We start from the raw sequence: 72,089 nt of genomic DNA, 5'->3' as shown, positions 1-72,089 counted from the left end.
TGGCTTACATTTTATTTAGAAAATGGATTTTTTTCAGTATGAAGAGTCTACCAAAATTTAAACACACCTGCATCTATCTATCTGCCTATCTGCCTATCTATCTATCTATCTATCTATCTATCTATCTATCTATCTATCGTCTACATATCTAATGGTCCAGAATTTGCATGTTTGGAATCAAGAGTGATTCCATTCTTGAAGAAATGCTTCTACAAGGAATTTCACAATGATGATAGAACTGGAAATGACCTGTGGGATGATGGCTGAACATGGATTGGAATTCTCTCCAGTGGAAAATGAGGAGCTCATGAAAGTGAGGTCTGTATTTCTGTCTTGAAGCACATACAGTATATAGTTTGGGCAAGCTCAATAACAGGGGTTGCTCTACCATTTTGTGTTAGAAGAGAATGTTCTGTGCACACTCACGTGCATGCGTGTGTGTGTGCGTGCATGTCTCTCTCTCTCTCTCTCTCTCTCTCTCTCTCTCTCTCTCTCTCTCTCTCTCTCTGTATACACAAAAAGCAGGGTGATAAGGAATTCTCCAAACTGCTAACTATATTTTTTGGTTTTTGGAAGTGTGATAAAACAGAGGGATAATGAAGGGCTTTCTTTCACTGTATTGGAACATCACTTCACAGTTTATTTTTAGCATACATGTACCACATATGTAATCAGAAAGCATAAGGAACCTAGAGTTTGGCTAGGGATCCAGGTATCTCTGCTCCTTCAGGGAGAGATCCATGTGCTGGAGATCCAAATTCAGGTCTTCATATTCGTGCAGACAGGGTCTAACCAACTGGGCCATCTCCACAGCCCCCGTATTATTGTAAATGGAAAAATTATGGGTGTATTTACTTAATGTGATTTTTTTCCTGTGTTGTAGATTAGACTCAGGGCCTTGTCCATGCTACATTCATAGCTCTATAGTTGTAGTTTAATGTCGAAACATTGATTTCATGATTATGAAAACAGCCAGGAATATGTTATATTAGTTAACGCCTCTGCCATTTTATTTGTTTTTTTTATGTGGTTAGATCATGAAAAAATTTTGTAATTTTGAAATGTGCAATGCACTGTATTAACCATGCAGACAGTGCCACAGACGGAAAGGAAAACCAGAAACCGGAATTGCTCCTTTCATCTAAATGTGGCTTTTTGCTTTTGACCACCATCTCCTCCTTCTCCTCCTGTCCACCCCAGCCTGGATACTTCACCTTCTGCTCTTTGCTTTCCCTGTCTGTTTTAAATTACCTTTTGCTTTGATAGCATTTCTCTAATGCAAAGGTAAGAACACAGACAGGAGCCAGCCTCCTTGAGTTTGGATCTTGGCTTTATTACATATGAGCAGTGTGGCTTCAGACAGAATGCTTAAGGTCTGTGTGCCACGGTTTCTTTTTTTCTAATATAATTTTAGTCTTGAATCTTTGGGCATTTCACATCAGGCACCCCAATCCCACTCATTTCCCAGTCCTTCCATATCTTCCCTCCACCCTTGAACCTCCCTCCCAAAAGAAAAGAATAAAATAAAAATTAGAAAAAAAAAACACTTTACTGACTCCCTTGGGCAACAACCTGCTCCCCAATCAACCACAGCCTTCTGGGCATGTACCATCTTTCCCGCCTCTCCATCACATATCTGTTCCTTGTAGTGGCATTGGAAGTTTTGGGGTGTCACGTGGTGTACCAATTTGCCCAAACAACTTTACTTGCAAATATTCATGTCAATGAGCCATTAGTCTAGTTCAAGGCCTCTGGTTCTGCTACACTCTCAATTCTGGACTCTTATGGAGCCTCCGCTCGTATATCCTGCTGTGGCCCTGAGTCGTGCAGATCCCGTGACTGCTTATCCGGAGGTTTACACGTGCTTCCGCAGCACATAGATGGGGTAGATTTTGGGGTGGGCCAGATCGAAGCGCTGGATTGGGCCTGGCTGGCGCCTGAGTTGGTCCGGCTGCCAGCTCTCCTGCACCTGCGCCACCAGAGCCAGTACTCCCCCACCACCCTGGCAAGGCACGAGTCCAGCTCTTTCGCCCCCGGTGCCATCGGGGTCTAGCGCTCCTGCACCATCCTGCTGAGGGGTGGGGGTGTCACAGCTTCTTTATCTGTAGATCTCCTGATCCATAGAAGAGTAATACTTGTTTCTTATAGTTGTTAGGACAATTAAATGAATAATATTGTCAAGAACTTAGCATGTGGGATATGGTAAATGAAAGACTGAAAAAAAGAAGTTTAAAGTCATCCTTGGCTACATGTGAATTTGAGATCAGCCTGGATTATACGAGGACCCTCCCCCAAAAAACCCAGCAAAAGTATACTATACAATTAAAAGTGTCTCACAACCACCATATGAACGATGTCTAATCCATTAAACCTTTTTAAAGGCGAGATCGAAAAATAAAGGTAGCTGTGTTTCTTAGATTCTCTTCCCAAGCTAGCAAAAGAAACACCAAACACAGCTTTTATAATTTCCAGGTAATTGGAAATCTTCTAATTCAAGCAGGTGATCATGATTCTCAAGAAATAGGCTCTGGGCCTACGGAGATCTGGGCTCAATAGCAAATAGGAAGCAGACCCCAAAGACAGCCTGCTCTTAGCAATGTACTTGGGTTTCTGGGGCTTGGGACAGGGAGACCCTGGAATCTGATACTCGCTCAGGGTTGTTGATGCGGCTATTCGCCTTGAGACGTCCCTCTCACAAGGCATACATCTCTGTTTTTCTATTTCAACCTAATTGTCTCTTCCTTCTCCAAGTTTGCCTCTTCCAATCTTATTTCGTGCTTCTGCCATGCGTCACATTCTCTGCATGATGGTTTTAGAGTCTTTAGGGCATTAAAATCTATATTTCACTGTGTGAACCAGGAGCAAATATCAAGACTTCTCGCTGGTACTCCTTCCAGCCTTTCCCCATTGATGTCTGCAGTTTCATTTGCTCTAACTGTCCCCATGGTGCATCAGCCTTTGCAAAGAGATGCTGAACCACCCACCACCTTCTTCTCTTAGGAGGCAGAATAGTTCCTGGGGACAAAGTTTAGCCCCTTTTAACACAGGGAAGAACTGAGGGAAAAATCACAATGTCTACACCTTCCCTTTAAGTTTGGACTCTTGCCGCCGTCATTGCTTCTGCTGTTATTGGCAGGAAAATCCCTGAGAGGAGAGAAAGCGCAGTACCTATGTGAACAAGGTAAAGGCATGAGCATGGAGTTTGTAACCCCCATGCCCCAGGGAGTTCTTCAACAGAACACGAGCCATAAAATGTAAAACAGCATCATCAATAACTGCACTTTTATGATCATAAATGCAGCAAGTAAGTAGCCCTGCCTTCTCAGCCTCTTGCTGGATGCCCCAGATGCAGCGAGCCTGTGGTGTGCTCTTTCCTTCTTTGCTTTCTCTTTATTGCTCATCTTGCATTCTATAGCATGCTCCTCTGCAATTGCCATAAGCAAATCATTTAGCCCATAGGGATAACGCTGGGAAGGTGATGTCAGAGCAAACATATCTGCAGCTGTAAAGACCAGCCATGCACAAACACCCAGAGGAAAGGGCTTACAAATACCAAGTGCTATATCAATAGCAAGTACTGCTGCTAATTAATTGATAATAACAACACATTCACAAAAGCCCAGAGCAGGAAGGGAACCGGATTTCAGCACATGAGGCAAAAATGCAGCAGCCCTGGAGAAACTGCAGAGCTGGTGTTCATCTACACAGCAGGGTGCCTGCCAAACAGCAGACGCACTGATTTCAACTCCAGTGAAGGACAAGTTTTAGGGAGGTGCCAGGTTTGGTTGGGTTTGCTAACGACCTGTGGGCATTAAAAAAATCATTTAAGATTTTGTAGCAGGTCCATCACAGTGGAGGATGCAGAGATTGTAGGTCTGGAGACACCAGCTACTGAACATTAAGGGATGGTTTTCCCCCTTCATGTCCTTTGTGGTTTTGTCCATGTTAGACCCTCTAAAATATAGTAGAGCCCAGCAGCAACCTGTGTGATGTCCAGGGGTGAGGAAATGTAGTTTGGAAAATGACTGTGCCTGAATGCTGTCTCTATTAGTTACTGGTTGGTCCTCTGGAAAACTATTACTTCCTTAGGCCTCAACCTTTTTCTGTGAAGCGCCTGTCAAGGATTATGTGTGAGACTTAAATGGAAAGTTAACTAAAAGATCTAGAAAGCATTCATTACATATTACCTGCATCTGATGCCCTGCTTAGAGATTCTGAGGAACGAAGTGCTCAAAATAACACAACCTACCTTACAAAGTTAGAGACCTGAAATAAAACCACCTTTCTTCAGGTTCTGATTACATGGCCTGAGTCATTGTGCCCATCAGAATGTACCACTTTCAGGATCCATCCTCCTGTCATAAGCTGCAGGAGCCGGGTGTTAGAAGGTGTCACTTGCGGCTAGAGCCGGAAGTCAGGGATGCCCTGGGACCGTGTAAGTTGGTAGAACCACCGTTGTCCAATGGCATATCTGTGGCTAGCGCAACAAGCTACAAACTCAACAGACTCGAGAATTCCAAGTCCATACTGAGGACCATGCTTTCAGTATATAAACTGTTAGGGGCACACCCAAGGGAGACAATAGCAGTGCCCTTTTGTAAGTCCCCATTTACTACCTGGGAGCTATCATCATTCTTGAGAGGTCAGTGGGACAAAAACCTGAACGGTGGCTGATACCATCAGCCCGCTTCGTTTCCCTGCTAGGTTGACTCTTTGAGGTCCAAGGAAAGATGCATCTCCACCTCTTAGTCTTCATTGGCCAGAAACATTTCACATCAAGGTCGAGAGGGCTGATTATATGGGATTGCATTTGTTTTTAAATTCACCCACCCCCTTGCTTCTCCAGAACCCCAGTCTCTTTAATCTTTCAACTGCACGTTGCTTCAGTCTCTTTCTGTTCCCCATGCTAATTTCTTTCAGTAGCCACATTGTCTTTGCCTCTGAACCTTTGATCAAGGGTGCCGTGGCACATTTCAGTGGCTTTTAATTTCCTAGAGGAAGGCTGGGGGGGGGTCTCATCCTGTTGAAATCTGAATGTTTGTGTCAAAATTCACAAATTCAAGTCTGGGAGGCAATCAGGCCATGGATAAGATTCGTGATTACATCAGTCCACATTCTGATGAGTGGCATAGGGGATCATGGTGAGAGCATCTCAGAGGGGGAGACCATGGTGAGACAGGAAACCAGAGAACAAGGTGTGCTAATCTTGCCTTTTCATAACAGCCCACTCTCTTGAGAACTAACACCAGTATATGAGAACCACATTAATCCCTTTCAAGGGTAATTGTTCTCAGTGACCTAATTACCAAGATTAAGTTTTTACCTATTTTGATTATGCTTTTCTTTTGACATCACCATATTGGGGACCATGATTTCAGTATATAAACTCTTAGGGGCACACCCCAGTGGAACAATAGCAGCGCCCTCAAATGACCACACTTACGATCTGCCCCTTATCTCCATGTGAAGACATAGTAAAAAGACATTCTACATACCAGAAAATGGGGTCATCAGATTCTCAACCGTCCAGGGTCTTGATCTTGGATTTTTCACCCTTCAAACTCAAGAGAAATAAAAATCTATTGTTTATGAGTCATCTCACTGATAGAATTTTACTATGCCAACCTGAAAGAATGCTTTTCCTTAAGGAAGCCCATTGTCTCATATATGTCTGTCTACTTCCCCTTAGCTTGGAATGTCAATGGGATATGTACACACACACACACACACACACACACACACACACACACACACACACACACAGAGTTCTGGCTTACTAGATGCCTGGCTTACAGTCTGCTCTGACTGATGGCTGTTTTATAGATAAGCAGGAGTGGGGGATTGCCCTGAGAACTGTCAGGGGAGCGCTCTGTAGAGCGACTGAGTAGTGCGCATCATTTCCTGGCGACCTTTAGTCGATGGTGCATTTGAGCAACTCTTACCTGATCAAGAGAAGGTAGAGGGGGAAGACATTTTTCAGGAAGAGGAAACATCTTCATCTGTGATAAATATTTGCTGAGCACTTTGCCAGTGTTTTCAATCTATTTTCACATGGTTGGAATATTTTGAATGTCTCTCAATTAGGAAAGTTTACATGCACAGTAATGGTATGTGCATCCATGCATGCATGTGTGAGCACGCGCGTGCGCGCGCGCGCACACACACCCACACACCCACACACGATTTAGTCCTTCTTGGACAGTTCCGTTTATTTATGTCCAAACTATTTATGTCTTTGTGTAGTTAGGTGTTGTTACATAGCATTCTGTGCCCCTTCCTCCCTCCCACCCCCAAAGTTACTACATTGAAACAGCTTTTTTATTATCTCTCATCACTTTGTGGGTTGACTACTCAGTGGAGAGTTCTTACTCTACATAAATTCCCCTGGGACTGCTGTCACCTGAGGGACTCATAGTGCTGCATTGCCCTGGATTTTCACTTGCATGACTGGTGGTTGGTACTGTCAGTAGGCTGGGAGGTCACCTGGTTGTCTATCAGAATGTCTTGGTTTTCCTCCATGTTGGTCTCTCCATGGGGCTTGGGCTCCTCACAACAAGGTGCCCAAGGTTCAAGAAACAATCAGAAACAAGTCTCAGTACAGAAGTACTTATGATATAATATCTACACTATAATATCTCAAATCTCTGCTTATTATGCCTGCTGAAGTCTCAATAGCCTGAAGTAATTCACATGGCCAAAGCTCTGACTGTAAGCAGGGACCACACGAAAGTATGAAGGAATACAGTGGCTTTGTTTACCAAAGTCCACCAAGGTGGCATTCAACTGTAGTTAAAACGCTCTAATTTCTGAGTGGGCCCTTGGAGGATTTTGGAGTTAGATGATGCTTTCTGTTTGGTTTGTTTGCTTTACAAAAGCAGATGCTCAAAGCAATCCACTTGCCCAACTTGCCAGCTCAGAGATGGTATGTTTGTGCTAAGAACTCCTTTGAGCCGTGCCCTGTGCAGGTACTATGCTGCCTTTGTCAGCAGGATACCCAGCCTCTGTCCTCACAGAGCTCACTGGGCAAAGGCAGGGCTGAGATTGAGCTCCCCAGTCCCTAGCACCACACTTTAACCATGGCACTTCATTGCATCTCCATAGTTAATTAAGTGTGTAATGACTGCATTAAAGGTAGCCTCCGATTCTAGCTCATAACACAGTGGCTGTATTCTAATATACCTTTATGGTACATTGCAGTCTCTCAGTAATCAGTGTATGCATATATGTGCCCCACATCCTCTCTCCTTTATAATACTTGGTGGGTTTTATTATTTGAAATAATAATAGAAATTTAGTGTTTTGGAAAGCAGTGTGGTGGTTTCTCAGGAAATTCGAGATCAACCTACCCCTGGACCCAGCAATACCACTCTTGGGAATATACCCAAGAGACAACTTATCATACAATAAAAGTATATGCTCTACTATGTTCATAGCAGCATTGTTTGTAATAGCCAGAACCTGGAAACAACCTAGATGCCCTTCAATGGAAGAATGGATGAAGAAAGTATTGAATATATACATATTAGAGTACTACTCAGCAGTAAAAAACAAGGACTTCTTGAATTTTGCATGCAAATGGATGGAAATAGAAAACACTATCCTGAGTGAGGTAAGCCAGACCCCAAAAGAGGAACATGGGATGTACTCATTCATATTTGGTTTCTAGCCATAAACAAAGGACATTGAGCCTATAATTAGTGATCCTAGAGAAGCTAAATAAGAAGAACCCAAAGAAAAACATATAGGCATCCTCCTGAATATTAACCTTCATCAGGCAATGAAAGGAGACAGAGACAGAGACCCACATTGGAGCACCGGACAGAAATCTCAAGGTCCAAATCAGGAGCAGAAGGAGAGAGAGCACGAGCAAGGAACTCAGGACCGCAAGGGGTGCACCCATACATTGAGACAATGGGGATGTTCTATTGGGAACTCACCAAGGCCAGCTGGTCTGGATCTGAAAAAGCCTGGGATAAAACCGGACTCGCTGAACATAGCGGACAATGAGGACTACTGAGAACTCAAGAACAATGGCAATGGGTTTTTGATCCTACTGTACGTACTGGCTTTGTGGGAGCCTAGGCAGTTTGGATGCTCACCTTACTAGACCTGGATGGAGGTGGGGGTTCCATGGACTTCCCACATGTCAGGGAACCCTGATTGCTCTTTGGGCTGACGAGGAAGGGGGACTTGATTGGGGAAGGGGGAGGGAAATGGGAGGCAGTGGCGGGGAAGAGACAGAAATCTTTATTAAATAAATAAATTAAAAAAAAAAGAAATTTAGTGTTACTTGAATCTTTGCTTTTGTGAAGTATTTTTGTTTGTGTCTACTACTTACATGGAGCCAAAGTCCTTTGTCAAATATATGGCCTCTGATTATAACATTGCTCCTATAGGAGAATGTAATTTGCTTCCCAGTGATCCACAAGATGACATAGTCTCTGGGAAGGTGCTGTCCTATGATGAAAAGCAAGCAGAGACTACATTATCCGGACCTCCTTGTAACTGCTTGGCACAGTAGGGCCACTATTTTGGCCACTATTTTTAAGTAGTCCTAATCTTTCTGTTGATATGTGATGTCTGAGATAGAATGCAACCACAGGTTTCCCTGAGATGGTGTGTATATGTGTGTGTGTGTGGGGGGGGTAAGAGAGAGACAGAAAAGGGGGTCTGTTTTCCATGCACAGTCTTCCTGTTGGTTACTCCTGTCTGTTTAGTATTCCTTACTTTGATTCTTCCTTTCCGGGAATGAAAGAGCAACTGCAAGCAGGGTGAGGTGGCTCCCTTCTCTAAGCTTTGCACTCAAGGGGTGGAGGCAAAAGGACGAGAAGTTCAAGGTTAACCTCAGTGGCACACTGAGTTTGACATCAGCCGGGGCTACACAAGACTTTCAAAAACAAAACCCAAAGAGATGGCAAGTATAAAACCCAGCAGCTTATCATCGAGGGGGCTTTGCAGGTGCACTGCCAGAGGAAAAGGCAGTCTCTGGGTAGTTCTGAGGACTTCCGGCAGAAGCGATGTGTCAGCTGGGAGCTGGGGAGTGAGGAAAAGAACTCTTCAGGTGAAACCCTATCTCCCATGAAGACTAAGCAGAGGCCACAGGAACTCGTGTGAGTGAGAATGTGGACACAGGGACAAAAAGCTCAGTCTGAGTGCTGTGGAAGAGTGATGGCGGGTAAATTGGTGAGGGGGCGGGAAGAGCCAAGACCGGAGACAGAGGTAGTCAGGTACCAGATTGTAACACACACGTCCTATAAAGAAGTGGGAGCCCACATTGGAGCACCGGACAGAAATCTCAAGGTCCAAATCAGGAGTAGAAGGAGAGAGAGCACGAGCAAGGAACTCAGGACCGCAAGGGGTGCACCCACACATTGAGACAATGGGGATGTTCTATTGGGAACCCACTAAGGCCAGCTGGCCTGGGTCTGAAAAAGCTTGGGATAAAACCGGACTCGCTGAACATAGCGGACAATGAGGACTACTGAGAACTCAAGAACAATGGCAATGGGTTTCTGATCCTACTGCACGTACTGGCTTTGTAGAAGCCCAGGCAGTTTGGATGCTCACCTTACTAGACCTGGATGGAGGTGGGGGTTCCTTGGACTTTCCACAGGGCAGGGAACCCTGATTGCTCTTCAGGCTGAGGAGGGAGGGGGACTTGATTGGGGGAGGGGGAGGGAAATGGGAGGCGGTGGTGGGGAAAAGACAGAAATCTTTAATAAATAAATAAATTAAAAAAATCCATAAGTAACAATCAAAAAAAAAAAAGAAGAGAGAGCCTCACCTTTTAGGGTGGGATAGTATTGAAGGAACTTCTGACAACCTACCTGGTGTCAGGTTTCTTCTTTGAGGACAATCCCCGTGACTGTTGGAGATCTAGAAGAGATCAAAATTGGCAGGAATCTCAAAGAGAGATTTGGTGCTCTGACCAGCAGAGGGCAGTGGGGAGATGTTAGCGATCTGTGAGGCTAGGGACTCAATGGGGGACCCTGGGAGTGTTTATGGGACTTCCAAGTTAAGATACACAAAGAACAATAGATATTGACTTCTAGGGCTTCAGAGGGAGGTGTGGGGCTGGAAAGTTGAACCATCATCACGTAGATGGAAGCAGCAACCATGAGAAGATGAGACAGCTCAGCAGAATAAGAGGACAGGGCATAGAAAATGTCCCAGAGACAGCTTTCCTCAGGGCCCAGTCCTTTCTCCTGTGAGACAGCTGTCCTCACAGTTCCACTCTGGGATAATGTGTGATGTCTTCCACTTAGCCTGTGTTCGTGGGGACAGGTACTTTGCTATTCATCCTTCTGCTACAATGAAAAAATAACAGAGAACCTAAATGACAAGGCTCATGGTTTCAGACCATTGTCACTGAGTCCTTTGCCTGGTATCCATGAAGGCACAGTGCTTTATAGTGGAAGCGTGTGATAGAGGGAATCTGCTTACCTCACACTTGGCTTGGCAACAAAAATACAGAGGAAGGCTTGGGGTCTCAATATCGCCTTTAAGGGCGTGACTTTTTTTCACTAGACCTCACCCACTATTAGCCCTACAGATGGGGAAAAAAGCATGTGGGTCCTTTGGGGATATCTAATTTAGACAGGTTTCGGATTAGGTGGTCAGATATTTTCAATGCAAATGTGCAACCAAGAGCTGAGGCACTAGGCTGTGCTTAGTTGGCGGCTCTGTTCCTCATGGGCGTTCTGGTGTAGACCTTGGTGTTTCTAGACTGCTGCTCTGTTTCTACTGGCCCAAAACGTAGCCTACTTTGTGTTCCTGGTTAAAAAACAAATACTCCATGAGCAGAAAGGGATGGAAGAGGAAATCAAAACAGAGATCTCTCATGTCTCTGAACTTCAGATAATAGAGATGAATCTTGCTGGGATCTAGATGACAGAACTTTGGGGACAGTTTTGGTTTTGTTTCTCAGCTCCTGCAGGTTTTCTGCAGGATTGGAGCGCTCCTGAAGTCAGACCTTTAGTGTGGTTTCCCAGCCTTGAGTTGAGGGGCAGAGCACACGAGCTTTCCAAGCACGCAGGGCTGAAGAAGACCCACGTCTTCCTTCCACCTTAGCTGCACTGGTTTACTTTACCATAGAAAAGAATTTTCTACTATGCAATAAAACCAGGTATTTCTTGGAGACTAGATTATAAAATCAGTGTGCATGGCAAAAATCTATGTAAGAAATGGACCTTGAAAACGACTCGGAGGAGAGGCACATTGTGGTGGAACCATGTGCTTAGCAAACCTAACAAAGCTCGCCCACTGACCCTTCCAATTCAGAAAAGACTACCAGGGCTGGGTGATATCTCAGTCGAGTTTTGTCTAGCATGCAGGAAGCCCTGAGTTCAATCCTGAGGACCGTACAAACTACGTGGTAGTGAACATCTATAACACCAGTCCTAGGGAGGTTGACAGAGGAGGATGGGAAGTTCTGAAAGAACCGTCATGTCTCCAGCAGAACCAGAGGAGTAGCATCCTGTGTCCAGGATTATGTTCAGTTAGAATCTGTTCGCTGGGGAAGGCGTAGGTACTGAAGACTGTGGCCATGCCACAGAACCTTTCCCTACCTGCTTCTGGGGCAAAAATGGCTTACGCTTTAACCAGTTTCTCACACTCTTCTTGCTTCTGCCTCTTCTTTGTCCTCCCTTCTCCAGAAGTGTGCAGGCGGAGCGCTGGAATTTTATGCAAACCTGATACGATGAACTCAGTTATTTCACAGAGCAGTCTGGTTTCTCACAGTCAAACACGTTACAGTTCTAGTAGTGGTATGTTTAGATCTGTCTCTGTAGGACCAACAGCTCATTAAAATGTTTGCTTTTTTTTTTCTCACATCAAAAAAGCAGCACAACTTTATAGGGAAATGTCAATGTATAGAGAGATAGGAAATCTGTGAAGCAAGATTCCTTCTCCACTCCGGCTTTGACCAGGAGGAATTTGACAAAGAAGGTGAATTCTTGTGCATTAGAAGCCCCTTGGATCTCAAGCGTGTATCAGGACTCCTGTGACCTTAATTAACTGTATTGTCTGTGTGTGCTGGTGCTGTTGTAAGATTAAAGCTGTATTAAGACATTTACAGCAAACCTGGGAGGCTCATAATGATAAACTATTGCTAAGGATTATAGCAATCATTTCCATTTTACAGATTAGGAAATAGAGGCATAAAGAGGTTGAACAACTTGCTCTATATCAACACAGCTAATCAGTGGCAGAAGTGAGATTCAAGACCCAAAGGCAGGATGCTGAAGTCTGGGCATCTCATCCCCGAGTTCCTCACCTCCCATTTGGTACTTAGGTGTGACTTGTTTCATATTGGCTTTTTTTCTGTGGATATACTTGGTTTGTTGACTCCTCAAGCCGTGTGACACATGTAGTTCCATAGCACAAAGAATTGTGCCTTGGATCAGATAGGGACTCAACATATATTTTCTGACTGATCAAATGACAAAAACCAAAATATTGAGCATTACAATGACATGATTTTGTGGAAAAAATTTGAGCTTATCGAAAGACTGCTTGTCACTTGCCATGAACACAATAACAACACCTGAAATGCCAAACATGGTGGTACAAACCTAAAATCTTAGCTCTTGGGAGGCTGAGGTAGGCCAACCAGTTCACAGCCATCTTGGGCTACATAGTAGTAAGACCTTGTCTCTAAAAACAAGCAAATAAAACATCAGTTCAATATGACTTACTCGTCAAGATGGATTAGAGCAGATCATATGTCTATTATTTTACAGCCGGAGAAACTGAGATGCACACAAAGAAACTGCCTTGCTTCCAGCAAGGTTTAAACCCAGGACTCCTAATTTCTCCTTCCATAATACCGTCCTTTGGATTTTTTGGTCTCAATCATTTATAGGTTGCTGGCCTGGCTCTGAGTTTTTCTATTAATGAAACTGTTTGTGCTTTGGTGTGCATAGACACAAATTGCAATGTTGCAGATTGAGGTGGGTCAGGGTAGGGCAGGACATAAGCTACTCATACTTTGGGCTGCCAGTCAGCCAATAGGACGACACCCTCACGATGAGTGTGGAGACAGGTTTAAATCAAAGCCATGTAGTCAATACTATTTCCATTCGCCAATGACAGTCAAGTGCTGGGAGATAGGTGATTGCTGGAAATCATTTCAGAGAGAGAGAGAGAGAGAGAGAGAGAGAGAGAGAGAGAGAGAGAGAGAGAGAGACAGAGAGAGAGAGAGAGAGAGAGAGAAAGAGAGAGAGAAATAGAGAGAGAGAGAGAGACTGACTGTAAGGGAGACAGACATGGGGAGATTTCCAGGATGCAAATCAGATCGTTTTTAATTTGGAGGGAAAAGATACAGAGTGGCAATATTTGCTCTAACTGTCTTGAATTTAAATCCCAGCCAGCATTCAGGGTGGCTGGCCTTGCTGGGAGCTCCCTTTGTTTATAATGTAGGTTTCTGTCCTTTACGAAGCAGATGCTTATACAAGCATTACCACTGTTGACAATAATACTGTAACATTTGCCTTCCATCCCTTTGTTGCTTGGGGAACATGTTGGGTTTCGGCACATTTAGCTTTGCCATTTACTTCACAAATCGCAGCTGTGGAGTGTGCTGCAACTAAGTCGATTTTAGTGAGAACGAAATGGAATGATAATAATAATAAAAATCTCCAAAAAAACCTTTCTAGTAATCATAGGTTTGAAATAAGTGTGTGTGTGTGTGTGTGTGTGTGTGTGTGTGTGTGTGTGTGTGCGTGCGTGCTCTAAACAACTTGGTTTCAGTACAATGATGCTTCAGTAAGATTCTTTCTGCAAATTTAATTCAAACGGGAAGGCTCTGCTGTTATTAAACACAATGGCAGTTTGTACATCTCCACATCATTATGCTGCTTCTCATTATGGAAATTCATTTGCTGCCGCTTTGTATGGATATCAAATAAAAATCACTCTCGCTCCTGGCAAGTGACTGCCATTACAGAGACACTCTGGGAGCCCAGCTAAGCGGTGCTTGGTGTCATAGCAAACACAATTAGCAAAATGGCATCCAGAGTGGCTTTATAGAATTGCCCTGTGGTGAATCTCTGTGTATTCCATTTAGCCAGGCTGGAGGTTAGTAGGCTTTGCCATGTGTCTTCTCTAGCCTCCTCTCTGTACCATTTTCTATTCAAGAGCCACAGCGTGAGGACTTTGTGCGAACGCTTTCTTTCCTTGCCTTTTATTTTTTTCCTGATGGGCTTTTCGTCGGCGCTCGCTGGGCTCTGAGAGTCAAGGGTTATTTGGCCCATATAGGAACTTAGGTTTCTCTAAAGAGGGGTCAGGAAGAGTGTCACCAAATGTCCTCTCTGATCTCTGTCCTTTGTGCTTTTCCCCTTTTCATTCCCCTCCATTGGTATTTGTCAATAATTATAGGGACAGGGTTTGCTGCACAGTTAAGAAATCTAAAAGGTCACTATATTAATTCCTTCTGTACAAAAAGGAAAACAAGTTTGTATTTTTCCACATGGAAGAATTTGTGTGTGTGTATGTGTGTGTGTGTGTTTCTTAGTAGAGGTAGGGGAAGGCATAGGACCCTAGCTAATCAGAGATTAGAGTCCATGTTATCTCTTCAAAATAAAAGACATAGGCATGGTCCACGGCTGCGGAGCTGTGATGAGCAGCTGGACTTGTCTGGAGCAACTCTTTCGCAAGCAGGTACAGCTTCTCTTTAGAGCTCATTCCATTGTATACACGGCGTTAGCTACTTTCCTCACCACGTCCCCCAAACACCCGACAAGAGGAACTTAAGGGTGGAAGGGGAAGCAGGGTTCACGTCGGCTCGAAGTTTGAGGGCACAGTCTGTGTTGCTGGGGAAGACCCAGCGGTGGGAGCTTGAGCACGGTCACATCCGCAGGAAGTCGAGAGTGAGGGATGCTGGGGCTCAGCTCACTTTTTCTTTTTTACGGAGTTCAGGACCCCTAAGGCAGGGAAAGTTGCTGCCAACACATAGGACATGTCTTCCTGCCTCAGTCTACCCTCTCTAGATAATGGTCCACAGACATCCCCAGAGCTTTTTTTTCTCCACTGTGAATCTTGATCTTGTCAAATAAGCAAGATTAACCATCACACTTACTTATGGGATAGAGTGTGATACACCCATATGTGTGTGGGTATAAATATAAATATATATGTGTGTGGTGTATATATATGGATATCTATATATATAGTATAATGATCAAATCAGGGAGTTATCATACGCATCACCTCAAATATTTATCGCATCCTTGCAGCAAGAACCTTCAAGGTCCACTCTTTAGGTTATGTTAAACTATATAATATATATTGCTAACTATACTCACCCTATTATGCAGAAGAACTCCAGCACCCATTCACCTACCTAACTACACCATTGACCAACCTTCCTCAGTCCCACTGACCCTCTGACCTTCCCAAGTTTCTGGTAAACATCATCCTACACAGTATTTCTATGAGATGAGCTGTTTTAGATTCTACAAATAAGTGATATTATGTGATAGCGCCTTCTCCTTTTAGAAATGGAAAGTCATACATGTTTAGTGGGTGTGTGTGGAACATGCATACACATAGAGGTCAGAGGTCAGCTTGTTGGAGTCAGTTCTCTCTATCTACCACGCAGGACCTAAGGATCAAACTCAAGTTATCAGGCTTGTGGAAACACACTTACTCGCTGAGCCATCTCACTGGCCTGGAACTGGCCTTTCTGTGTTCTTATTTCACTTAGTATATAGTGCTCTCCAGGTTCAATGACGTGCTACAAATGAAAACTTCAGCCTTTTCTATGGCTTAACATGGTTCTCTTTTGGTATAGAGGCAGCAGCATCCCACTCAGCAGATGAAAGACAGGTTGATTCCATATCTTAGCTATTGTAATTTGTGCTATATTAAATATGGGAGGTTTCAGGTGTGTGTGTTGTTAATGAATGTGGGATTATTTTGGTACTTAAAATGTTTTTTTCTACATTTTATCTTTATTCCCTTTCTGTGGTAGCCCAGGCCTCTGCTTCACTTCCCATCTCATGTGGGACCGAGCTGAGGGCAGGTTTTGAGAGAACCAAGCTAAGCAGAGGAAAGTCTGCTGTCCCTCACTGCCTCCCAGCTGGACTCTGTGCTTCTGCTCATCCCAACAAGCTCTTTTGTCTCCCCTTTCTTCTCCTTTTTCTTCCTTAGATCCATTCTGTTCTGTTTCCTCTGACTCACACAGGAACTAACCCATGCCTGATGTCTTCCATCTATTTCTCTGAAAGTTGGCTCACTTCCATCATTAGAATGCAATGCAGGGTGTTAATCAGGTATTGTAGGGTGTGTGTGTGTGGGGGGGGATAGGAATGGCCCTCCGCACTCTGCAGGCTTTGTGCTTTCCTCTCCATAGTCCTTAGATGGAGGAAGGGGGATGCTGCTATTCTGAGGATCATTTTTGTTCAGGGTCTCCATGCATAAGGGCCCCTTGATAAGCAGGGCTAATAAAGGATTCAGTATAGCCTGTAACCTGCTCCTTAAGACATGTAGCTTGGCTATTTGCAATTGATAATTGGAGTCTTATTTTGAGAGATAGATGGATAGGTAGATAGACGGAGAACATAAAGTTGGGTGGGTATGGAAGTGGGAATGTTTGGGGGAAAACTATTCTGGGGGGAGTGGAAAACTATTGAAAATACATTGTATAAAATTTTTGAATGAAAAAAAATTAACACATTACCAGAAAAAGCACTGCAAAAACAAATAAAAATACCAAAACAAACCCTAAAAGACATGCTGGGGACAGTAGAACTATTCCTGACACGCCTGTAGTGATGGATAGACTTTCTCTGTAAGCTTCTGCTCTTGGCTTGCCCTCTGCGGCCCTCTGAGAGCACGGAGCTGTAACACTGTAGTTTCCCAGCCTGGAATCCCGAGATCTGCTGAGGATTTAGAACAGGAGCAACTAAGTCTCCGTTGTACATTTTTGCCACTGAAGGTCCCTTTCCTGTTTAAAGTGTTGTTCCCCCAAGACAAATAAAGCTACTCTTGATTAAAAAAAAGAGACATGTAGCTTGGTTTGTGTCTTATGGAAGAAGCAGGGCTTCATTCATCCGATAAACATACATACTATTTTTGGCTGGTGTAGCTAGGCACAAGCAAGCAAGGGAGTCTTTCTTCTAGTTTGCAAGAAGGCATGGACTGTGTAGAGCACGGAAGGATCAGAAGAGAGTGTGAGCCGGAGGCCTGCCCCAAGAGGGTATGCTATAGTCCTGTCTCCAGGACTTCTGCCAGCACCACCCAAATCAACGTAAATCAAACAGTGATGGGCCATAGACGGTGTTTTCTTGAAGGACCATGCCAATCACAAGAAGCTAGCTCAGTGTGGGAGGAGGAGAGATGCTAACATAATCTGTATTTGTATCACGTGACAGAGGCGTCCGGAGACTAGATCTCCAGATGTACCCTCTTTCTTCCCTTTCAGGTAGCTTTCCCTTTGAGATTCCTCAGGCCACTGACCCACTGTACACAGAAGGCTTTTCAATCCCTTGTCCCCAGACACCTCGTGTCCCATAGAATTGAAAGCCTCTGACTTCAGTTGGATGCACATGATATATCCCTTCCTTATTTGGCCATTTCTGCTACACAGAGCAGGGGTTTAGGGTACTGCCCCTGAATCGAGAATGCTCTTGTTCCAGTTCATTCTTCCTGTGAAGCAAGTGCTCTTTTCCTAATTCTCCCAAGAATCCAACCCAATATTCCAATTCTGAGATTGTTCTTTTTGATGTCCATACAAGTTATTCTTAGATGAAGAAGGCATCTTTTTCTTGATAACAAGATTTTGACCTTTTCCATTTCAAAACCATAACCCCTGACATTATTGTGCTGAGGACCATTTGACGCTTTCATGGCTTATTTAACAAGGTCCACCGAACTATCTATAAACGGCTTCCTAGTCCCTTCCAATATTACCAGTACTGGTCATATTAGTCATCATTTCAAGTCTCCCCTGCCTCCAATAGAAGGTTGATGAAGGTTCTAGCTTTATCAACTCATGCTGTCATTGATTTCGATTCTGACCCTAGTATGTAAACACAAATGAACAATTGCACTGGTATACAACAGGAGTGTGTTTATTTTTGACATTCACTTATCATCACCAGTAGGAAAACCTTTGAAACATGAGTGCTGTCAATGGCGGAGGGGCTGGTGGGAGAAGTTCTGTCAATGCAGCTCTCAGGGTCTAAAGCAGTGGTTCTCAAGATGTGAGTCGCAACCCCTCTAGGGGTCTCGTCTCAGATATTTATATTGCAATTCACAACAGTAGCAAAATTGCAGTATAAAATAGCAACAAAAATAATTTTATGATTTGGGGTCACCACAGCATGAAGAGCTATATTAAAGGGTCGGTGTGTTAGGAAGGTTGAGAGCCACTGGTCTAAAGTGAGAGGGGGTACAAGAGCTCTCTAGTGCCCTCTTCTTGCCTCTCATCCCATTCCTTTCCTCTCTGTTCTCTTTTCTTTCTCCTTCCTCTTTCCCTGTTCTTTGTTCTTGCAATTTTCTTCTCTCAGTATCAGCACTAAACCCCCAAAAGTCAAGTGAGAACTGGGTCCACAGCCTTCAACATGGTCCTTAGATGAGACCATCAGATGGGAAGGGTCCATGGGAAGGAGAGGATGGAAGGGAAGGAAACTTCTGGTAGCACTCAGAAGGGAAATGCTCATGTGCTCTTTCAAACCCAGCTTGAGACTGACTTCTTATCTGTCCATATAAAGAGGTGTGCTGGTTAGGTTTCTGTCAACATGACATTAGTTAGGGTCATACTGGAAAAGGAACTCCAAGTGAGAAAATGTCTCCGTCAGATTGACTTATAGGCCAGTCTATGAGAGCATTTTCTTGATTAATTATAGATGCAGGAGAACTCATCTTGCTGCAAGTGATGTCACCCCGGGCAGGGGATCCTGGCTTATATAAAGTAAGCCAGGGCTAGCTTCTATAGTTCTCATCTCTGCTCCCTGCTTGAGTTCCTACCATGACATCCTTCAGCAAAGGGCAGTAACCAGGATATGTAAGCCAAATAAACCCTTCCCTCCATACGCTCCCTTTATTTGCGGTCTTTATAGCAACAACAGAAAGAAAACTAGAACAGGAGGCCAGGTGTGTCACATCTAGGTCCTGCCATGTACAATCCATTTTGTCCTGAGTTGATGGGAATGACGTTTTGTTCTGTCCTGTAACTTTTCCTCTTCAAGTGGAAACACTCACTAAACCCTCTCCTCACATGACCTCTTCCTGTTGTTCATTCTTAGACGGTAATCATCTGTCTTACTATGACACTCCCCATGGATGACCAGAATGTGAGAGCGGAACTTGACTGTGGGTGCATTTGTGAGAAGCAGAGGCTGTGAAGAGGGAGGGAGGGAGGGATAAAGGCCAGTATGAATGTGTCGTGCGTGGGAGATTGTTGCAGTGAGCAGTAGCGTGATGCACTGACTCTGGGGCCTCCAGGCCTTCCAGAGTATCTTCTAGAACTTTCCATGTACAGGATTGCTGATGGGACATTTACCCACCGGCTCATGCTTCCGACTGACTGAAGGTTTTCTTCAGAGACATCAACTCCAGGCTCACATAAACCCCAAAGGCATTAGAGGAAAACCTGAATAAGAAAGAAGAAAGGAGAAAGATGTGAAGCTTGCTGAAGTGGGATGCTGAGTTGGGATGCTGCCAAGGGTAAGGCAAGCCTGGTCTCTGGCAGAAATAGCCCACTACACCACAGTGGGAACAGTCTACGCCAGTGGGAGCCATCTAACCCAGTGGGAATAATGTAATCCACTGAGAAAAGTCCACCTGGGGGAAGGGTCCATTTATGTAGGAACTGTTCAACACAGTGGAAAACTCTTCTACCCACCAGAATTATGTATGCCACTAGGAACCATTCACCCACAATAAGATCTGTCTATCCTAAAATCAGGCATGATCTAAGGCAAGGCAGCTTAGAGTGGTAATAGCCTCTACTATGTAATTAGCAGTAGAGGCAAGAAGTGACTATTATGGGTTGTCCTTCATCTACCTAAAATACATTATTTGGAGTGATAAAGGAGTTATATAGTTGGTCCATATTTTACCTCTGCTTTCCCATTCCAAGGTCTCCTAATCCATTCCTTATGGTTCCATATAAATTGGGTTCCATTATCCATTAGCAAATTTTACTTTTTTTGAGTCTCCTTAATATACTTTCTAGAAAAGACAAACAAAATGCAAACTTCTTAAAAAAGGAGAGCCCTGTTTTGTTTTGTGTTTCCTGTCAACTCAACAAAAGCTAGAGTCAATTATCTGAAAAGAGGGAACCACAGTTGAGAAATGTCTCTAGGAGGTTGGCCTGTGGAAAAGCTCAAGGGGGTATTTTCTTGATTAGTGGTTGATATGGGAGGGTCCAACCCATTGTGGGTGGTGCCATCTCTGGGCAGGTGGTCCTGAATGGTACAAGAAAACAGGCTGAAAATCAAAACAACTTTGAGATAACATCTTACATCAGTCAGAATGACTAAGATCTGTAACACAAGGGACAGCTCATGTGTTGGGGAGGATGTGGAGCAAGGGGAACACTCCTCCATTGCTGTTCAGAGTGTGAATTTATACAGCCACTTGGGAGATCAATATGGTGGTTCCTCAGAAAACTGGGAATCAATCTACCTCAAGACCCAGCTATACTACTCCTGGACATATACCCAAAGGACACTTGATCCTACCATAAGGACACTTGCTTAATTGTGTTCATTGTGGTTATATTCATAATAGCCAGAAACTGGAAACAACTTAGATGTTCTTCAGATGAAGAATGAATAAAGAGAATGTGGTACATTTACACAGTGGAATACTACTTAGCTATTTTAAGAAAAGAACATCGTGAAATTATTTGCAGGAAAATGGCACTAGCAAAAAATTCATTTTGAGTGAGGTAATTTAGACCCAGAAAGAAAAACATGGTATGTACTTTCTTATAAGTGGACATTAGCTCTAAAGGATAATCATGCTACAATTCACGGACCCAGAAAGGCTAAGAAACAAGGGTGGGATGGGGTCAAGTGGGGACATGTGGAGCTCCTTGAGAAGGGGAAAAGAAGAGATTTTATGAGTGGACTGGGGGGCAGGTGGAAATGGGAACAGGAGTGATCAGGTTGTCGGGGGGGGGATGGAGGGAGAAAGTACTGGGAGAAATGACTGGAATTGGGGGACATTTCAAGGGTGATGTGGGAACCTACTGCAATGGAAACTCTCAGGAGCCTGTGAGGACCCTAGCAAAGACTCCTAGTAATGGGGGATACAGATCATGAGAAAACAGTCTTCTGCATCCAGGCAAAGCTTGCAGTGGTGAGACTGGGACATCAACCCACTCACAACCCTTTGACCTACAGTTTGTACTGCCTATGAGATGTACTGGGGGAATGGAGGCTCAGAACTTGTGGGAGTGGCTAACCAATGCCTGGCCCAACTTGAGGCCTATGGCATGGGAGGGAGCCCATGCCTCATACTGCCTAGATGGGCAGGAATCGGAGGCTGGATAGCCTAGAGGCCTAGGACAGAACCAAACACGACTGACAAACAAACGAAAAAACAAATAGGCAATAAGATGATTTCTAATGATATTCTACTATATTCATAAACTGGAATCTAGCATAGTTGCCACCAGAGAAGCTTCACCCAGCAACTGATAAAATCAGATGCAGAGACCCACAACCATACTTTAGGTGAAGCTCAGAGAATCCTGTGGAAGATGGGGAGAAAGAGTTTCAGAAGCCAGAGGGGTCAAGGACACCACAAGAACACAGCCCACAGAATCAACCACGCAGGGTTCATGGGACCTCACGGAGACTGAACTGCCAATGAGGGTCTGAGCTAGGTCCTCTGCATATATGTCAGGGTTATGTAGCTTTCTGTGGGACTCCTGATAGTGGGAGTGGGCCTGTCTCCGACTTTTTCGCCTCCTTTTGGGACCTTATTCCTCTTATTGGGTTGCCTTGTTCAGTCTTGATATGAGGGTTTGTGACTAGTCTTCTTGTAACTTGTTATGCCCTGTTTAGTTGACAGCCCTGGGAGGCCTGATCTTTTCTGAAGGGAAACAATAGAGGGATGGATCTGGGGAAGAGGGGAAGTTAGGAGAGTGGCTGGGAGGAGTAGAGGGAGGGGAAACTGTGGTTGGAATTTAATACATGAGTAAAGAATAAAAAAATAAAAAGAAAAGAAAAATAGGCTGAGCTAGTGATGGAGGAACAAACCAGTAAGCAGCACTCCTTCATGGCCTCTGAATCAGCTCCTGCCTCCAGGTTCTTTTGTGAGCTCCTTCACTGACTTCCTTTAATGCCAGACTGTGATGTGGAAGTATAGGATGAAGTAAATCATTTCCTCCTCAAGTTGTTTTTGGTCATGCTGTTTTATCATAGTAATAGACACCTAGCTAAGACCAGGAGTCAATTTGGAAATACGTGTAAACATAGTCACCATGTATGAAGGGTTGAGTTTACAGGTATGACGAGGGGGTGGAGGTGAACACTCGGCTGTTCTGGGAAGCTGAGGACAACATAAGGGAGGTACGAGTGAGCAATGAATCCTGAATTATCACACATCAAAGACACAGGAAACAGTTTATGAACGCTCTGGAGAAGGGTAAGGGTCAGTCAACTGAAAGGGCTAACTAGCATTTTGTACAATAAAAAATACTGAGGTAGAAAAAGGGGATTAAAGGGTTTTTGTTTGTCTGCTATTTTTTTTCCTAATTTCTAACTATAGAACTTGGTAGTGTGAGGCTATTTGGTACCAGAGGCAGGAGTTCCCTAGCCTACAAATAAAGGTGTCTAGAAGATGGTGCTGAGCACCGAGTGAGTGGTCTTTAATGGGGACCGTAAGGTAGAGATTGGGACCTACAAGAGATACTGGTTCAGGATAAGGGCTGCTTAGTTTTGGTTATTTTGAAAAATGTTCTATTAATTCCAAGAAAAGTCAATTTCCCATAAGCCAGTCTTCTGAAAAAAAAAACAGTTTAATGAGAATTTAAGTTTTCAAGAACATAGGAAAAGTACCTACCAGACTCTTCCTATTTCTCTATTCCCACTGTGTTTTCAACTGCCTCTTCTTATTTCTGCCTATGCACTATTTCAGTCCATAGCTAGCTCCTCCTGTCTGGACTCCTCCTCCCAATCCCTATTTTTTTACATGTCTTTTAAAGAAGTCTTTCTAAAAAGAATATTGGCTCACAATACTTCTGTGGTGTCCATTGTCAACCTGCTTGGATCAGGAAGTAACAGTATATCTGGTTAAGTAGAATTTCTTCACGCGTCTGAGCTTGTGGCTGCTTCCTTCTTGGTAGAGGAGGAGCAGAGGCTCATGAAACTACCAAGGAAGCTAAAAGATCTCCTAAGAATGATAAGAGCCATGGACCCTCCTTCCCCAGAGTTATAGAAACAGTAGACAACTACAGAGGGGGTAGCGACTCTTCGCTAGAGGTGCTGTCAGGGAACTCCAGAGATGTGGCATTTGTGATGCTGGGGCCTGGGACTTGTGATGTTACATGTGACAGAGTCACCCACACATCTGTAAATAACCCCTCTCTCCTCCATTCTTGTAAGTAACCGCAATGACTTTCTTGGCTTACCAAGCCAGACTTGGTTGGATTCATTTCTTTGGTATGTCGTTGGTCTGTCCCTGTCTGGGTTGAGTAGACATTGGCTTTCCCAGGAAAAGTTATGCAGAGACCTGTGACGGTGTCTGTGCTAGAGATTGTCATTTGTTCAACACACCAAGCAAAGGCAGATTGTTCTTTTAATTGTTCTTCCCATTGTTCTATTTAGGCCTCACCCATTCTTTGAGGGTCTGAATAGAACAAAATGGTGTAAGAGGGGAGGGTTCAATTTCTCTTTTTCAGGCTGCTTTTGAACTGAACTTTGATCTGCCCCTGGCATTCCTGGTTCCATGACGTGTAGACCAGACTAGACTCTACACCCTCGTTCCCAGGCTCTTAGGCTGTTAGACTTCACCACAGGTGTCCTTTGGAGGACTCTGACTAAAAAAAAAAAAATAATCTTTCTTACTTATGAAAAAAATCATTCAAGCTCTCTCAAAGTCATTTTAAAGATTAATTACAGACTCTTGAGCACAAAATAAAATTCCTTAGACCACAAAGGCAGGATGAGTCCCTTTGTATATTTTCAAACCCAATGCATTGTCTGTTAAGTGGTAGCACTTAGAAAAGTTTTATTCTAAACCCTTGACACACATCTCCAAGGTGACTTTAACTCCACAATGTGGCTCTTTTAGAGAAACAACTTGATTATCCAATTCATTTACAGTTGGAAGATAAAATTTCTGTGATAATTGTGGCAGAGGAAAAAAAGAGCTGGAAGGTCGCACAAGGACTTTCCAGTACCTCTGCCAAGAGATTTTCTATATAGACCATGGGCTAGAGCTAGGCAATATGGCTCTAACATAGTTACAAGGGAATTTGGAGAATCCTATCTTCTCATGCACTCAGGAGCAAAGGGACTGGGAACTGTTGCTGTTATAAAGCTACATAAGGAGGAAAAGCTGGTTTGGCTCATTTTTTTTTTTTAAAGAGATTTCAGTTTATCATGTCTGAGAAGGCACAAAAGCAGAGCATCTCAGTCCAGGTCAATGGAAGCAAGAGGTAGCTGGTCCTGTCGTGGCAGTTAGACAGGGTGTAGAGAATGGGACTGGAACTGGGAGTGGGCAATAACCCTCAACATCTTGCTCATAGTGACCCTTTGCACTCAGGGCTTACTAAGTCCGCAGAACAGTGCTAGTAACTAGAGACCAGGTGTTCAGACACATGGGTGTGTATGCAGTGGGGGTGCATTTCAGATCTAAAGACAGCAGGAACTATCTAGTATTGTGGCTGCCCTCGTGATAGCTGAGAATGAGCCACCTGGTGTTTGAGAGACGTGCTGTCTGCATCAGTCTCTAAGCCATGGAGATTTCATTTCTACTTTGAGTAGATTGACGCATCTTCTGAAGTGGACTGACAGATTGCTACTCTTGGACGTGCTTGGAAAAGAAAGGTAGCTCTTGAACTTTGGGAAGGAAGCTTCTGTTTTCCATCTCTGGACCAGAGGATCAGGAACTCATGACCATGAGGTGGATAGTCTAGGGATTCTTATCCAAGGTGGTAGATGGAGGAAGATAGGAGAGTGGATTCCATCACTCCACCATTATGTTGGGTGTCACTGGAGAGCCAGGCAGGGACTCTAAAGCCAGGACAGATGTTTTGAGTGCCAGAGGAGACACAGCAATGGGGTATTATAAAGGTCACACTTTCACTGTATTGGGCCAACCCTACTGGCTGGCCTTGACTATGCCTTTAAGACAATCAGGGAAATAGCAGAGTCTGCATTTGTATCAGATCTGTACAGAGTGAGGAGTTTGGGGAGGAACTTTTGAGATGGAACAAGGGGGTGTGAAAGTTCTGTAATAGCAGATTTGCAAAAAAAGAGCAATAACACAGATAAATGAAAACTAAGAAGGACTTGTGAAACTTAAATGTCCAAGAAATTAGGCTGAGCAAAACATACAGGAAGTTCTGGCTTTTTTTATTTTTCATTTACAGCGTCTCAGAGCCCAAAGTCATGATGGTGAGGGTATGAGAAAAAAATATGACCTTATTTTGTAAACAGGACACATATGTTACCAATATAGTCAATGTTCAAAGAATATTTCAAGCCTGTGCTGGTTTATATTAGCCAGGACTTTTCTCAATTGATAATAGAAATTCTTCTTAGCAAGAGAGATAGAAAAACACTTTGCAAGAAAAGTTAGCATTTGTTATTGACAAATAGCAACCACAATGGTAAGGACTACGATCAACTTACCAAGGCAATCACAGACACCGTGGGCTTATTTGTTCTCGATATTTTCGGGACACACACTCCTCTTATTTTAATCTTTTGTTTTGTCTTTAAAATTATCCATCTCATTGTATGTCAGCCTTAGTTGCTGAATTCATCAGACTTGAAAGTCTGTAGGCTTGGGTAACGGTGTCATTCGGTGTGTTTGATATCTGCAGCTCGGCCTCAGTAATCTATTTGCAAAATTGTCCAATTTGAAAGTGACACATTTGATTCTCTTGACTTTGCTTTTTCTAGCACAGGAAAATCTGAAGGAATTTGAATGCCGAGCACTAGTCACCGAGGAGAAAGGACAATAAGGGGAATCGCATAGTACTCAGAAGGAAAGCCATGTGTGTCAATAGTGGTGGGGTTTAGAAATAAGTCCCGTGAAGTTCAACTTCCCCGAACAAAAGGCAACGACTTCTGAAGAGATTAAAACCCTTCACCATCTCTTTTTATGTTAGCTAGTTAATTTAGATTTTTCAATGTTTTAACATAATTTGTTCCAATTATTTAAAGAGTGCCAATGTCATTGAAGAAAATTCGAAAATTACAGCTAATATAGAAAATAGCAAAACAAAAGGAAAACTGATTACCTATAATTCTGCTGCCACTGAGAACTATTATTCATGTTTGATATAATTCCTTCCATTAATTTTTCAGTGTGAGTACAAATTATTGTTATTATTTTTTTAAAAGGAAGTAATTTGCGCATGTAACAGAAATTCCTTTTTTAAGAAATTTTAAATTCTATTTTTGGACGATTTCACACACATATACACAATGTATCTGGCCACATCCACTTTCAGGTTCCCCCGCTTGCTAACCTCAGACCTTTCCAACATGTTCCCCTCCTGCTGTCACGTCCTTTTCTTTTTAAAAATTAACCCAGAGTCCAATTAGTAACACCTGCATGTGCTTGGGGGTGGGGCCATCCTGGGGAACAGGAACAGCCCACCAGTAACCATACCCCGGAAGGAGGAAACCGACTCTGCTTTCTCACTCAGTCATCTGTTGCCAGTACCTCCCAAGTAAGGGCTGGGGTCTAATGAATCCCTCCCTATCTAGGCTGGAGTGGACTGACTTCATCTTATGAGTGTGTTGTGCAGGTTCTACAGTTGCTAGGTACAATGACAATTCCTGTTTAGGAGGCTGATTGTAGGTTGGAGTCCCACTAGCTTTTGCTGGGTGTTCACGGACTCTCTCCTGGTTAACATAATGAAAGCCTAACCTACAAGCGTTCATTACAACGTCGAAAATCCGAGCAGATTAATGGTCGGGTTAGATTATGGAGTAGCTCCAGTGTCCAGGAGACTAATGGAAAGAGACGCTAGTCTAGGAGAACGAAAGGAAAAAGGCAAGTGGGGATGATTGTAAAGTGAGAAATTAGGTGCCCTGTTAGCTACTGTTTTCTTGCTGTGATAAAATACATGGCAGTGGTGACTTAAGGGAGAAGGGGTTCATTTCAGTTCACGGCTTCAGAGTCTTCGCACACCACGGTGGGAAAGCATGGTGGTGAGAACAGCTGGGTTCATGTTGGTGGGAGCTTGCTGTGGAGGTTTGTTAATTTGATAGAAAGCAGAAAAAACCTGCTGGAACCAGAATCAGGTTTGAACTTAAGTCCTGCTCCTAGTGACCTACCTCCTCTGGCCGTGCCATGTGTCCCTAAAAGCTCCACACCTTCAAGCACCACTAGCCAGGCGCTCATCATTTAAAACACAAGCCTAGGAAGACATTTCATATTCACACGTATCAAGTGGGTAGGTTCATTCAGCCAGACCCTTCCCCTTTGTTCACTCCCGAGTCACAAAAGCAGAGGATTCTTTTCTGATCTGGAAATCTAAAAAATTTTTAAAGAGTTAATGTTTTAACTTAGATTTGTTCCTTGAAAGGAAGAATTATTTTCTTTGCAAGGTCTTCATGTACTCAAGAAGTACAGAAGGTGACAGGCATTTGGAGGCCAATTTTGGAGGCAAAATTTATAATCTTGGGCTTTCAGTAGTTTTACTATTTTATTTACCTCCAAAATTATTGTTTTCATTTATACATTTTAAAAACAATTGTTTTTCTTGCAATCTATAAATGGGAATTAAATGAATTCATGGTACATATCATGTTTTGACTAAATCAAACTAATTAACAAAGGTATTATCTCATATACTTACATTTTATGGTAAGAACACTTAAAACCTACTTTGGGCCTTTTCATATAAATAATATATTGTAACTACCAGTAGCTACTATGTTGTACACTAGATCTCTTGAACTTATTTATTTTTATTTTTATTTATTTTACATACTAATCCTTGTTCTTCCTTCTTCCCCTCCTGCTCCCTCACCTTCCTCTCATCCCAACCCATCTGCTCTTTTCTTGTATCTAACTAAACTTTAATATTTTTCTCTGCCTCTGCCCCTAACAAATGCTGGTTACTCCACTCTCTGTGAGTTTGACTTTTAAAAATTCCACATGTAAGTGAGACAGTTTTCCTTGTGTGAGATCTCTTTTTGTAAATTAATTCCAGTACAGGAAATACCTTGTAACACTCAGAGCTCAGAATTATATATTTTTTTAGGTGGTTCATGAAACCTAGGGTGATTTTTAATGACCAGAAGTCTTATGAAAATGAGTTCAGCTGCCAAATTCTGCCACTGTGCACGGTGACCTTGGGTAAGTCACTTAGTGTCTTTGAGCTTCAACGTCCTCATGTGTACCCCAGGAAAAGTGGTTCCAAAGGTATGTAGACTTACAGAGAGGACATATATGAAATTGATATGAAAAGTGGTTAACCAATCAAAGACATTACTATAAACACAATAAATAAGTTTATTTCCTTATAGCCACCTACTGGGCTGGCTGGAGAGAATGGGGATTTGAACATACTGTGAGTTCTAGTAAAGCAACCCTTTAAAGTGCTAAGTTCTTAGTACATGAACATTAGGCACTGGAACAAGAACCGTGAATTCTTATATTAATTGGTCCAAGAAACTGTTTCTTTCAAAACATTCAAAAATATTTTCATATGAGAGGTTTTATTTTTTTATCTCTAGCCCCAAAATATGAAGGTATTTGGCGATTACACTTGAATGAGAATGTATGGAATTTGTTCATGCTGCAAACCAACGACAAACAAGGACATGTGTACTTGGAATCGCAGGAGATTTGGGGAAACTTAGGTGGTCGTCCCGTACTATCACTTACAGGAAGACCTACCCCAGCAAGGTGGAGGTGGCCTACAGAATTTTGGGTGTTTTCTTGGCTTGCCATCTTTGTATTTGATTGTCTCTTTCCCTGGGCACAGCCCATGCAGAAGCTAGCTAGCTCTAGGTTTTTCTTTAGGAGAGCTCTTCTGACCCACTCCCACCCGAGTCCTAGGTGTTCTTCCCAACCGTTCCCTCTTTAGTCACTTTCCGCATTTATGGAGGTAAATAGCGGGAAGGTAGCCAGATAATGTAAGCTGTTTATATGCCGCACTATAAACATTTATAAAGTGCTTTTAGCTAAAAGGAATCTTCTCTCCCCAGAGCCCCAGGTACTTCTCAGTTCTGAGAAAAATGTAGCTCCTCCAGCTTGAGTAGAACTAAGAGATAAATATTCTGGGTTGCTTCCTGCAGCCCTGTTCCCACTCCTCCAGAACGAAGGCTGAGACCAGATGCCCTGTGTAATTTGCATTAATCACGAATGCCATATAACACAACCTATAAAGTCTACAAATAACTTTGTAGACTGACCCAGAGCGCCTTTGACCTGGCCAAGGCCAGTGGATTTTTCCTCCCCTGGTTAAAGGATGCTTGCTCACTTACGTACTCTGCATTGACAGCAGGAAGGCTGTGTCCATAGAGTTCTGGATGCTGTCACCTGTCCATTTCCTTCCCTACGGCCTGTGAAACCCATGAAGGCAGGAATGACTCCAGTGTTCTTGAGCCCAGTCACTGGTCATGAGGGAGATGCTCACAGATTTTGTTGAATGAAAGAAAAGTGATGGTCCCCAAAATCTCAGTTCAGATAATTAGAAAAGGCTCTCTCTTTAAAATTAAGGAATTCTCAGCTATCAGTGTATTATCATTTCTCCGTCACTTCTGCACAAAGGGGAAGGGTCTGCCTGTTTGTCTTGCTCAAAAGAGTGAGCCAAAATTTACTAATGCTGTCAGGGCAGGGGAGCAGAACAAAAATTCTTTTAATGCTGGGACTATTCATTTGTTTTACGGTCTTCTGAATTTGTATACGAACTGTCTTGTTTTTCTTAAAGAAATGTTTCCTCCGAAATCCCGTTCTCAGCCTTCTTACTCTTGCAGAAGTGTCGCCAAAAATGTTTTCTTAAAATGGGTTAGAAGATTCTTTCAGAAAGTCACAGGTAAAGAAGTCCTGAAAATGGGCCCCAGAGAATGGCTTCTTTCCCGCTGCAGTCTGCTGCTTTCTCTGCGGTGGAAATGTTGTATTTGTTAATGATGCTATTGTTTTTGTCCGTAGAGTAAATCAACTTTCCCTTTATTTGACAATACAGATGCTGGCTTGCTTGCCTGACCTACACCTTTATCCCTTTCTATTAAGTCCTCTACCTCAAACCAAGAATTAAAGCTCTGGATGTTTGTACAGAGCTAGCCCTATGTAAGGCTTGGTTTCCTCACATAGAACAGCAAGGGTTTTTACTCCTAGCATAGTTTTTGTTTTCTTTTTTCTTTTTCTTTGGCTCAGGATGTTTTTGTGTGTTCATTTATTTGTTCATTCATCACATGCTTATGTGTTTTAGTAGCGAGTAAAAAAAACATGTTTCTATTCTCATGGAGCAAATATTCCAGGGAAATATCTAGAACAGAAAAACAGACTGTACAATGGGATGGATGGAATTCAAACAGAAGTGACACAGTAGGAAGTTTTGTGTGGTTAGTTTAGGTGAATCAGCATAGAATGCTAGAGAGAATAGAAAGGAGGGAGAAAGGTGAAGAAGGAGAAGAAGGAGGAGGAGGCCTGGCGGTGGTGATGCACGCCTTTAATCCCAGCACTCAGGAGGCAGAGGCAGGCGGATCTCTGTGAGTTCGAGGCCAGCCTGGTCTAGAAGAGCTAGTTCCAAGACAGGAACCAAAAAAGCTACGGAGAAACCCTGTCTCAAAAATAAAAAAAAAAAGAAAGAAAGAAGGAGGAGGAGGAGAAGGAGGAGAAGAGGAGGAGGAGAGGGGAGGGGAGGAGAGGAGAGGAGAGAGAGAGTAAATTGGCAAAGGAAGGGCCTGGCCTGCTGTGTCTGATGTCTGAGGAGAGCCGGTACAGCTATGGACTGGAGAGTAGCTACGATTGTGCCAGTTAGTGTAAGGTGTTGGGGTTGGGATGGAGTCTAAATACAGTGGGTAATGTCTTAAGCAGGAACTGAGATAATCTGAAATGCTTTATAAAAGATTACTCTGGCTGTTGTGTGGAGAATGAATTGCAAGGGGGCTAAGTGTGAAATCAGGCCATTAGGAAGCTGCCGTCACCTAAGCCACCAACAATGACAGCTTACAGTAAGGAGTGGAGGTGCAGGAAAGGGATTAAGTGTGCACATGTGTGCAAAGCCCCCGGCAAATGGGAAACACCTGGTGAACTTCATGTATATTCACGATTATCACTGGCTTGGACAAATGCAACTAAACTTGGCAATAGGTCAGCATAACAGTGGTTCTGTGGACATGACGGAGTTTAGGGCGAATTAGGTAGGATGAGCCATGTGTCGCGTGCATTTGGAGAGTGAATTACTGTTATTTTTCAGTACTGTCACAGTGGACACAGTGTTTTCCACACTGCTCTCGATTGTATTTTGAAGGGAAATTTGTCACTTACTGCTTTCAAGACGCATTGCTTTGTTGTTTTGTCACGAAAGAAGTCTGATTACCTTCAAATGACAGATGAGAGAGAGTGCGTTCTACGGTGCGCGGAAGACCTGATATATTGTAGTGCTCTGGAATTTATTATGAACAAGGACTGGGGAAAATTAGGGAGTTAATATCCAGGAGGAAAACAAAAAGTTGAAAAAGAAGACACAGGTAGATTCAAATATTTATAGATACATGCCATACAGCCTGATATCAGACAAGCTAAATGAAGAGTTAATGTCCCGAAAGTAACTCTCAGTTACCAAACTCTGGAGCTCAGAGTTAGGCAGACACGAAGAGGAGTGGCGCCACACATATATGGTTTAGGAGTTACTGATGGGAGCAGGTGCTGGGGGTGGGGGGTTGGGGTGGCGGGGATGGGGACAGGGACAGGGACAGGGACTCTTCTTCCCATTCCCCTTTGTGGAAGCGTCTTTGGCTCCACCCTTGAGCAAAAGCACATCTGTGGAGCCTGATCAAGCCTCATCAAGGCGGATCCTGTTTATGAGCTAAACTGTAGGGAGACCTAGACGTCTTAAATGACAGACATACATCACTGCAATCCTGTAAGGTCGTGCTGATCTCCTCAGATGTTTGAATTCACCGGGTAAAGTTGGCCTTTCAGCTAAGTGACTTTAGAGGAATCCCTGTAATGAATGAGAACGTAGCGACATATACTGTGAAAACACTGGGTTCTAAGTGATAATATTCTGCTAGACCAGAGGGAGCTTGTTTTCAAAACATGGGCGCCAATGTTCTCCAAGTGCCACAGCTTCTAGGTATGCCGAAGAAATTATCCAGGTTTCCCAAGTACACACAGTGCAGCAATCATTTTGGCAGGGCTTTTTTTTCTTCTGTTTTCAAAATTCCTATTTTCTTTATTCCTTTTTTTTTTCTAAAAAAATAAATTCAGACGATGTCTTAGTCATGGTTTCTGCTGCTGCAATGAAGCACCATGATCAAGAGCAAGTTGGAGAGGGAAGCGTTTTTTGGCTTACACTTCCACATCACTGTTCATCGCTGAAGGAAGTCCGGGTAGGAACTCAAACAGAGCGGGAACCTAGAAGCAGGAGCTGATACAGAGGCCATGGAGGGTTCTGCTTACCAACTTGCTGCCCATAGCTTGCTCAGCCTGCTTTCTGATAAAACCCAGGACCGCCAGCCCAGGGATGACCTCACCTACAATGGGCTGGGCCCTCCCCTATTAATCACTAATTATGTCCTCCAAAATTACCTATAGAACAATCTTATGGCGGTGTTTCTCAACTGATGCTCTCTCCTCTCCAGTGACTCTGGCTTGTGTCAAGTTGACGTAAAACTACCCAGCATAGATGATGAACACGAAGACCCTTGTCTATAAGGAGTGTAATAGCCATAGCATTAGAATGCATCTTCTTTTTTCTTCATTTTTCAGTGTGCAGACAAACCTGGGGTCTAACCATATGTCAGACTGCTGCTCTATCATTGCCCTACCTTCCAATTCTGAAGTAGATTTCTTTTTCCCTTTTGGTAAGGCATATTATCACTAAGTTGCCCAAGCTGGCTTTGAACTCCCTCTATCACTCAGGCATGATTTCCGCTCACTACTTTCCCACATCAGCCACTCCCCACCCCAATAGATAGATTATGGGGCAGGTACCACTATGCCCAGGAAGATGTACCTTTTAAATACATAAAACAAAATGATTTAAGATACAAGCAGTATCCAGTATTCTCCAACTGTGTCTGGTGAATTACTCAAGCTACTGTTTGGAAGAACTTTTAGATATAATGGTTGCTGTATGACCCTCTCAGATCTGCTTACAGCTCACACAAAACCTATTCTGCCTCACGGCCCGCCACATCTCACTACATTGATACAAGAGAATCCAGAGAAAGAGCTTACCCTCACTACCCCCATGATGTAACTGGTATTGTCATCTTCCTCCAACTCTTTTCAAGATGTCTCCATCCTTCCCCAGCACCTTGGTTCTAGTGGGATAAGCCAGGGCTTATACCTGTGGATCTGACTTCCTGGCTACCCTGCTTTGGTTAGGTCATTTGCTGAAATTCTCCATCAGCTTTTATTATCACGAGTGGAAGCACCAAGGGACATGCAGGAGCCTCTCCATGCAGGCACAGTGCTGGTGTCCCCAAGAGGAATCAGCACTCCAGCTTCCCATGATGATCAGGAAAAAGTCTCCTTCCTTAGGATTGTTAATCCTCAGGCATGATGAGCTTTGAGTAACCAGTTGGCAATAATGGCTTCCGTTTCAGTGGGACTCTCTTCCACACTCTGGCAGAAGGGTAACCTATCCAGGAGCTAGGGCACCTCATCTGCACAACCCAAGGCTTCCAGGAATGTCCTACCCACAGCCCACAGAGTACACATGGCCTAGGATAACTATAAATGAGGCCCAACACTTTTTTTTGTAACTTGATTGTGCATCTTTTGAACAGGAACTTTGTAGATGGCAAAGTCTTGATGCATTGTCAAGAAGCTGAACACACCTGGTAACTATAGGGATGGAAGGAAAAAATGCAAAGTAGTCAGTGAGTTTCTGGGCATGATGACGACAGAAGTCCATTTCCTCCACATCTCATCTCTGGTCCTACTTGCTGCTGGGGCTGGGTACCAGGCAGCAGCTGCTGCTTCTTGTCTGAGGAGTGGGTCTGTGGACTGCATCTCCATTGTTTGTTTAATGCCTCTCCATCATTCCATCAGAGCTACTGCCTCTGGGAGAGGTGGTCTGTGTCAGGCACACAGTTCTCACTGCTGTGTGTTTTTCTGATGATGCACACCTTTCGCTCTCAACTGTATTCTTTCATCCAAGGTGATGCTGTGAAGCTGACCGCGAGCTCTGAAAGTCTTCACAGAGTGGGAAGGGAAGGCGAGCATGTACAGAGTAGGTTTTATTTTTCATTAAGGACAAATATCTGTTTCTTCCAGAGTGGAATGCCTTGAGACCCTGAGTGTGGCACTGACCTCTGTGACTCTACTGAAGGTGTGGGACCATTTCCAATTTATTATTTTGGTTTGGAAGAAAACTCCCAGGGCTTGGTCTCATCCTTTCTAGTATAACTCTTGTTCATTTGGTTGTGAAGCCAATGTGAGCATCTTCTGGTAGGTAAATCTATAGCAATTATATAGGATGGAGGAGAGTGGTCCTTCATGGAGCCATTGACCCATGAGACCTACTGTAAAGTTGACTTAACACTCCATTTACTATCTGCATTAGTTAGCTTTGTGTTACCATAATGAGGCACCTTAGATAATTAACAGAGGGGAAAGTTAATTTACTTCACTGTTTGGAGGATCTAGTCCGTGACCAGGTATCCTATTACTTTGGAACTAATATGGCAAGAGTGTATGGAGTTAAACCATTTACTTCATGATCATGAAGAAGAAGGAAGAGGAAGAAAAAGAAGATGAGCTCAGCACCCCATAATCCTGTTTGAGCACATGTCTGCTGTCTCACGGGTTGTGGTTGAAACACAAAATGTCCTGAAAGTATGTTGAAGGCTTAGTTTCACCTGGTGGCACCATTGAGAAATGATTGCATGAAAAGCATAATAACCTCATCAATGGATTAAACCACTGACATGTTTATGTTAGTAGACATAGGATGGGGCTTGGTATGAGGAGATAGGTCATAGGGGCACCTGCCTTTGGTGTGTTTTTGTTCCTGGCCCCTTTATCTGCTTCCTAGAGGCTGGAAGTTGAACAGCTCTGCTCTTCTGTTCTCTCCCCACCATGAGGTCCTGCCTTCCCTTAAACCCATATCTTTGTATTGAGCTGACCAAGGGCTGATGCTTCTGAAGGCTTGAGTCAAAATAAGTTCTTCTTCGTGGTAGAGTATTCTGTCACAGTAGCGAGGAGAGAACTAACATGCTGCCTGGCTAGCATCCAACAGGCTTTGGGTTTAACAGGGACACCGATCCAAAATATACCCACTTGGGCTCCTAGCACCCCAACTTTAATGCCCTTTGGTGTGGGAGTCAGTTCAGATCCTGTTTTCGGCACCACTGTAGGCATCCTCTCTCTGAGGACACCATTGGGGTGTTTTATTTTTCCTAGTGTGGAGTTGCTTGCTACAAGATCTATGGGTGGGTCCCTTTGGGGAGGACCTGAACCGTATTTATTACATATGCTTGTTGTAGTTCTTCAGAATCTTCCTCGGGGAAGAGCTTGTCTAATCCTTAACTGATGGACTCCAGGTCATAGAAATGATTCATGATTGACATTTGGATGTAGAAATTAATTTTACACTTTAATAGCTGACAAGAGGCTCTCTTTGCCTGGTATGGACATGTTCCTTGTTGCATAAGCCAAGATCCCTTTAGCCAGCCCTTGTCTGCTCTGCTGCCAGGAATAAACACTTTGCCAGCTGTTAGCATAGGATGCTGTGGGTCACACCATCTAGTTGCACTGGGACTATACTCATCTTCCCGTATGACATCCATTTTGAATTTGGTCACTGTGCTGCTACCTGGCCTCTTTTTCCCACACCATGCATCCCTTAGTAACCAGGCATTCCAGTTCAACAGAAAGGTCCTTTATCATTGCTTTAACTTGCATGGCCTGCAGAACAGCCACCCAGCTCCACGGCTTGGTGTCTGTACCCTCTTCCTGCTAGCACTGGGGAGTATTTATGTGGAGACCTGGACTCTGCTGCCTTCATGCTCCCTGCGACGTCCACAAATCATAAAAACACATTTACCATTATACTGGCATCAAATGAATGTGACCCTTGACTCTAAATGTTCATTTATTTTTCTTTCTCAATTTAGAAGGAATTAAAATGCTTTTCACAGACTACTAAAGCATTGTGCCTGCTCTGCCCAAAGGATAGGCCAGTGTTGCTCCAGTGTTCTCTTTGTAGATCCCACAATAGGAATGTTCTGTGGATCTTCCTGGTAAATAGAACCTGGATCAATTTGTCTACTATAACCTCCTCACTCTCATCCCCCGAACCTTGTGATGCCTTCTTCAAAACCCTGAAAAGGCAACTTTGTCTCCATTTAGTTTGAGCACACTATATTTAAGCTTAGAGGCACAGCAAGACCCATGGTATATTCACAGGGCGCTCTCCATCTGGTTCTGAAGTCATGCCTCTCTCGTGCTTCCATGCCCCCTTCTAATAGGCTTCCCACTCTCTCTTGCATGTGGTCTCTGCCCTAGGTGGCCCTGCAGTCCTCTTGCTGAGTACATTTTTTTTTCTTGGCGTGCAGCCCAATTTCTTGGCGGGGGCTGTGTGACCATCATTGGTGGCTAGGGCTGTGTGACTGTTGTTGATGGCTGGGGCTGTGTGACCCTCATCACTGATGATTGGGGCTGTGTGACCACCATTGATCCAGAAGCAAGAAGGGGGAGGCAGGAACTCGGGGGCACAGCAGAAGCCTGTCTTAATTCTGGTTGTAAGCTTGATTGGATTAAAAACGCCCATAGCACTGGTGAAGTGCACATTTGGGTGTAACTTTAAGAGTGTTCCAAAGGGGATTACCTGAGGAAGACCCATCCTGAAAGGGTGGGATTCAGGAAAGGGTCAGAAGAGGGAGAAAGGAGAAAGCTAGCTGAGCCCTAGTTCTCATCTCACTCCGCTCTGACTACGGAGGCAACGTGACCACCAGGCCACACTCCCACCTCCCTGCCTTCCCTGCCATGAGTACTCTGCCCCTTCAAACCATGACAAACCAACCCCTCCATTTCATAGGTTATTTTTGTCAGATATTTTCTTACAACCACAGGAGCAGTAGCTCATCTATGGTCTCAATGAATTGTTCTCAATTTCCATTTTTCTTCTTCTTTTTTTTTTTAAAGCTTCTAAAGGTATCAGCAACTACAGTCATGGTCACTATTCTTTGCTAAGTTAAGAATGCTCTGTTTCTTGTTGTAATGAGCTGAAAACATGCTTTTCTGTGGTCACGAGTCTTCAGGACACCATTTCCTAAAGGGTAGTTATTGATGTGTATTTACTGCCCATATAAGTTGGAAGGTACCTGGGGAAAAGATGAGTTGAACTGTGGCCAAGATCACTGCCAGTCAATCAAAACGCTTTCCCTAAATGGGGCTGGGGAGAAAAGATGTCTGACCTCATGTTTGCCATTTCTCCCAGTCTGCTCATTCTAAATGTTCTTATTTGAATGCTTTCTGTTTAGGTGAAAATATTGTTTCATAACTATTTTCACAACTGATAAGCTTTTGAAGTTTGTATAGAAATGTTTATAATATACAAATTTCTCTTCTTTTTTAGTTTGTTTTTGTGGTGCTTGGATTTGAACCCAAGGTTCACACATCTAGACAGAAGCTCTCTCATTGAGCTACCCTGTTGGTCAAGTGAATAGTGTGTTTCTGCCTTTACCACTTGGACTCCAGTGATGAGACAAATACATTTGTATGGCTTTGTGTTTCTGAGGATGGATGCTTTAACATAACTAGCCTAGGACACTGGAGATCCGATGAACATTCTACAAAGTATTTGTTTTGTTGTTGCCTTGTGGAACTAATTAAACACATGGATGGACAAATAAGTCAAACCAGGATGCTCCTCTAATTCATCCAAGGAACCTCAAGGGAATAAAAGCTGTCTCTACTGATACCTTAATTGCTATGAATCATCCAGGCTCTCCTAGATCTCAATAAATAATAACCTGTGAGTAGTACACGTTTTTGAAATGTATTACTTCCAGTGACCCAGAATTTATTATTTTTCTATTGGCAGAGGAACTCACGCTCCCATATTTCACATGCCCCTAGATGTAGATCTGTCCTGCCGGTGTAGAAACAATAAGAAATGCTGATATTAAGCACCCGAGGTGCAGTCAAAATGCCCTTTACATCCTTTTACAGAGATTGGCTACAGTGGGATACGTGAATGTATTTTCTCTTGAGAAAAGGGGACCAATGTAAAGATGTAAAAGGTCATCTATGTAGTTCCTTCCTTCAATTATCTTTCGGGGATTGTGTGGGTGAAAATTGCTTTCTAAGTTAGGAAGTTCCAGATATTGGTATGGTTATGTAGAAATCTTTAACTCAGAAATGGGCCTACATTTATGGAACTTCCAGGTGCCAACATGATTCTATTGAAGTCTTAATACAGAAACTGGGCTCCATTTATTAAGGTGCAATGGTTACATTTCTTTTGGGCAATTTACCTCAAGCCAGTTATTTAACTTTGCTAAGCCTTGGTTTCCTCATATATAAAATGAGTAAAATAGTAGCAACATTGTTCATGGAGCGATCATAGAAAGAAAGGAACTGATATCTGTAAGCTAGAATACTACCTTCCTTGGGGGCATCTGGTCTGGTCTTCCCCATTATCGGCATGGTCACCTTGGTCATCACCTTTACCAATCTGTATGCGATGTGCAGTCTCCTGGGCAGGAGAAGAAGCTGGGCTTAAATACAACTCCAATAATTTGTGTTCCCCAACTTTATTTTTGAAGAAATAAAGAAATTCAATAACTGTTAGAATTTTCCACTAACTTCCCTCAATACTTTTCCTCACAGTATATTTGGAGAAAGGTGTCACGTGTTGAATCGCAACTCCCCAAAAGATGCTCTGAAGTCCTAATCATTCATTTCTTAGGATGCGATCTTATTGGGGAATAACCCCGTTGTTGAGGTGATTATTAAAATGACATCTTATTGGAGTAGGGCTTCCAACCCAGCCTGACTAGAGTGCTTATGGAGAGGGTGAGACTTGGGCACAAGTGTGCCCAAAGATGGTGTTGGATTGAAGACACAAGGGCAAATCTACGAGAATCTACATGTCCACACCACAGATGCCCGAGTCACTGGCAAACACCAGAGCTAAAGAGGCATGGAGGGTGCCTTCCCATGGGTTTCAAGAACATAACCCTGGCCCTGTCCTGATTTCAGATTTCTAGCTTCCAAACCTCACAGCAATAAATCCCTCTCGTAAGATGCTCAGTTTGTGGTACCTGGTTGCAGCAGCCATAGGCAAATGATACAGAAGGGAACAGAATAATACCACTGGGAGCAGCAAATTGGATTCTGACTCAACCAGGCAGATCACTGAAGCGAGATGAAGCTGAAATTCCGCAAATCAGACACATTGTGTCTTAAGGTTTTGATCACCAATCAATTTCTCCTCCAGGTGTACTAGTATCTTCACTCTATGGAAAGATTGTGTAATTTTATGGACACATTCTTCGCACACATTTGCATGAATCTCATATCTTACACTTTTCTTCCCTTCTTTTCCTTTTCCTCCCTCCTTCCCTCCTTCCTCCCTTTCCTCCCTCTCTTTCTCTCCCCTTCCTTCCTGCTTCCTCCTTGTCTTCTTTCCTGGAGGCAGAGTGGAAGGAAAACAGGCAACATTGTTTAAAACATTCCAGATGGCAAGTGTGCCTTTCCCTGTGCTTATTTGGAGAGAAGATGCTCATTTCTGCTCATTTCTACCTCATGATTCTTTCCTCAATCACCTAACATTGATACCATTTGATTATTTTCAGAGCAAAAATAGCCTTTCTCTGTGTTGTAGGTACTGAATATATCCCATATTTATACAACTTAAAATTTCCTAAATCCGAAAACAGACATTGGGCACATCTCGCTTCCCAGAGTCCATCTAATCATCTCACATACGCTTGCTCAGATCCGGCAGTGGGCCCAAGCAAGGTTTGTTTTCAGGTAATTTCTCCCCAATGGTGACCTGGAAATTCTTTCCAGAATTACCAATAAGTTCTGTTTTCATCCTAAACAAATGATCACACAATCAAATAAAAAATTACACAAATACCTAACCAGTGATGAGGAAAAGATGCAAAGTTCATAAAACCATCCTTAGCTCATTAGCTCATATTGTTTGGATTTATGTTTACAATGTCTCAATCATGGTAGGATGATCAGGTTTTGTTCAAATCAGCAGGCAGGTTTAGAGGGGGTAGTGTTCCTGTTTCAATAATACATTATTCAGACAATTTAGAGTAAGCTTGGCAATTCTTCTCATCACTAAAAAATGGTTGGTCACTCATCCTCCTTACTCCATGGTGGTATTTGACAATATTTACAAAGCACAAATAAAACCTTAAAAATACAGAGTGTGCAAGTTCCGAGGTCCCAACCTCGGCATGAACAAGAGCGCTTGCTCAGCCTCTGGGAGCGTCCTGTTCTGTATGTTTCTCAAGCCGCAGCTTTAGTTCCTTCGGTTCCTTGATTAAATCTTGATTAAAATCAGGGCAGCAGTTGTTGAATGGGAAGCGGTCCTCGTCCTCCTCGCTCTGTTGTAGGTAACATCACTTGATTGCTTCAGACAGTTAAAGGTGCCTTGGTAGTAAAAGGACAGCAAGATTAATGGGCAGTCATTTCCATAGTAACAGCAAAGCACTCTGGGAAACGGAGCCACTTGGGAGCTGGAGTTACACATGCCAGAATTTCAGCTCCCATAGCAACCGCGGAGTGTGGGGTGGAGAGGAGCACTCTTTGAAACTTAGCAAAGGTCCCCTTGCCGAAGACAATGTATAATCAGAGTTGTCAATCTATTTTAAAACTCGAAGTTAAAATAAATCAAATTTGAGGCCACAAGCTGATGCAAAACATTTAAAATACACTGTACAGCCAACCGAAAATTTCTGAAGCATAAGCACAAATAGTTTAAGAACTATCCAATTGTGACAACTTGTTAGTTTAAAAAAATCCAATTACCCAGATTTTTGTCCCAGAGTAGTTGCAGAAAATTACACAATTAGAGCAATTTTTTTCCTCAGCTGCTCCACTATAGAAAACGAAAGTAATTATACGAAAATAGTGTAAAGTACTGTTCACAACTGCAAGTTTCAGCTTTGCTTTCCTTAGAAGAAATTCTGTTTTTCTTCTAGATAATCATCTCACCAAAAAGTTGGAGAGAACCAGGAAAAGAGAGAGAGAGAGAGAGAGAGAGAGAGAGAGAGAGAGAGAGAGAGAGAGAGAGCGCAACAGCTAAAAGAAGAATCATGAACAAAGCAAAAGGTAAGAGGAATACTAAATGACTTATGAGAAGCCAAAAAGAATCCAGAAAAAACCTAAAAACTCAGCATCACAATTATATAGGAATAAGAGAAGCCCGGCACAGAAAGGATTCCCCCAATGTTATTAGCGCCGGTGTTGACGGTTTTGAAGATCTTTCACCCTGTATAAAATCAGAACCCACTTGGGAAGTCAACACCCGCTTAGCACAAGACAGTCTTTTCAGTTCTCCACAGATGCCAGAGAGAAGTCTGGGGGTTATCTGGTGACCGTTTGTAGGTAGTGGTTAATTACCAATAGAGCCTATTATGGCAAATCTGTATGCGTAGACACACACTTTATTAAGAATGCTTTTGCCAGAAGAATTTACTGAGATGCATTGTATGTGCACAAGGAACAGGGAAACAGGTGATAGTGGTCAGGTCCAGTTCCTGTCCTGGTTGCCGATTATACCCAGGATGCTGTGGATGCCAAAGTGTCCCTTAGGCATGTGACGACTCTTGTCCACTTTCTCGGAGAAGAGCAAAGTCTGTTTGTGAAGGCTCAGCTCAACATTTGTGTTGAAAATAAGATTTCTTACAAGAAGTATTTATGGAGTTCTCCAATGTGCACCAGAAAACATTGAGGTCTGGCCCTTTTTGCCTGCAACCTAGCCAGCATTATTGTCTCATGACCAATTTCCTGCCTATAGCAGACTGACCCATGAGTAGGCACCTTTGGACTTGGCTAGGCAAAGTGTTATCCAGGATTTTGGAGTTTGGGATTCCGTGAGCTGATCTGCTTCATCACCTGCCTTAAGCTGCAAATTTAAAAGTTTAGAAGTTATTAGTAGCCATGACTTTGGGCCCTAGGCTGAACCTTCTAGAGAAAAGAATAAAGGCAGAGAGAGAAGCAGACAGGAGATGCAGGCCTGATGTAGGTAACGCTTAGCCCCCGTCCGTGTTCTGGGGCTTGGGTGTACCCTTCCAGGAAGCTCTCCTCCACAGCCTTTGTTAGTTTGTTTGTTCAGTCACCCTAGCTCAAGCTCCACATTCCTCTTACAACTAGGTATTGTAATTAGTACAGCAGCCGTTCCCCACAGTCTCTAAAAACATGGCCAAAGGAAGAACGTAGAGCCATGGGTGTGCAAATGGCATGGAGGGGGGAATCAGAGGCACAAGCATCATTGCAGCGCCACCTTCCTGGCACACAGAGGCCTGTGAGGGAAGGAAAGGGGGTGAGGAGCCGCTACAACCTGGAAGTCATCAGAAGTATTGCCAGCAGCTGCATCAAATTGGATCGGAACTCAGCAGCTTCCCTCACCTCCCTGTAGAGGACGAGGGGATCCGAATCCAGGAGAGTTGCCTGTTGGGCGGCATGGCTAAACTGCTGCTTTCAGATTGCATGCAATTTAGACACACGCAGGCAGATAATCATTGCTGGAGGGAGGGAGGAAGGGAGACAGAGACAGACAGAGAGACAGACAGAAAGTCAGAGAGAGGTGGGGGCGGGGTAGATGAAGGGGATGCTGATTCGAAATAATTCCCTTGATCCAAAGAACTCCAGTCTCCAGATGCTTCAGAGACAGATGAAAATAGACTCTCATCAAGACAGATTACTGGGAAACTCAGAGCACTGAGGGTACGGAGGGCCTCTTAGACATCTCCATGCGGGAGGAGGAGAAGTGGGTCACGTACAAAGCACCAGCAATCAGAATTTCTCTTGATGTCTCAATAGCAACTCTGCTGGGATAATGCCTTCAGTGTTATTTCCGATCCAGAATTCTATCTCTAAAGCAGTTGCCAATCAAACAGAAATGGAAAAATATATTTTTGGCAGGTCTTATCTCGGCAGCATCCCTTGCATGCATATTTCCTAAGGGAGCAATTGAGGAAGGTGTTCCACTCAGAGAGAGTGGAACCAAGACAGAAGGACACAGGGGTGGGAGGGGGTAGTGAGAAGGCAATAGCTTTAGCAGGAATGAAGGGTGTGGGGGTCCCAGAATACCACCTGGCTCAGTTTTGGGGGGCCACTAGTCCATACTGAAGCAACTTCAAAAACTCGTGACTGCGGACACAGAACTAAGCTCATGGATAGAAGTGGGAGAGGAAGAGCCCTCTCAGCATCTAGATAGTAACAGAGACCTCGAGCTTCTGTAACAAACGCCTACTGTGAGCTTCCAGACTTCTCATTACCGGAGAAATGGAAACCCCGTTCCGAAGCCACCTTGGCTCTGTCTTCCCTATTAGGCACTGAATGCATTCCTGTACCGCCGATGCGCAGCATTATCAGAGGTGAACGCGGTTGATGATTGCATTGATCAGATCTTTCCCTGAATTCTGGCTCCTGTGGGAGAACAGGAAATGAAAGTGCAATAATGGCCACCACAAGATAAAAAGAGAAGATGCAGAGTCCAGGCAGGAAGGAGAAAGAGGGACCAGGCATTAAACACAGTGGGTAAATTCTTCCCATCTGAGCTTCCCTTCAAACACACGGATCAAGACAGAATAGTATTTGAATAGAAAAGGCAAGATAAACATGAATACACATGAGTAAACATGAATATGAACACACAGCCTCGAGCAACCAAAAAATAGCCATGCAAGCATACATTAAGGGAATTTAAGAGTAAGTGAGCTGGATAAAATGAATTAATTCCTTCGTGTCTTTTAAGGTGCTTCTGTCAACCTTAAGAAACCCCATTAGTCAGTAACAGAGCCTTCCCCTGTCTTGGTCTTTTATCCTATATCCTTCAGTTTGGTTATCCTTATAATCAAAGGCTTAACAAATGGGAGATTTCAAAGTATTTGGCCAGAATCCTCATGCTTGGGGTTTCTTCCTTCATTTGACCCAGTCTCCTTGCAGGCCACTTACTGTTATCACCACCCCTCCGGCCAACCCCTGTATCAAGCACTGTTACCTGTCACTGTAACCAAATATCTGAGAGAACATCTTAAGGAGGGGAGATTAGTTTTGGCTTTTTGCTTCAGGGAATTTGATGTAGCATAATAGACAAGGTATGGTGGGGGAGATGTCTCACGTCAAGGGAGAGCACGAAGCAAAGAGATCTGGGCAGAATCCAGTAAGCTCTCCCCAACCATGCCTTTTCTCCTAAAGGCTGCACTGCATCCCCAAAGTAGCACAACCCAGCTGGGGAACAAGCATTTCCAACATGAGTCTGTGTGGACACTGCAGATTCAGATGGTACCATGCCCTCCTGAGAAAGCTTTCAAACTTGTTCTCCTGACACACAATTTCATTTCTCTTGACTGACATCCGTCACCACACTTGGGTTTTGATGCTATGGTGGTTTGAATGAAAATGCCCCATAGGCTCACAGGGAGTGGCACTATTAGGAGGGGTGGCCTTGTAGGAGTAGGGATGGCCTTGTTGGAGGATGTGTGTCACTGGGAATGAGCTTTGAGGATTCAAATGCTCAAGTCAGAGCCAGTGTCTGTCTCTCTCCTTTCTGCTGCCTGCCAGTCCAGATGTAGAACTCTAAGCTTCCTCTCTAGCACCACGTCTCCTTGCATGCTGCCGTGTTTTGCACCGTGATGACAGCGGACTAAACCCCTGAAACTGTAAGCAAGCCCCAATTAAACGCTTTCTTTTGTAAGAGTTGCTATGGTCATGGTGTCTCTTCACAGCCATAGAAGATTGAGACAGATGACAATTCTAAATCTGGTTCTAGATCTTTACCTAGAGTCAGACTATGGGCACATGCCAACCGATGTACATAGGCTATTCCTTCCCTGTTCTGTGCAAGCTAAACACAGTGGAGTTTTCTACTGTGACTAAAAATGTCTATTCCTGAAAGGAACATCTGCACACATCTATACAGTACAAGTCAGATTTCTAATGGACAAGGTACTGACCTATAGATTTTCCATTTAATGGACAAAAGCAAATTTTCAGCTGGTTCTTTATTTAAATATATTAGTGTATATACCAATCTATCTTTGCAAAGTCTACTTCCATGTGTGAAACACCTGGCCTTTGGGTTAAAAGCACATATGATTTTATTAGCTACTTCCCAATAGGCTTCCACTCCATACTGGATTACTATCCTACCATCAGTGTGGAAAGGATCTAACTCAGGGGCTCTCAACCTTTCTAATACTATGACCCCTTAATACAGTGTCTCATGTTGTGGTGACCCCCTACCATAAAATCATTTTCATTGCGAAAATAAAGAAACAACCTACTCAAACTTATGGGACACTATGAAAGAAGTCCTAAGAGGAAAGTTCACAGCACTAAGTGCCCACTTAAAGAAAACAGAAAAAGCACACATTGGAGACTTAACAGCCCACCTGAAAGCTCTAGAAAAAAAAAGAAGCAGACTCACCTAGGAGGAGTAGAAGACTGGAAATAATCAAACTGAGGGCTGAAATCAACAACATAGAAACACAGAAAACAATCCAAAGAATCAATGAAACAAAAAGCTGGTTCCTGGAGAAAATCAACAAGATTGATAAATCCCTATCCAAACTAATCAAACGGCAGAGAGAGAATATGCAAATGAAAAGGGGGACATAACCACAGACACAGAGGAAATTCAGAGAATCATTAGATCTTACTACAAAAGCCTGTATGCCACAAAACTGGAAAATGTAAAAGAAATGGACACTTTTTTAGATAAATACTATATACCAAAGTTAAACCAGGACCAGGTGAACAATCTAAATAGACCTGTTAGTCGCGAAGAATTAGAAGCTGTTATCAAAAACCCCCCTACCAAAAAAAGCCCAGGACCAGATGGTTTCAATGCGGAATTCTACCAGAACTTCCAAGAAGACCTAATACCTATACTCCTTAATGTATTTAACAATATAGAAACAGAAGAGTCATTGCCAAATTCCTTTTATGAAGCTATAGTCACTCTGATACCAAAACCACACAAAGACTCAACCAAGAAAGAGAATTACAGGCCAATCTCGCTCATGAATATTGACGCAAAAATCTTCAACAAAATACTGGCAAACCAAATCCAAGAACACATTAGAAATACTATCCATTATGATCAAGTAGGCATCATCCCAGAGATGCAGGGCTGGTTCAACATACGAAAATCTATCATTGTAATCCATCATATAAATAAACTGAAAGAAAAAAACCATATGATCATTTCATTAGATGCTGAAAAAGCATTTGACAAAATTCAACATCCTTTATGATAAAAGTATTGGAGAGATTAGGGATATAAGGGTCATACCTAAATATAATAAAAGTTATATACAGCAAGCCGACAGCTAACATCAAATTAAATGGAGAGAAACTCAAAGCCATCCCACTAAACTCAGGAACACGACAAGGATGTCCACTCTCACCATACCTCTTCAATATAGTGTTTGAAGTTCTAGCAATAGCAATAAGACAACATAATGGGATCAAGGGGATTCGAATTGGAAAGGAAGAAGTGAAACTTTCGTTATTTGCAGATGATATGATAGTGTACATAAGCGACCCCCAAAACTCCACCAAAGAACTTTTGCAGCTGATAAACAGCTTTAGTAATGTGGCAGGATACAAGATCAACTCCAAAAAATCAGTCGCCCTCTTATACACAAAGGATATGGAAGCAGAGAGGGAAATCAGAGAAGCTTCACCTTTCACGATAGCCACAAACAGCATAAAATATCTTGGGGTAAATCTAACCAAGGAAGTGAAAGATCTATTTGACAAGAACTTTAAGGCATTGAAGAAAGAAATTGAAGAGGATACCAGAAAATGGAAGGACCTCCCTTGCTCTTGGATTGGGAGGATCAACATAGTAAAAATGGCAATTCTACCAAAGGCAATTTATAGATTCAATGCAATCCCCATCAAGGTCCCATCAAAATTCTTCACAGATCTTGAGAGGACAATAATCAACTTTATATGGAAAAACAAAAAACCCAGGATAGCCAAAACAATCCTATACAATAAAGGATCTTCTGGAGGCATTACCATCTCTGACTTCAAACTCTATTACAGAGCTACAGTAATGAAAACAGTGTGGTACTGGCATAAAAACAAAGAAGTCGACCAATGGAATCGTATGGAAGACCCGGATTTTAACCCACAAACCTATGAACACCTCATTTTCGATAAAGGAGCTAAAAGTATACAATGGAAGAAAGAAAGCATCTTCAACAATTGGTGCTGGCACAACTGGATGTCAACTTGTAGAAGAATGAAAATAGACCCATATCTATCACCATGCACAAAACTCAAGTCCAAATGGATTAAAGACCTCAATATCAGTCTGAACACACTGAACCTGATAGAAGAGAAAGTGGGAAGTACCCTACAACAGATGGGCACAGGAGATCGCTTCCTAGGTATAACCCCAGCAGCACAGACATTAAGGGCAACATTGAATAAATGGGACCTACTAAAACTGAGAAGCTTCTGTAAAGCAAAGGACACTGTCATTAAGACAAAAAGGCAACCTACTGACTGGGAGAAGATCTTCACCAACCCCGCAACAGACAAAGGTCTGATCTCCAAAATATATAAAGAACTCAAGAAACTAGACTTTAAAATGCTAATTAATCTAATTAAAAAGTGGGGCACTGAACTGAACAGAGAATTCTCAACAGAAGAAGTTCAAATGGCCAAAAGACACTTAGGTCATGCTCAATCTCCTTAGCAATCAGGGAAATGCAAATCAAAACAACTTTGAGATATCATCTTACACCTATCAGAATGGCTAAAATCAAAAACGCCAATGATAGCCTTTGCTGGAGAGGCTGTGGAGGAAGGGGTACCCTCATCCATTGCTGGTGGGAATGCAATCTTGTGCAACCACTTTGGAAAGCAGTATGGCGGTTTCTCAGGAAATTCGGGATCAACTTACCCCTGGACCCAGCAATACCACTCTTGGGAATATACCCAAGAGAGGCCTTATCATACAACAAAAGTATATGCTCTATGATGTTCATAGCAGCATTGTTTGTGATAGCCAGAACCTGGAAACAACCTAGATGCCCTTCAATGGAAGAATGGATGAAGAAAGTATGGAATTTATACATATTAGAGTATTACTCAGCAATAAAAAACAAGGACTTCTTGAATTTTGCATGCAAATGGATGGAAATAGAAAACACTATCCGGAGTGAGGTACTCCAGACCCAAAAAGATGAACATGGGATGTACTCACTCATAATTGGTTTCTAGCCATAAATAAGGGTCACAGAGTCTACAATTGGTGAACCTAAAGAAGCTAAATAACAAGGTGAACCCAAGAAAAAACATATACTTATCCTCTTGGCTATGGGAAGTAGACAAAATTGCGGGGGAGAAAATTGGGATCTTGGGGGTGGGGTGGGATGGGGGTAAGGGGAGATGGGGAGAGAAAAGGGAGAAGGGGAAGATGGGGGGAACTAGGGGAAAAAGGAGGATTGGGATAAAGGAAGGTTGGATAGGGGAGCACGGAAGCACAATTCTTAGTTAAGGGAGCCACCTTAGGGTTGGCAAGAGATTTGAACCTAGAATGGCTCCCAGGAGCCCAAGGCGATGTCCAAGATGTACCTTGGGCAGCTGAGGATAGGGAACCTGAAATGACCCTATCCTAGAGCAATACTGACGAATATCTTGCATATCACCATAGAACCTTCATCTGGTGATGGATGGAGATAGAGACAGAGACCCACACTGGAGCACTGGACTGAGCTCCCAAGGTCCCAATGAGGAGCAGAAGGAGGGAGAACATGAACAAGGAAGTCAGGACCAGTGGGTCTGACCTATTGGGAGCTCACCAAGGCCAGCTGGACTGTGACTGAAAAAGCATGGGATAAAACCGGACTCTCTGAACATGGCGAACAATGAGGGCTGATGAGAAGCCAAGGACAATGGCACTGGGTCTTGATCCTACTTCATGTTCTGGCTTTGTGGGAGCCTAGCCAGTTTGGATGCTCACCTTCCTAGACATGGACGGAGTGGGTAGGACCTTGGACTTTCCACAGGGCAGGGAACCCTGACTGCTCTTTGGACTGCAGAGGGAGGGGGAGAGGAGTGGGGGGAGGGAGAGAAGGGCGGGAGGAGGGGGAGGGAAATGGGAGGCTGGGAAGAGGCTGAAACTTTTTTTTCCTTTTCTCAATAAAAATAAAAATAAATAAATTGACATGATTAATACAAATGGAAAAAAATAAAGTTAGGTTATCTAAAAAAATTATTTTCATTGCTACTTCATAATTGTAATTTTGCTACTGTTATGAATTGTAATGCAAATAACTGTATTTCCCAATGGTCTTAGGCGACCCCTGTGTAAGGGTCTTTCAACCCCCAGGTTGAGAACCACTGTTGTAACTGCTCCATAGCCTCACCAATAATTAGAACTATCCCTGAGGTTTGTGTGTTGGTTGTGCTTGCAGCCTGTGTTTTAGTACTCGTAAATGTGGGGTAGTCTCAGCTGAAAGTTGTAATTATGTTAAACACCTTTTTCCTTCTAAAGATATGCAGCCTGTCTTTCATATGCTAATTAGTTATGAAAACTTGCCTATTCCTGTCTCCTCCCTGGTACTACTGGGTTATTTCCTTTTCTACTTTCAACTCAGAAGTTCTTCTCCTGGTCTAGAAATGACCCATTATCATGTAGACGCCATATAGTTCTGATCTATGGCTTTCCTTTTCCTCGTTTTATTTGTTGTTGCCTCTGCTTTGCTTATGAGCAGTGCTAGAAATCAAGCCCAGAGCCTAATGCATGCTGGGTAGATAGCCCACACTGAGTGAGCTTCACCCTCAGGCCCATTTCCGTGTTGCTGTTGTTCTTTGGAGAGGTATTGTTGCATAAGTGTTCAGGGTTCATTTGTTTGTCCAGATACCATCTCACTGTGTCTATAGCCTGGTCTTGGCTGTGTGATCCTCCTGCCTCAGCCTCCCAGGAGCTGGGACCAGGGGCCTGCAGCACCACTCAGAGAAGCAATGCCTTGTGCTTCAGGTGCTTTGTAATGAACAGTCGCTCTTAGTTTCTTTATATTTTTAAATTTTTCTTTATCCTTGAAAATTTCTTACATGTATATAATAAAAACATATTGAATCCATCTTCCCTCATACCTTCTCCCACTTCCCAACTTCACAGTTTCTTTTTTAATAGCCTACTCAGTCCTTTTATTGATGTCCACGTGTGCATGGATGTTGGGGCCATGTACAGTAGCATGGGAAACCTACCAGTGGCCACACCCTCAAAAAACAATGATTCTCCCTCCCCGGTGGCTATCAACCGTCACCGGCTCCTTGGTATATATACACAGTGGGTCCCGGAGAGCACCTCCCCACGAGTACCATGATTTGGGTTAGGAAGGTCTTAATTTCAGTGAAATGTGGTTTATTAATTTTTTTCTTTTGTGGTACTGCATTTTGTCCTAAAAATTCTTTGCATAATTCCTAAAGCTCTGGAGAAATCCTGTTTGCTGTTTGTTTCTTGATGTAAACTGTTTAACAAAGTTTCTCAAAGCCTTTGAAGACTGATTTAAAGACACTCACATCGTTGTATACTAAATCGTCTTGCTTCCCCTCCAACTGTTTTAGCCGTTACTCTCCAATCTATGAACCACCTCCAATTTATTGATGTTTTATTAGTATTGAGGGAGTGAAGAATGGATATGGGGTGGGCAATCAGTGGTCCCTGCCACCTTTATTTCCTTGTCTGCATTTTCCTTGGGATCAGGTTTAAGGTCAAATGGATGAATCTGTAGCTGTAGGGAGTTAGGTATTGACAAGAGAGTAGGAAATTAGTGGGTGGTACTTTCCCATTCTAAACAGTGTCTCAAAGTGTAGCTCAGGCTGGCCCTGAATTTATAATCCCCCTGCCTTAGCCTCCCCAGTGAGTGCTAGGAATTACTGTCCTGTTCCACTAACAGCTTGTGAGTGAAGCTTTTGTGGGAATCTTTAATTCTCACCACTTGTGTGGGAACTTATGCTGTCCTAAGACTGGCTTCTTGGAAGGTGAGGTTGAAAATTTATGGGTCCTGAAATCTTTTATCATGGAGCAGATGAGTCTGTTGCTTCAACTCTGAGGTTGGGAGTCACCTGGAAAAGGCTTGTGGGGAGGAAAAAGAATGGCTCTTTCCAGCTAATTCTACTCTATAGAGCTGAACATGCGTTGTACCTTGTAGCCCACTCTTAGCAAAGTTAGAATAAAAACTTCAAGAGAAAAATCCCAGTATCAAAAAAAAAACATTAAACTGAGTCTCAGTCACTATGGGTGACTATTCTCTGATTAGTTTTCAGAAGGCTGTGCTATGACACCATTCCTGGGGACAGAGGGATTGCAGTAGAATCTTCCCTCTCTCCAGGTACCTCCAGATTCCGCAAGGAATCTTCTGTATTCCCACGCTGAACTCTATTGCAGACTGCATTTTATGTGGGCTGCAAGTCCAGACCTTTAGGAGCTACAATTCCACAGTCTTCCTCTGGTACTCAACACATCTCTGCTCATCATTTTCGATGGTGTCATCTGGATATCCCTGCAGCTGGAATCTTGGCGTCTGTGGAAAGGATAAGCACCTGCCTCTCCTCAAGGCTGGGAAATCCATCATGCAACCAGCAAACTGATCAGGAAGGTTCTTCCTTTGGGGCTCTGCTTAACTTCTTGAGACCTCCACCCCAAAATACAGAGATTTATAGAATTCAATCAGCTTATGCACATAGCTCCTTTCTGCTACTGTGATCCTAAGCCTCCAGGCAGGTTTGGGTACAAGAGTTCCAGTGTAAGCCATTGTACTTACTGGAATGATCTTCACCTTGGGCAACCAGAACCTATTGGCATTTCTATGGTTTCTCTTATCCTCAATATAAATTCTCCCAAGGAGTTCATTTTCCTGGTTTCCATTGGAACAACTCAAATGTATGACTGCGTAACTCTGACCTGCAAAGTGGGACACGGTCAAGTCTCCCATTGTATAAGTCAGGAGACAGAAATAGATATTCCTATCATATTCGAAATTTTAAAATATCACCAGAAAATGATTTTTTAAAATCATGTAAGATCATTTTGTTTCAAAACTAATTTTTGATCATTTGAGCACCTGTGAAGAAATATTGAGACTGAATGGTTTGTAGACAACAGAAAGTTATCTCTTAGTTACAGAGGTCAGGAGGACCAACATCAAGATACCAGCAGATTGGGTGCCTGGTGAGGATTCATTCTCTGCTACATAAAGGACACCTTCTGGTCCTGTGCTCACGTGATGAGAGGGGTGACTGTTTCCTCATGCTTCTTTTTTAAGACCAATGATTCCACATTATGAGAGTTCTGCCTCATTATCTAGTCACCGCTCAAAGGGATCACCTCGTCGAACCATCCCTGGGAGTTAGACTTTTAGTAGATGAATTTAAGGGGGCGGTGGCACAAACACCAAGCCCACTGCCATATTTTCAGTAAGAGTCAGCTTCTGTCTAATGAGTCTGAGGCATAAAATACGTGCTGCTCGCAAGTCTAGATCCCAGAAAGAAGTGGCTTCCTTTGATTACTCCACTGCATGTCCGTGCGTGTTGGTATTTGTAGATAGGTATTCTAAAGTGATGAAGACTGATGATTCGGAGTGCTTGGAAAGAAGAATAGGAGGGGAATAACAATAATTTGAGGATTTAATTTAATTTATTTATTTATTAAAAATTTCCACATCCTCCCATTTCCCTCCCACTCCCTCTCCCCCTCCCTCTCCAGTCCTAAGAGAAGTCAGGGTGCCCTGCCCTGCGAGAAGTCCAAGGTCCTCCCCCCTCCATCCGGGTCTAGGAAGGTGAACATCCAAACATCCACAAAGCCAGTACATGCAGTAGAATCAAAACCCGGTGTCATTATCATTGGCTTCTCAGTTCGCACAATTTGAGGATTTTAAAAGGCAAAATGTGAATGAAACATTACCCCAATTCCTGAAAGAAATATGAAGGTGGGGGGAGATGACTTTAGTGTCAGGGAGACAAGGCAGATTCTCCCATATGGCCACTATAGCACTGCTCACACAAGAGGAAGAAACTCATACCTGATTTACCGTCCAGTTATATGCACCCTTTAAATCACTTTGGCTCATTAAGGGCCATGCACAACCAGTTATGTATTTAGGAAAACTCCTTGAGGTAACTTGGGTGGGTAATAGCCTTTTCTTTTGATGTTCAACTCTCTGTTTGTAACAGTGGTCACACCATCCTACAGTCGGCTGAGAAGAGATCATGTGGTCACACCACCCTGCAGCCAGCTGAGAAGTAGTGTGTCTGTTTTTCTCCCCTTATTTGTGATTGCTAAGGTCTTCTTCCATCTCCAGGAACCCAACACCTCATTCTTGGGCTCCCGTCATAATCATGAAGTGCATGGTCGTCCTAAGCATGGCTTTGTTGTTGGCAGACATCATCTTTGCCTCCAAATCCCCTTTCCCCCCTCTGTTACTCTAAGGAGAAAGCTTTTGGTTCTGAAGAAAACTCCATAAGAGAGGATATAGAAAAATAGATTAGCAAGAAGCTTCTGGGCCCCCAAGTAACTGCCCTCCACTTTAAAGACTGTGTGACTTCAGAGCCCCTCCTCTCACACATGGCCTTGCAGGTAAAGATTAGGCTCTGTTAGAATATTCTGAAGTGGTTACTGCAGACACTTGTGAAGTCAAGACACAAAGAGCCATTCTGTTCTCAGAAATGCGTCCATTTATGCTACAGCGAGTCTCACACTTCGGTGCCGAATCTCCTGCGCTCCACCCTGCTGATTTCAATCTGGCGGGACCACACATGTCTTTGTGCTCTGCCCCGCACATGTGCATATGGAGCCTGCTAAATATAAGTGCTTCTTGGCAGGATCCCTTTTCCTCTTCCTTTGTTTCCGAAAATGTAGCAAAGAAAATGTGTAATGTGCACCCTCTCCAAAACGAGACTTTGAGCGAGTGGGATTGTCTCCACAAGCCACGCGCCCCTCCTATTATTTTGGCACTAGAGGCAGCAGTGTCTGTCCACTGTCTTACCTGGTCACACTTGGGTATATTCCCTCTTTAACTGGCAGTCAGGTCAATACCTGCATTATCCACCCACCTGACTAAGTTTCCACAGTCTGGTTCTCCCTCTTTTCAGGGACTAGTCAGGATAGGCCGTGCTATGCCACAGTAACAAATAACTCAAAGCATACTGGACAGACAGTATGTCTGTGTTTTCTGTTCATGCTGTATGTCCTTCGGTAGTTGGTCAGGGTGTTGGCTCATCATAGTAATCCGGGTCAGACTCATGGAGGCTTTGCTTCAATGTACGTGTTTAGTATCACCACAGATGTGAATTGGAGGTGTGATAAATGGCCCTCTGGCGGTGAGAGTATCCCCTGGAAGTACCAGAATTACTTCTGCTTTCTACTCATTGGGCAGAATAGGCCCATGCCACGCCCAGTTTCAGAGAACAGAGAACAGAGATGCTGCTAGCATCAGTGATGACCAGGCCTGTCAGAGATATGGGCAGACAGTGTACATGCTAGCGGGCGGTACGCATGGTAGTGATCAGACACTCAGTACTTTCTCTAGGTGCACTAGCGCAGCTGTTGGGGAAGAAAGCAAGAATTCACAGGGTCCTAGAGATTCCTTACCTACTAATAATGGAGGAGCTGTCCTGAAATAACGTGTAGAGTTTTGAAGAAGTGCCACAGCAAGAGGACACTGGGATAAGGTCAGTAAGACCAGGAACATGGATTCTTTCAGTCCCTGGAGCCAGGCAGAGGTCACACCCAGTGTGAGGTCCAGAGCAAAGCCAATAAGAGGACCAGCAGAAAAAAGGCTTCTGGAACGGTCCACGAGCCGACCTGCCTGCCTGTTCTGTCTGCTAAGCTTCACAGGGTCCTGCAGACTCTGCTCTGGCCAGCAGAGCCTGTTTTGACTGCTTCCGCTGGTGGCGGCGACCTCAGCCAAGCTGCGATGGAAGGGAATTGGGCATGTCAGATCTTCAGGACTGGGGCATGTCCCAGAGCCACTTAGCAGGTGAAGAATCGTGGCCGTGTCTGCGCTGACTGGGAAGGCCTCACACTTCTGTGCTGATTGCGCTGAGCAGGGCCGAATCAGAAGTGGGATTTCCAGTCTGCGGGGCAGTGGGGGCCTTTGCCGAGTAAGGCTGATCACAGCAGGCAGGGCCTGCTGAGGAGACGCAGCAGCTTGCTGCTTCTCACCCTCTGCCCCTGACAGGTGACTACTGTATCGGCGGAGGAGAGCTAAAGAGAAGAGCAGCCAGGCTCTCTGGAGAAGCCGAGGTGAGGTAACGAGACAGGTTCAGCTGTCCACGGTGCCTGATGCGTCCTGCAGTTCAGCAATTTTTAGCAGGATTCTGCTAATGAATGTGGACCATGGGCCGGCAGCTCTGTTTCCTCTGGCATTAACATTTTCTTGCTTTATTTTAATGAGAAAAATGAAATTCTTCTCAGTTTCTTATCATCGCACCCGGATGGGGAGGGTATGACATTTAACAACAGGGCTTTGGAAAAAAAAATATTAAGCATTATACAAATATGAAGAATTGTTGCTGTTATTATTCTGATGGAGGGCACACACAGCCTTGACTTAGCCTTAATATTGAGGGGATATTGGAGGGATTAGGTGGGACTCTATAACCACTGGGTAGTTACTTGGAATAGCCTTCCTAGAAAGGCCCAGCTAATCTGTCCATATTAAATCCATTTTAAGAAGCTAAATACCCAAACTCTGTGTCAATACACTGACAACGCAGACACAGATCATAAAACTTGATCACTTCTCATCAGATGCCACATGCTCATAAATTGTAAAACACGTCAGGTTATTAACTCCAATTTGCAGCTGTAATTTGATGATCTTCTGGGTAAAAGGAAGAAATGGTTTTGAGTAAGAGTACTAGCTCCAAGTTTCTCAAGACAGGCATGCAGTCAAAATAAAGCGGGCAGAGGGAGGGCTGACTTGATGTGATGGAGTTGGAGGGGATGCAAGACAATGGAAGATGGTGTGAGTGGATTTGAATCAGACCTCGAAGGCTTTGGGAAACTCTGCTGAGAGTCTAACTAATGTGGAGGAATGGAGAGGGGACTCCTGAAAAAGTGACTTTTCCACTCTTTTAAATGGCATCTAATTGTGTAGTCTTTGAAGTGAAGAGACTTGCAAAATTAATGGGTATGAGACAGAAGGAAAACAGAGGCATGGCCAAGCCTCGTTAGTTGTGCCAACTGTTGTTCCCATGCCACTCATTAGTTTTATTAGTATAGACTTTATAACAGTTAGTTCCTTAAGGATTTGCTCATCCTTATTTATGTATGTGAATTCATGTTCACCACATACATGAAAGCATGCATGGAGGACAGAGGGCATTGAATCCTCTGGAACTGGAATTGCAGGTATTTGTGAACTGTTTTATGTGGGGACTGGGAACTGAACCCCAGTTCTCTACAAGAACAGCAAACACTCTTAATTGCTGAACAGTCTCTCTAGCCCCCACCCCCATTCTTTAAAATAGGTCTAATTTGCCTTTACTTTAAAATTTTTATTTGGCTTTGTTTTATGTATATGTTTAAGTGTCTGCGTGTATATATGCACATCACACATATATCAAAACCTCTGAAATGGGACTTAAAGGCAGTTTTAAAATGGCATATGGGTACAGGAACCAGGTCCTCTGCAAGAGTAGTGAGTACTCTTTACTGCTGAGCTATCTCTCTCCAGCCTTTAAGTTTTCCAGAAGAAGAAGAAGAAGAAGAAGAAGAGGAAGAGGAAGAGGAAGAGGAAGAGGAAGGAGGAGGAGGATAAAGAAGAAGAAGAAGAAGAAGAAGAAGAAGAAGAAGAAGAAGAAGAAGAAGAAGAAGAAGAAGAAGATCTTCATTGTCATCATTGACAACCAAACTAACTTAGAAGATAAGTCCCACTCATTTTTAGGAGAAAATTTCGGCCATGTTCAGAGGGATGAATCACCAGTTTCTGCTGTGCTAGTATAGGTATAGACTGGCTGACCCCAGACATTGCTAGTCTTGCTATTGTAATAGCTTCACAGCATCTTAGGGAATTCAAAACATATCCACTATTCTGTTTTTAAAAATATCCAGATAGTGATTTGTTTACAAAATTGCCTATATTTGGACTGGAGAGATGGTTCTGTATTTATCAGAATCTGGAGGATGTTCACTGAGAGAACCCATGTTCAATTCCCAGCATCTATATAGAGGCTCACAACAGTCTGTACCTCATTCCAGGGGATCCAACACCATTTTCTAGCCTCTGTGGGCGGTACAAAACACACATGTGATGCACAGAAATCCATACAGGCAAAACACCATTACACATGAACATTTTCAAATGTTATAATTCATCCAAATCTCCTATGTCCACTACTTCCATACCTGCTGAGTCGGATGGGGCAGTGTTATATTTAGAATATAAAAATGTTCCTTGCATATGTTTTGGTTAGTTGCATTGTTTTGGAAGGTTGTGGAATCTCTAGAATGTAGGGCTTAGCTAGAGAGAGTGGTTCACTCAGGATGGCCTTGAGTACAGCCTGGCCTTGTTTCTAGTACAAGATCCAGACTTCTAGGTCTACAAGATGTAGGAAGCCAAGCCATAAATTTCCATTGCCACAGGTGGACCTCACCTACCATGTCTTCCTCACTGGGCTGGCTAGTCTTCTGTCAATTTGATACAGACTAGGGTAGTCAGGTAAGAGGGAACATCACTTGAGAAAAATGCTTCCATCAGATGGGCCTGTAGAAGAGGACCCGAAGAGAGAGGACCACATGTCTTTTTTTACTTGAACATGTTTGCCTTGGGAAATATTTCCTTTGGTTTAGCCACTTGAGTGCTCAGAGGTGGATAATCATTGTCTAAAGGGGGAAGACTTCATCTCAGATTGATAACAATTTGGCATCAGATACATGATATTAGTCTTGTAGATATTTAGGATGCAGAAGTGATGGGGTCGATCATGAGGGCTTGTTCCAAGATTTCAGAAGAATCCCAAGAAGCCAAGCAACATGTATCGTGGGAGGAGCTGAGAGAATGACTTGTGAATCCATGAATGTGAAGTCTAAACAGCAACAGAAGAATCCAGGATGTTGGAGATGTCAGGGATAGAGGATACCTATTGAGGAAAGCTCTAGGCACAGAAGGAATCCAGCACAAGAGAGAGGTCATGTGTACTTTAGATATCAGAGCTATAGGGGTGGGTCAACCCAAGCCCACCTTAGCCCAGGTGATGACATCAACATGGAACTATGGGGTTTCATGCTCCCTGTCATGTTTTTCTTCTTCTGTCTTCCTGTTCTTCCACTTCACAAGAGTGTTTACTCTGGAATAAGAGTCTCTATTCTACCCCATTGTATGTTGGAACTATAATAATGTGTTTTCTCATTTAAGCAAGTGCTCATAGTTAAGATTTTGCCTTGAGTCTCAGAAGAGACGTTGGACTTTTGAAATATGTTGAAATTGTTAAAACTATGGAGTCTCAAAATTAGTTTGAATGAATTCTGCTTTATGAAATGACTGTTAGTCTATGGGGGACAGGGACAGGTGTGAATGTGAAATGTCCCCTATAGGCTCATGGGTTTGAAAACTTTGTCTTCAGCTAGTGCTGTAGTTTTGGGAGGTTGTAGAATGTTTAAGAAATGAGGTGTAGTTGCAGAAAGGAACTAACTATCCAAACATTGAGTCAAATCTTTCTTCTGGATCAAGCTTCCAACGCAAGCTCTCTGTTTCCCAATCTACCAAGACATGATAAGGGATGCCAGACGTTCCTGGTGCTATTGGCAGAGTTTCAGCTGCCACATTTTCTTCAACATGGTGGATTGTGTCCCCTTAGACTGTGAGCCCAAATAAACCTTTCCTTCCTTAGCTGTCAGGTACTTGGTTATAGCAGTATAGAAGTAACTGATGCAGTTGGTTTCTAGGCAGCATGCGTGGGTAGTCAGTTGTCATTAATAGTAATATCAGTAGTAGCTAGTTAGTAGTTAATGGTGGGTAGTTAGTGGTTACAGTCTCACTGTTGCTCATTGGTGCCATCATTTTGGTGTTTTAGCTACCTTGGTGAACCTTGGTTTACCTCTATTTTCTCTGCTTTTTCTCAAGCAGTATGCAAGACTTCATGCTCCCAAAAAGAAAGGATCATGGACATTTTATGTAACTCTGTATTGACACTTCTGGAATACTCCCATGCCCAGATGTACATGATTGCTACAAGAGTAAATCTATACATTATGAAGCTACTTGAGCTGCACAAGTCCACATTAAGTAGAAAATGTTGATGGGGGATTGATGTGTTGAGTGCTTTAATAAGGAGTAGTCTTTAAACCTGTAGGAATGAACTCTGTTTCAGGCAGGAGAATACCTTCTCTCTAGGTAGGGGACTATCAGTTTTGCTCACCTGAGTGTAAATTTTTTCTAAGTAATAGCAATAGCAACTATGGTTGCTAGTTGTTGATCACTTATTATGGATCAAATGTGTAACAGAACAGCACTTGATTTTATGTAATCAGTCATCACACCAAGTACTTGAATATTGGCTCACTCTCTCTCCAGGATGAAAGCCCATGCTGGTCTCATACTATCTATGTAGCGGAGGCTGTCCTTGACCTCCTGATCCTCCTGCCTCTACCTCTGACATACTGGGATAACAGATATGTACCTCTTTGTTCAGTCATCTTTATTTTATAAACAAGGACATTGATTGTAGGGAAAGTCAGATTCTGTCATGTGCCACAATGTTTTGGTCAGCACTGGACTGCACATAAGAAGGTAGTCCCATAAATTTGTGTCACCTAGTGACATTGCAGACATTGTTGTTAAAGAGCCTTCTACAGTATGTGCACAATGAAGACATTGCCTCGTCTAAGTGATCCATTGTTCTATTTACACAAAGTCACACAGTAAGTTGGGGCTTTAAAGAACCACACTGTGACTGAGTCTGAATTGGTATTCTTTCTATATTACTGTTAAGCTTAGTTTTCCATCATTGGGACTTAGATATTGTTCAAACAAGCACACCTTTCATCTAAGCCATTTGAGATCCCAGATGGAATCCCTAGTATTCTGATTCTGCAATCATTATCGTCACCAGCAACAACCATCTGATGAGCATTCATTACGAGCAAGGCACTGAGTTCTAAAATAAGCAGGTGTTTGCCGAGACCTCATAACTCACTGAGGTCTGGGAAATTGGGTTCCATGAAATTTCTTGCACCACTGTGAATGCTAGATATTAAGTGTATGCAAGTTTTATATAGGAAAATTTAGAAAACAAGAAGCCAATTCTTTTCCAGACCATGTCACGATGGTGTGGTTACTGTAGGCTGTGCTCCTTGCAGTCAATGCGTCCGACCTGTGCTTGAACACACAGTATTGAAACTTGGCCACAATCACACAAAGGCATTATTGACACACCCAAGTTAGAAGTTCAGAGATGGGAGAACTTGATGAATCACGGCAGCTAAACAAGGTTCCCTGGTGGAAATCGCACCTGAGCTGTGTCTGCAAAATGAGCAGGCCCCAGATAAACATGGAGGGTGACAGAGGGGATGAGGTTGCAAGAATAACAGATGACAGGAAGTGGCCACATTCACTAGGCAATTCCTTATGCTTGCCACTTGATTTTGACAGCAGGCTTTGTCATTTCTTTATGCTCCACATTACCCCTGAGATTAAACATGTAAACTTTTATATGCTTTATGCATAAGAAGGAAATAATATTTTCTCAGTCCGTGGCACTCACAATTGTAGGAAATTGGAGGCTTAATGCTAAGACTAGCTGGATCAGAAGATGGACTAGAATTCTCACTAATAAGAAGGAATAACGCATTACTAGAAAGAAAAACAAAGGTTATTTTCCTTAACTTAAAATTATTACCAGAATGTAGCATTATACTTCATGATTTAAAAAGCAAAGCTGCCTGTCTGGGATTGTTACTAAAATATTAGCACTTTCTTTTTAAAATGATAGCTTGTAGTCTCCTTTGTGCTGTGTCTAGAGAGGGGAGGGGGCTGACCTGGAAGAAAAGTGTAAAGTGCATCTATCAGCTTTTTGGTTTTCTCTGTTTTAAAGGAAGTGCCTTATGAGATACTCCAAGGTACTGATCATGGGTAAGTTATCCTGAGTCGTCCAGGGCCAGTAGTTTGATTCTAGCGTTTGTGAACTCTTGTTCTGTGGAATACGAATCTCATGACATGTCTCACACTGAGCACGATGCTCAGTCAATCTGAGGGATGCCCTTCACTTGTAAGCCCTCAATGACAGCAGCCCCTGCCCAGGCTTTAGCAAGTCCTTTTCAGAGAACTCATTCTCAACTCTGCTTAACCCAGTGATGCCTGAAGTTATTGGGTTATTAAATAATCCTTAGGCTGGTGAAGTCTCCCCTATTTTACTTTTTTTTACTCCCTAAGATTGTTATTACACACAAGAAGCAATCTGATGGATGGAAACCACACTGGCTATATTGATGGAGACATTTTCAGAAACTGATTAATAAATGTTACCTTAAAAATCATGAAAGGGAGAGCCAGGCAGTTCAGAGACAATGGCTACTGGAAGAGGCCTGATTGGTATTTGAAGAACCTACATTATTTGAGAAAGACCCCATGGAGTTGGGATTATACCTCAGAGTTTGGGGCCTCCCCTAGCTCCTGTTTATATATTTATTACATCCTTGAAGGCAAAGCTTCCTGGCTAACACTGGTATCTCAGGAGCTCTGAGGTAGAACAACAGGAGGCAGGGTTTCAGATGGTGATCTGCCTGTCAGTTGCTGGTACTGCTGAGTGGTCTGTGATGAGGCTGGCCATGTGGGAAGACACTAAAGACAGGAGACTGCTGGTAGACCTAATCTCTGCTGCTTGCCATGAAGGATCATGGATGGAGCAAGGAGACAGAGCAGCCAGGGAGACGTCAGAAGACATAAGTCCCCAAGCCCTTCCTAGCATCTCCTATTAGCAAGAGCTGTGAAAGGGAGAACTGGGGCTTGCAGGGTCCTTGCTCCTGTACAGAAATGTGAGTGTGCAGCTAATAAATAAATAAATAATAAATAAATAAATAAAATATATGCAAATTATATATGTTTATATGACAGTTTCATTATCCTCCCAGTTAGGTACCCAGGGTCCATAGCCACCCTTCTAGATTATACTTGAACTCCTGTAGAGTTCAATAGTAACAACACTCAGTATATTCTTCTCTAAAAAAAATTCAAATATCCTTCTTAGGTGCAAAGATGCTTGTATCATTTTTCCTAAAAGGGACACTAGGAGCCTTGACACACTGTATCCATTTTGGGGAAATGTTAATCCTCCTCCAAATTCAGTCACAGCCCATCTGAAGATCGTTTTAACCAACATCTAAGTTGTTAAAGTATCCACACTGCCCACAATTCGTGTAAAGTAATAAATAGCAAGCAATACATTTGCTTAGAAACATTCGAGAATTTGTTAGGAAGTATTATAGCCTTTAACTCCCCAGTTCACCTGTATGTAAACTTGGACATAAGCACAAATTGAAGCTGTGTAGGTAGCTGGAATGTGACCGACTTTCCAGGCCAGAGATCCTACTTTGAGGTTCCAACAGGTCAGGTCCAGTCACGCTGCAAAAGCCAAGGAAATAGTGAAAAGGAAGGAGAGATTTTAATCAACATGGCCGTGTTGGGAAGATGAGGCATCCCAGTCCACCCTGGGGAAACTGACGTAATCCCTCTGTTTACTGATCAGGGAGGATGGCTGGACAGGCAGAGGAGTGGGCTGATGTGCGATCAAAGAGTTTTGGCCAGATTGTGATCTGGTTGATTGTTATCTTAGGCCTGTTTCTGAAGGATAGTTAGCTCCAGGAAGTCCTTATCGCTTAGGGAACAATCTGGTTTCCATTAGGACTGTCATGCTTGGGACCCAGCCTCAGGTCCCATCACAGGGCAGTTGTTCCCACTCGGGAGAGTGGTTCCATTGCGATCTGTCCTTTAGGCTGTGCTGTCCCTGAACGCCAAGGTGACTGCAGATTTTGAGTGTCTGGAGACACTTAAGCATCTTTTTAGGTGCCTGGAAGAAGATGCTGTAAAAGCTGACTTGAAATACCTTAGTCATCCTTGTCTTTGTGTCTTTGTCTTTGTGGGATGGGAAATGTTGCTAAACTGAGGGCCAGTCAGCCTTGAACCACCAGTTATTAGAGGAAAATCCCCTCTGTGAATAACATCCCCAAGCTTGGAACTGAGCTGAATCTGACTCTTTAGAGGAGACACGTGAAGTGAAGACAGAGGTCCAGGTTCTAACCTTCCTTCGGGGAGTCCAAGTGAAGAGTCAGCACTTTCCAGAAAATGCAGCTTCCAAGTCACTGCTACAAGTACATGAAGTATTTTTAAGGCTACACCCCCCCCAACCAAATCACAACTGTTTTAGATAGAAATTGCTGATTATTGACAGACTGTACTTAAAATGCAGTATCTGTCTGAATTCCTGAGTTCACGTCCAAGCTGCAGATTTCCCTGGAGGGCATTATAGATCCAGAGAAATCTCAGTGGCAGACTTTGCAAAATGCAGAAGAAAAAGTGTTGCTCCCTTGCTAGAGAACTATGGGAAAGACCACTGCACACCAGGGTAGGCGCCACAAGGAAAGCTGCAAACTTTGGCAACCACAGTAACTTTTTTTTTAAAAAAAGGATGGCCTTCCCAAGACAGCCATGGTCACTGCAGCATTCCAACTTCTTGGGGGGAAAAAAAAACAAATGCCCAAACTTATCTGGAGGCCAGAAATATAGGCAATGAGGAGTAAACAACCAGAGATCCTAGAACTTAGCTTCTGCTGTGTAAGGAGGAGACTCCACCCACCGCGGAGGGTAGTTAGCGCCTTAATGAACCTTAGCTGAGTGTGTAGACCTGCCTCTGACACAGGATCTCAGCGCCATCTGTATGCGTCTGTCCTCAGTATGTATATGATAGATCCCGATCATAGCACATGTATAGTCTTTGGGGCTCGGACGATGCCTTTTGGAGACAGACAGCTTTCAGCCATCATCAGTTTATCGCGCTGATTTTCTCTTGAAGACTCCAACAGTAATGGCTTTTGGTCTTCTCAGCTCCAAGCAGGTGTGGTCTATAAAACAGAAGCAACCACCACTGCAAACTGGTCAGGCCTCTAACACAGTGATTATCTAAAAGACTGTCTCTGTATTGTAAGCCCACAAAAACATATGAAAGAGTATCTAGCAATAGAGGGATAAGGATGCTAACATAAAGCTCATATTGTTCCCCTCTTTTCCCCTAGCTAGGGGAGTCATGGTCTGTGTTCAGAAGCCTTAGTACTTGAGGGATCAGTTGCCCTGATCTTTACTGGCTAAAGCAAGACTTACTGAGGACCCAGCTGGAGCAACCACTTGGGGTTGCTCATTTCAGGGATAATCTGGAGGGAGCTGTCTTGCACCTCCTTGCCTACTTCAGAGGGGATGGAGTCTTGTGATAAACAGATGCTGTGGCAGGTATTATTTCTGCCCTTTCTAGATGTGTCACATGCATCCCAGGATAGCTGGGAACAACACACCTTTAGAGAAGACAGCACCCTCATATCGCAACATCCAAAGACTGGATGTTCCTGGTAGACTCTGGAATGGTGGATACATATCTAACAGTACTTGAGACTGAAATTTGAGGCTCAAGAGTTAAATTAATTTGAGTTAGGGAGGGAATACTTAACACCCTGTTTGCTTAACACACTGTTTGCACATAGTAGGTGCTTGATAAGGACAGATGGATCTTATTTAGGGATGATTTGACTTATAATTCTTTGCTTTTGAGATGGTCTAGAAATTTGTCTTCCTATTTTGAACTTCAGTCTTTGCTTGAGCTAGTGATACATAGTAGGTTTGGGCAGCTGCAGGGGAGCAGATAATCAATATTCTACTGTGTAGTGAGTTGCCAACATTTTATGGATATAGCCAATCAATAAGTTACCTTAAATATTCAGTACTAGTTTTAAATAGGCTTTGCTTTATATGGCGTTGACCTACCGTAGGCGAATGCAAGTGTTTGAAGTTAGGATGCACAATGATGCTTAATAGGTTAATCATTTCCTACTGAGAATGTAGTTTTAGGGACGTAATGCCATTCTAAGCCTCAGGTTAAAGAAACACCTGCTTTTTCCATCCAGAGCACAGGTTGACCATGCTAAAATGACCAGAGCTTTTAGTAGTCGAATAATCCAGAATATGGTGACTGGTGATCCTTCAGTCCTTCAGATGCCCTGTCGTCACTGGAGCCCATTCAATGACTATGGTCCAAATCCGCCCAGTTCTAGGACTGCTAGGAACTTGCATCCCCATAGGGTTGGTGGCCATCTGGAGCTGGCCATAGCTGGCCGAGCATCTGGATTTGAACAGGAGCTCTACGTCACCAGTTCTTTCCAGTTTTTCTATCTGATAGCTCACTGTGAGTTCTCCATCGATCACCCATCCATTTTTACAGCCACCGTAGCAAAGTGATTGGGTTGTCCCATATGTCTTTTTTAAAATGATGTTGGGGTTTCAGTGTGGCTGAACGAACTGGAGGAAGAATGGGTGCTCTGCTTCTTTTGAAGTTATGTGGTCCTATTTGGCATGTTTCACCAAAAGAACTTGCTATAGGAAGTGAAGTGCTCGCCTGCTAATGAGTCTCTGTTCTTCTCCTCTCAATGTGGCTGTTAAATTGCCAGTGTCTTGAGCACATACTGTGTGCCTGGCCATGTGCTGGGTTGAAAGGCAGTGATGAACAGGACAAAGTCCTTGCTTTGGTGTGGAGGACACTGGCCGCAAGCTGTTCTGTGTAGTGGTGTGTTTTATGACCTGAATCGATAGGGTGAGGTGACAAACAGTGGCTGTTAGGAGCGGGTGTGACTCTTGAAGATGATTAGAAAGACATTCACATGGAGCTGACATTTGGGTGGGTCTGAGAGCATAAAAAGGGGCCAGGCATGACCGGAAGCCCTGGACTTCTGGCTGTGGGGCTGGAGGAGTCTCAAGCAGATGTAGAAGTTCTGGGGAGAAAACCCATTCCTGTGGATGCTGTCTGCAAATGCATGAAAAGCTGGGATAAGCAAAGGCCGGGAAGCAAGCTTTGGTCGCCTGCATACACCTGCTGGAGTGACTGGCGGTTCTCGGTGACAGATGTGCCGTTAGCACCAGGTCTGTAGGCTGGAGACTGGGTGATTTTCCTGAAATTTCTCCCCATAGTCAAATTTTTCCTGAACTAAAAATAACAAACTGGCAATACACCCACATGTGTTCTTCTGTAGCATCCAAGGACACTATTAGGGTGTGATGGATAATATTATGAACTGTCTCAGTTCTGTGATGGGTTGTGACATAAAAGTGAAGGAAGAGTCATCCTGGTGAAGTGCTTAGTGGAGGGAACAGTATTTCTAGTGTGACGCTCAAGTTACATTTCCCCCTTGGTTTCTGTTCTATTCACCCCCCCTCCCCCCATGCACAGCAAACAGCATTCTCTTTGAATAGACGAGGACCTCTCTTGATCCGTTGTCATGTGAAAGGGAGGAGGGCTGGAGAGGACGGCGTATGGACAGCTGTTTTCTCAATCTTGGCATGCAGGCTAGAAGAAGGGCATACAATGGGTCTGAAGTGTTGCTGGTGGGGTTCCTCGATGTCCTTTCAGTTTAGCCTTGGTTCTACACACACAATGCAGGCTCTCCAGAGAGCGCTGCCTCAAACACCTTGACTCAGATTCAAGGCTATGGTACGCTCTGAATGGCAATGTTTTCACATACAGTATTCCCTGCTCGAATACAGACACACAGACTTAATTATGGAAAACAAAAGAAGTTGAGTATTTTCTTACCATCATTCCTCAGCATGGAAGTGCCAAGTTAGTGTTTGCTTAGGTTGTATTGTGTTAGAATGGTTTATTTTAAGAGCCAATGTTTAATTCTCTAGTTGAGTTTTAGAAAAAAAACATTAAGTATGTTGTGACTTAAAAATTAAGACAGAATTTCTACCAGTTTCTGAGATGACCCTAAACATGCTTCTGTTACATTATACCATATATTATTTACACAAAGTATGCTCTATGAATTGGTATTTATAATGTCTAAGTATTTGTTGGTCAACTTTGAAAAATGTTGAAGATGCCCTGACCCATGTGTAAAGTACTCAAGTGAGATTAGTACATTAGGTAAAAATAAACAAACACATCCCATGGTCTTGTAAACATACACTTATCTTTAGTAAGTGGTAAAATTATATGTACCACAAAAGTATTTTAAAACACATTTATTTATCACAAAATTTTTGATTTATTTACCTGTTTTATATACCTAGGGTCACATAAAAATTTCTTGGGTGAAACAGGGTCACGAGTAGAAAAAGTTAAAGAAGTCCTGACTCAGAGAACTGTGCCAAATGATAGACTCTTCCTCTCCTTCCTTATGGAGATTCATGTCTTTTCTACCTGTAAGAGGGCTATAGCTATGATTTTTTCTGGTCTATTTGCCAAGGGTAGCTTCCTGTTGAGCGCACTAAAGGCTAGATACCTGCCATTCTGCTTTCACCCCTAAATCTAACCCCCAAACTTTTGCAGCTTTTGCTCGGTTGGTGAGAAGTTCCCAGAAACATGGGAAGAAACAGACTGTTTCTGTGTTTGCTCAGTCCATCCTACCCATGCCCAAGGCAGCGTAGAACCTGGCTCAACATTGCAGAGGTTGCTCGCTGGTATGGCACTCACATAGACTGAACTTTGGTGCCCTCAGAATCTTAAATCCTTCTAAATTGGAATTTGAAATTTCACATTCATTTTTTAAAAAAGTACTTCCATGACTTGTCTAACATTTTAGGTTGGGGTCTCTTCCTGCATACAGTATGGCTGCTCTAAGCAGTCAACAGGATCCCAGTTCAATGAAGACACATAGGTATCCAGAGGAAGAGGGGGCTCCAGACATATACAAGAATTTGCAAGATTGAGGGCAGGTGTCCAGGAGATTTTTATCATTAGGTCTTTTTAAAAGTGAACAGAAAAGTACAGCACCAGCTGAGAACTGTGGAGTCCTGAGTGGCATTGTCAACAAGCTGCCCTCTCTCTCTCTCTCTCTCTCTCTCTCTCTCTCTCTCTCTCTCTCTCTCTCTCTCTCTCTCTCTCTCTCACACACACACACACACACACACACACAATTTCTTTTTCTTCAATAAAATGAGAATTGCCCCCACCCACTTCATGTATTCTTATTAAACAGTAGAATCCTCTAATAAAGCCATGGTGCACCTATGAAAGTAAACATTGGCACTGATCTTAAGCCACCATATATTACAGACTCGATTTTAACAATAATAACTTTTATGGGTCAAGAGCCCAACCCCAAATTTCGTATTGGATTGAGTCGTTATTTCTTTTAGTTTTTTCAACTTGAGGCACTTTTTTAGTCTTTCCTTGCCTGGCAAGGCCTTATTATTTTTGAAACATCTAAGCTAGTTTTTCTGTAGAGTGTCCCTAAATTTGCTTTTGTCTGATATTTCCTCAAGATTGCATTTGCATGATAAGTTTTTTTTATTTATTTATTTTTTTTGTAGTGAGGCAGGAGAGCCAGGGCGTTCATGACTTTGATTTGCTCCATTGTTGGGTACGTTAACACTTATACTGGGTTAAGATGCTATTTACTAGACCTGCCTTTGGCTTTCTGTTGTGCATAAGTGTTTTGTGGGTGTAGACATCCTAACTCTCATCACAATTTCACTTAAACATTCAGGGAGTCCTTGGTAAGTCAACCACTACTTTTCTGGCTACCAAACAACCGAATGGTAGTATTTTAAATCCATTACCCCTCCTGTACTTACTTACTTACCAATCAATCTCTCACAGACTTCTGTCCTTACTCCGTTGTTTTTAGGCATATGTATTTATTTATATTTGTATGGACCTCTAGACTCCTATTTTGTTTGATGTGTCATAATCCAGCATTATTATTATTTATTGCAATGCTTTTTTTCCTTATGCTTGAGTCACAGGGAGCTTCTTCAGTTTGGCACCTGTATAGTTTCATCAGGCCCTTATTATTCTTTGAGAACTTACATTCAGATACATGATGTTCCGGGATTCTTTTCTGTTTTTCTTGTTTCAGTCTTCTAGAGCTGAAATCTGCATTTTCCCCAGTACTCCTGGCTTCTTTCGATAAAAATAAAATGGTGTTTGCAAACCAAGAGGTGGGGACGAGTGCTCATTGTTAACACTGTGTTAGCGATTATACCTCAATAGACAGAGTCACATAATAGACAAGTAAACATATGTGTGTGTGTGCACTCATGTGCATACACATACACTAGTTATTTCTATAGCTTCTAATCTATAGATTTAATTTAGATAGGCATCTCCAACTGCAATCTGATAGTCTTCCTGTTTTCCATATTCAAAGCTGCTTCCAGATCACATGTACCCTCTCACCCTTGAAGGTATGCTGCTTAGATACCTTTCCCCCAGGCATTTGCTAGTCTAGCGCCCCCTGTTGTCCAAGCCTGAATTCCTAACAGCCTCTACTGGCTGAAAGTTCTTCACCCACAGAAGCATTCAGTAGTTTCTGTCAGTTCCAGTGGTGTTTCCATCGAGAACAGAGATTTCTGTCACCCTCTCCTACCCCATACATGCTGGATAGAGCTTTATAACTATCTGACCAAGGGAAATCCCTCACTCTCAGCAGTGTGCGGACACAGGCTGCCCAGGCACTAAACAGAGCAAGGGCTCCACTAAGTTAGGGGAATCCTCTCAGGATGCTATTGACTAGGGAAAGGAGAGTCAACAGATCATGGTTGAATAACCGGGAGAGAGAAACAGAAGTGGTCTTACGTACAGATTCTCTCTTGCTTATTAGAATGTGTGATATAGGTGACCGCACCTCAAGCCCGCTTTACTCACTGACTTCCAGCTGGCCTTGACCAAGGGGAGACACAGAGATCAGCTTGGAGAGCAGGTGGAGGAAGCCGTGCTTTGGGTGGCTTCTCCATGAACAGTTATTTCTTCTTTAGGAGCAGTGTTTGTGTGACATATTTGTCATGGTCTGGATTCTGATAAAGACTTACGTTCCTGCAATCTGATGATGATGATGATGATGGTAGCATCCTCTCCTTCTCCCTCTATCTTGGCAGCCCCAAGACTGGTGGCAGTGGCCCTCTCCCCTGTTTCTAACGTCTTCACTCTTTCTTTTTCCATCCTTAGTTATTCTATCACCCACTCAAACAATTGTCAAAGTTAAATTTCCATTGAATTAAAGACCTAAGAGACTCCAGTGTTTTCCTAACTTAACCCTGAAAACGGACCAAGAAGCTGGTTTTCCTTAATGAACCTAAGAGCCTGGAGATATTGTGGTCAATTCTCTCCCATTTTGATGAGCCCTATATAAGAACGAAACCAACACAAAAGAAATGAAGCCAGAAGATAAACAGATCCTGGTGACTTTGGGCAAGCCCTTGATCAACCTCTATCTGATGCAAGATGGCTTTGGGCTTTCACTTACTAGAACCAAGAAGAGGACTCTTTGGTACAGTCTTAACTGTTGCCTTTGTGTGTAGGGGTCTCGACTGTCCAATCAATTACAAATCATAGGCCATGATGCCTTTGATTCACGCAAGTGCCCTGGGTTCCTCTCATGTCTCCCAGCAGGACTCGTCCCCTTGTGTGCTTTACTTATTTGTTTTCTCAAGGGAGAAGGTTTTCTTACAGCTTCTCCCTTTCATTGGTCTGTCTGTCTTTTCCTGTGTGAATCCCCTTTTCTCTGTGATCTGCCACATCCTGACAGGGGCTCATATATCCCCTACATTGGTGGAAGGGACAAAATAAAAAATTTATGTCATCCACATGACAGACCTGAAAAACTAGCCTCTCATTTAAATATTGCAGAAAATTGAGTTATATGCTACACAAGTGACAGGAGAATGGGGCTCTTAATCTATGTGAAAGGAAATTGGATTCAAGTTGTTTTATCTCTTGCAGATGTTCAACGTTATTTTTGTCAGCTAGTAGTTAAGTTGAAGAGAGACATCTTTCTCAGAATAGAAACATGAAATAATAATGTCCTCAAGCATCATCTCATCATGTTAAGCCACAAGATGGATGAGATCCTTCTGTGAAAAGATGCAAATGATACTAGGCTTGAAGTATTTGTTGGGAGTGGAGAGAAGCTGAAGTTTTGCTCTGCAATATACTTCTTCCGTGTGAAGATGAAGAATAACAGAGACTCTTTTCTCTGGGTCGTTACTCTCTTAAGAGGTTTACTTGGGGGAATGAATCATTCAGGAAAGATGTGGGTTCAAATGTCCCTAGGCAGGAAATTGGTCATAGTATAATTTGGACCCAATGTCCTCAGAGACCACATCTCAGGGCTATTGCTGTGACTTGCCCGATCTTATACTTAACATGAGGTACAAAGACTTTTTAGAGTGACTTCGCCTTGGGAATACCAAGGTTCGTTCGTTCTTTCTTTCTTTCTTTCTTTCTTTCTTTTTTTTATACCTTGTCATTAAGTGCACTGGCTTCTCTCATCTGAAACAGGTCCACTTTTCATCCTTACTGCTTGTTAATGGTCTGACCTAAATCCCAAAGTACCTCCTCTTCTT

Source organism: Microtus pennsylvanicus, chromosome 6 (assembly GCF_037038515.1).
Source record: "Microtus pennsylvanicus isolate mMicPen1 chromosome 6, mMicPen1.hap1, whole genome shotgun sequence".
Lineage (NCBI taxonomy): Eukaryota > Metazoa > Chordata > Mammalia > Rodentia > Cricetidae > Microtus > Microtus pennsylvanicus.
This window is presented reverse-complemented; position numbering follows the sequence as displayed.